The sequence below is a fragment of the Diadema antillarum genome, unplaced genomic scaffold (genome assembly GCF_040938485.1).
Source record: "Diadema antillarum isolate AM-2024a unplaced genomic scaffold, OU_Dant_1.0 seq00000407_RagTag, whole genome shotgun sequence".
Lineage (NCBI taxonomy): Eukaryota > Metazoa > Echinodermata > Echinoidea > Diadematoida > Diadematidae > Diadema > Diadema antillarum.
This window is the reverse complement of record NW_027271395.1, coordinates 40,079-112,167: the sequence shown is the minus strand read 5'-3', so window position 1 is coordinate 112,167 and position 72,089 is coordinate 40,079. Positions and strand designations below refer to the sequence as shown.

Sequence of the window (72,089 nt, the reverse complement as noted above, 5' to 3'; positions counted from 1 at the left end):
ATGAAAGTCGCCATGGTGTTTTGCCTACCCTCATAAAGAGGCAAATTCTGAGACCAGCCATATAAGGTGTTTGTTTTTTTATAGAGAATATCACATGATTAACGCTGATAAGGCACTGACTTTGATGATCTATTGTAACATCATGTAAGAAGTCTCGAAATTTTTAGCTTTGACCAGAACAGTTCAAATGTTGGCAAAATACCCAAATGTCTACATGCATATATCATCTGTTTGGCTATAACTATACAGTGATTCAAAAGGGGCCTATGCTGGCTTCCACCAAATACACCGAACAAGATCTCTTCTTCCTTCAATTGTAGATTTATGTCAAACTTTGTATGCCACCATTTCACAAACTCTTCCCCCAAATCACATGCATGTTGACATTCAGCGAATATATGTTCTGGCGTTTCCTCCACTTGCTTGCAAAAGGTACACAATTCAGAGTCAACAATTTTCATTTTGTGTAATCTTTTGTTCAAAAGAAGTGTTCTTGTATTAATTTCATACTGAAATGTTCTGCTCTTAGTATCAGCTATACACACAAAGGGCATTTTGTATATAAGCTTCCATGTAATATCATCTATCGCATTATTACTCCAATAGATTTCCGATGTTGGAGTCTCAAAATTGTTGCCTTTCAAAATACAATTAATAATCTGCGTTGTTAGCTTCTCAAAGTCTACTTCTTTGCCTTTAAAAAACACAACTGAGTTTGAAGGCTGGTATCGTTTCCCGATTGGAAAGGCATCTCAACTTCAATTCTTTTGGAATAGCAGAAACAATCGAGCACCATTTCATATACATTTGCTTTTCAAATCCCCTCCTCACCCATGTGTTGAAATCTATCAATCTGCCTTCTCTATCAAACAGATCTGAAATATACCATAAACCAGCCCTAAAAAATTCTCCAAAAAACACCGTTCTACCATTTACTCTAACATATTCATTATTCCATACAATAATCTCACCTTTTTCTGTATGTTTTTAATCTAAAAGTCGAAAATCAAAATAGGCACTCAGTATATCTCTGTAAAAACTTGGGCACTGGCCCATTGTTTTACAACTCTTTTTGGACATGTTGCAGTATAAGATAAAATAACCTCCAAATTTCTTCATGAAATACCTAAAGATAATTGACCACAGAGAGCTACCTTCATTCAAAAACCTTGAAATCCATTTTACCTTCAATGCATTGAAAAAGGAAGGGATATGTATCATATTTAAACCACCTTGTTCATACGAACCAATTAGGGTTAATTTTTTAACATATCTATTTTTCCCATTCCATACAAAAGCTTTAATAACACACTCTAATTGTTTCAGTATATGACTTGGTATTGGCAAAACGGACCCACAATTAACAAATTTTGATATAGCAAATGTTTTTACTATTTGTATTTTCCCTATCAAACTCAAATTCCTTTTTCTCCAAACATTAAGTATAACTTTCACATCTACTGAACATTTCTCAAAATTTAATGATATCATCTGTTCCATATCGGAAGACAATAATATGCCCAATACCCGAAAGGGTTCAGATGGCAAATTAATATCAAGAGGTTTAAGTTTACAATTTCTTTTTGATCTCAACCACATAGCATTCGTTTTGCTTTTATTAATTCTGTTGTGGTCAAAGCTAAAAATTATATATGTGACTGAGAAGCAAATTGGTTTTCAAAATAGACAACTAAGTAAACTTGAAAGGAAGTGGATAAATCTGCATGCCTCCTTGACATGACATTCTGGCCGTTATTTTTATTTCTTTGGTATGTGATATGGATAGCATAATTCAATATGTTATATGTGAAATTTTAAAAAGCACAAACTTGTGTGGACCTGCTATTTTTTCCCTCTTTTTTGTCTGTTTTTGGTTTTTGTTATGTATAATTATGTACAATGATTATTATTGTTTTTTTGTGAAAGGATGGAAATAAAAAAAGATGAAAGATAAAAAAAAAGAATTCTCGAAATCCAAGAATGTGTTGTGTTTCAATACGTTATCTGCTGTAGACTTTTTGACTGTAGTAGGGTTAAGTGCCACTGGTTGACTTGTTTCTCATGGTTTACTAGAAATATACTTTCGATAGACATCCCAAGGACATACTAATAAGAAAGACGATGATCCTGATATCAATAGTATTAGTAGTACAAGAAGTAGCAGGTAGTAGAAGCAGTAGTAATGATAATAATATATGATAATAATTATAGTAGTAGCATCTATAGTTGTAAAACTAATGATAATGTATTTAATCGATATTGATAGCATAATCAATAGCAAAAATAGGAATATTGTAAATTGTAACATTAGCTATGATTACCTAATAATGAAAATGATGATGATGATAATAATAATAATAATGATAATGATAATGATAATGATAATAATAAAAGTAATAATAATGATAATAATAACAATAATACTAATAATAATAATAATAATCATAATACATTAAATGGCAAATATAATTGACATCCCCCCATACACACACACCTTCCCATAATCGGGTATCCTTTAAACAGACCATTTCTCCGTACCTACAAAATTGGTGTAGGACAGAGGAATAGCAAGTTTTTGTTGAGATTGGGATTCGGGTTTTAATTTTTTTTTCTTTTTAGATATTCAGGGGCCGCTTGTCTGAAATATCAAAGAAGATACAATTCTCAGAGGTTTAACAGTTGTTTTGATGAAAATCGGTTTTGAAATGGCTGAGTTTACCTTGACAAAGTAAAACCAAGTTTTCCCAAGCGTGGGACCCATTTTTTATTAGTCTCTGTTTTTGGATATCTTAGCCATTTCAGAACCGATTTCAGTCAAATAAACTTTCACTACCTCTTAGAATTGTATGCTCTTTAGTATTTCATAGAAGTGGTTTCTAATTGTCTTACAAAAGGTTAAAACCTGAATTCCCATTTCAAACGTAATTACAAAATAAACCTTTTAAACATATGTTTCTTGTTCCCTATCCCTTTGATCTGCCTGAATGAAAGCAGAACTATAGGAATCTGCGTTCTTTCATTATGATTGCTACCATTAGTCTAACGAGGATTTCAGCTTTCACGCAGAGGCCTACAACATCGCAATTTTAACAGACGCTATAAGACGAAATACTGACAAGAGGTTAGCATATTGCCATGGCAGTTTTAATAATGAATACCTGATGGATGAGACATTAGTGATTCTGTTTGTTTGATGTAATGGATAGAAAGATCAACAATTTCGTATGTGTGTGTGTGTGTGTGTGTGTGTGTGTGTGTGTGTAAAATCAAATGATATCATTATGCATTATGTGTGTGCGTTTGTGGATATTTGTGTGTGTTGTCACAGCATGTTATCTGTGTAGTAGAACCAAAAATATTTCTATGAATTGTGTGTAACCTCTTGCGACTTTTTTGTTCACTTTTCTATGTCTGTATGCAGAAACATGCATGAAGCCAAGTCTCAATCCAAACGTAGTGATTTCTCCCGACCAATCAAGCTACTCAGCGTGGAGCCTTGTGGATGTGTCATGTTCCGATGGGAGTGCTGTAACGGGCCCAACCTATGCCTACTGCTCTGGTACTGATACTTGGAGTCCAGATATCACAATTGCAACATGTCCAGGTAAGCAACTCACCACGTTTTGTCCTCAAAATGCTTAAAGTATGATGGTTACTGGTACATCTATCATTCCTTTTATAAATGACATTGTTAAAAATATGATTTCAGCAATTAATTTTTATAGCAATACGTTGTTATGATACACGGTCAAGATCATGGGAGAGAGAGAAAAAAAAAACTTTCGATGGGATGAGAGACTTAGAGAGTGATAAAGAGAGAAAAAAAAATCAGGGTAAAACGATATTATATCTTTGTAGATATAATATGAGCTCTGCAGGTTCCCAAGTTTGTATTAAGATAAGTATTCATGCTAGGGAGGCTTTAGACTGCAAGAGATTTTGAGATCCCAACCTTCAATAAGATGGAATTTCATAGAGTTCTATTTCCAGTTTACTGTAGTTATGCAGTGGCATGCACTGAATCTTCGATTCCTTCGAACAACGATCAAACCCCTTAATTGGTGTAGGGTGTCTGGACAAACGATCGGCCTGTGGGAGCATGATCTTACATTGAAAAGAAATGCAACCTCAGAAAAGAGAGAATACTCTGTCGGAATATACACGAGTATAATGCAGCCTACAGGTAAGAGCTATTGAAACAGGCAACCCGTGCTATCCTGAATGACATGACTCTATATATCATTTTTGAAGCTATTGATATATGTTCGTAAAACCCAATGTAATAGGGCAATGTAAGAATATGATTAGAAAAAAAAAATGTGTAATGATGGCAGCGATTATTTTGATAATCGCAAAAGAAGTGGTTGTTATAACAATGGTAACAACATTTCTTTTATCCTTTACAGAAGTGGTAATTTTATTCACTTGTTAGAAATTACCTTCAAATGAAATTAATAGCGTTATCAGCGTTGATAGGTAGGGTACATCAGCTTATACATGAATATATACAAACGTCATTGCTTAGATTTTCTCATATATATATTGTGGCTAAGATAAAACCTCAAACGTAATCTAGAAATAACTCATTTCATATATATGTATTTCATATTGTATTCAGGTCTTCGAAAGAATTTACTGAATATTGTTTGCAGATTGCAAATATCATAATGTTGTTTATATTTGTTGCCAAGGATCCATTGTCTGAACAAAAAGTGTGTCACCGAAAGTTGATATAGAAAGGTTATGCAATAATGCGTTTTCAAAATATAGACACTCTTTGACACACCAATAAGAATATGAATGTATTATTTTAAAGATTTTTGTAACAAACAACTCGTAAGGCATCATTTAGAATTTCCGTTCGAAGAGATTTACAGCTATAAAGGAAGAAAAGGATGTAGCGTCTTGAAATTTCATTGCTTCACTTGGTTTTTTTTTTTAGTTTTCGAACGTTGAATTTCCAAAATCCTTCCAATCAAAATTGGTGAGCAACATTTTTAGTTAAATGTGGAAATGATGGCGTGACACTGATGAGAACGTTCATAATAGCCACATATTGCACCAAAACTATGATGACAACGGTAATAATATTAGTGATAATCATATGAATCATCATTTGAAGCATATCCATTGTCGTTCCAGTCTCATGCGGACCACCTGCTGTAGGTAGCGGTGGTGTAATCACCACTCCCGATAAAACGTCGTACGATTCCGGGGACGCGGTTCAGTTCTCTTGCCCTCAGGGAGGAGTCACAGGATCTCCTAATGCCACCTGTGACAGTGATGGTACCTGGAGCTACGGGGGAACTGGCCTACCATCGTGTCCAGGTATTTTGAAGAGAGTAGCTGCACTCATTGACGAAATCAAAGTCAAATCGAAGTCAAATCAAATGGTGCTGATCACTATAGCATGAAAATAGCATGAAAATTGCGAAAGTAATTCCTATTTATAAGAAAGGGGAGAAGGATGATGTCAATAACTATAGACCCATATCTTTATTATCTTCTATTTCTAAGATTCTTGAAAGAATAGTCTACATCAGGACAGTACGTTTTCTTAAAACCTGCGACATATTTTCAAACTTTCAATTTGGATTCAGGGAAAATCACAGCACAACACACGCACTACTTGCCCTCATCGACAAAGTCACACATCACGCACTCGACACACTTTCACACACAATAGGTACTTCTTGGACTTCTCCAAGGCCTTTGACACGATTAACCACGGAATACTACTCGCCAAACTGTCTCATTATGGAATACGTGGAAAGGCCTTGGAGTGGTTCACGAGTTACCTATCAGAAAGATCCCAATTTGTACATGTCAACGGCTTTGACTCTCAAAGTAAAACAATTGCATGTGGTGTTCCACAAGGGAGTTTATTAGGCCCATTGTTATTCATTATTTATATTAATGATTTTCATAGATCCTCGGAGAAACTATCATTCATATTATTCGCGGACGACTCTAATCTTTTTTTTTCCCACCCTGACCCAAATATCTTAATAAGAACAGTCAATGAAGAATTGATAAAGGTCATACAATGGATATACGCAAACAAATTGTCATTAAATATTCAAAAAACAAAAGTTATGCTTTTTAGTAATTCTTTAGATAGCCTCCCAGGCAATATAACATTTGATACTACTCCCTTAGAAGAAGTTTCTTCTTTTAAATTTCTTGGTGTTTGCGTTGATAACAAGCTTTCATGGAGGAATCATATTGATAACATATGTAAAATTATTTCACGTAACATTGGCGTAATGAATAGATTAAAATATTATCTTCCTTCATCTGCATTATTAACTCTTTATTCTAGTTTGATACTCCCTTATTTAAACTACGGGATTCTTGCTTGGGGTAATACATATCAGATGTTACTTGATAAACTTCTTTTATTGCAAAAGAAAGCGCTTAGAATTGTTTTTATTTACATACCCGAGAACATGCAGATGCTTTGTTTTCTGACCATAAAATATTAAAAGTAAATGATTTGTATGTGTTTCAACTTGGTCAGTTTATGTTTAATTACAACAGTACCTTTTTACCTAAAATATTCCACGATTTATTTCATCGAAACAGTCATGTTCATAACTATCCCACGCGACGATCCGACGAATTCCATCTTCCGTTAATGAGAACCGCACATGCCCAAAATACATTTCTTTATACTGGACCCAGACTTTGGAATAATTTAGATAATAGTTTAAAAGATTCCCCCAAATTTGCCACATTCAAATATAAACTCAGAAAATATTTACTTTCTACTTATAATCTTAGATAATTTAAATTGCTGTAATTTATTTTGAGCTTTCACCTGTCCTGATGTCGCAGCACTTGGCGTGTTCTGTGTGCAGACCTCTCTTCTTTCTTCTCTCCTTTTCCTTTCCTGTCTATTGTTCTTCGTAGACTTGTATTGTTACCGTCTTCTCTCCTCTCGGTACTGTCTCGCGTCCAACAGTGTATATGCGTGTGGGTAATTAAATGTGTGTACGAATGTATTGTCCTTGTCATATTTTCCCGGTACACGTGGTTCAATGAACAGTGTCCGGGCACTATAGCATTGGTATTCTATATTTTTTTCCCGACCTGTGTATCTCAAAATAACTACATGTATATTGTTATAGAATAGTATATCATTCACTCATTATTTATCTAGCGATCCACGTCCGACAAGCTTTGCTTTTTAGTGGATCACTATTTTCCATGATCGAATTTATTTTCCGCTCGCCCACGTAGTATTTGTACAGTGTTCCTCTTTATTATTGTACATATATGTTGTTCTATAATTTGTCTCGTATATTACATGAATCTTTTGCAAGCGTTTGAACAATATCATTTAATAACATGTATACATTGTACTATGTTTTTGATTTTCGTTGATTGGAAATAAACTATGATTGAACTATGATAAATTAGAAGTGTGTATGGCAAGGTCATGGACTTGCAACATACTGTAATGAAGGAATCACATTGTACAAACCACTGATTGGGCTACCTTTGGTACAGAATACTAAATAGATATAAGTAAATAGATAAATGAATGAATAAATAAATAAGATCAAGTGCTTACTTCAACTGTCTCCCCAAACAGTACTAGCACTCTTAATTCTAAGTTTGGGGGGGGGGGGGGATAATGACAAGATTTAGAGTAACTTATGGAGCGTGGCTTCATCTTTTGAAGGGAAAGCACAAAAAAACTGATGTACTTATGAAATGAACGATATGTGATATGTATAAATACCAAGTGGGGATTTGTATGTATTTATGTAAGAATTTTATATTACCAAAAACTCTTTTGGACTCTTTCACATACAATAATCAAATTCATAATTACAATACGCGAACCGCGAGTGATTTTCACCTACCTCTATCTCGTACATCTGTTTATCAACGATCTATTCTTTACAGTGGTCCTATTCTGTGGAATTCTCTCCTCTTTGAAATACGCAATGCTAACTCTTTGAATATATTTAAATCTGGTTATAAAAAATTCTGTTCAATAATTACAACCAAATTCATTTAAGTTAGAGTACCAGTTTTTATCCTTTATGTTTTGAGACATCGGGTATTTTGTTATTTGTCACTGTGTGTTGATTGTCATGTCTTAGTCTTGTCTTGTTCTTATGTTTTACTTGCTTCGAACACATTGGTAACAGATGGTTTTAGGTCAGCCGAAAATAAGGGACATTTCCTTTCTGGCTGCTGCCTACCATAGCAATTCCTTTTATACTGTTTAACTGATATTTTGTAATTGTATTCTAATGTTGTTGTATGTGCTTGTTTATTTTTATATCTTCTTTGCTTGGTGAAATAAAGAAACTTGAATGTGTGTTGAGATATCATGTGGAATAAGTATTGCCCCAAAAAATCAAGCTATCATCTCATATAGGACGCAAATATCTCTTGAGATGTTGGTATGTATAGGCCTACACATATGAAAGTCATGTTTTAGAGTGAATGTGACATTTTTCTTTGGGCGAAATTCAAATCTGAGGAAAATCATATATGAAGAAAAATGTTGAATAACAAAAATGCAATTGTAAGGAATATCTAAATCCCATCTTAATGAAACAAAAGTACGTTTTTCGATAATCTTTTATTCTGCCTTTTACCATCAAACCTTCTAAAAAACTTCACTGAATCGACAAGAACATCTCTTAATTTATATTTAAAATCATAGAGGTATACGGCCCTAAGCAAGTTAAGATTGTTCCCAATTCGTGTAAGCTGGAGGGATAATATTTTCGGGTTGCCCGTCTGCCCTTCTGTCTGTCAATCTGTCCGTCTGTCCTGCCATCTTTCCGTCCTTAATCGATTTTGTAGACAGCGTAACTTCGAAATGTTAAAGAGATCCAAATGAAACTTGGCATGATTGGACGAGCTGTGAAAATCAACTTGTAATAGGTCAAGGTCAAATACTGAAATTGTTTTAGGCCATGGGATCTAAGGCCAAAGCTAAAATTAAGTGTAACTGCTGAAATTTCATGTTTTTCTGCGTATGTCGAAAATGGCTCAAGGTATCTCAGTCTTCTTCAGATATGAATTGCCTGGCAATGATTCTCTTGGGAAACTTTGGGTCTTGAGGTCAAAGGGTCAAAGGTCAGGTTAAAGTGCTAAAATTACACCATTTATTTGTGAAATTACAATTATTTTGTCCATACAGCTCAATGCACCGTACAAAGATTTAATGATTCAATGTAGTTAAACTTGATGTGTACATGAGCTATACAGCACAATGATTCTGTAGAAAGGGATTTGCATCGTGCATGGGGTTAAAGATAATACAGTGTAATAAGTTTTGGTACCTCAAAAGTTTCCTTAAATTTCCTTGTCTTAGTTTGTATTTCAGGTTAAAGTACCTTTCATATAACTAACACTGTGAGACTTACTCGCCCCAACGTGCTCTCATGTCTTAGTAATCATGCAATTAACTGCGACCAGCAGCCCCATACGCATAGCGACCAGCAGTCCCATACGCATAGCGTAATCGGGCTTCGCATTGTAGCATTCAGGATCATAACAGATTTAGTATCGTAGGATAAATGTCAACTTAAAATCCCCAAAATTCTTTAATTTGAAGACTTACCAATTAAGGTGAAGTATTGAAAATAGGCTTCGGGCAAAGTTTGGTTCTGCCTATAGTCCCGTTCTGTTCGAATTGATGACTGAATGTGACTCGGTCGAGAGGACCTTGGGAGAGCTACCATACACTGAATACTACAGCCAGCGCATGCGAACACATCACATGCGCACAATTTCAAATCCATCAACGGATAAGATGTTTGTGTGCGCATGCGCTGGCCGTAGTAGTCAGTGTAGTAGCTCTCCCAAGGTCCTCTCGACCGAGTCACATTCAGTCATCAATTCGAAAAGAAAGGGACTATTGGCAGAACCAAATGTTAATCGAAGCCTGTTTTCAATACTTCAACTTAATTGGTAAGTCTTCAAATCGAAGAAATTTTTGGATTTTAAGTTGCCATTTACCCGCGATACTAATTCTGTAATGATCCTGAATGCTACAATGCGAAGCCCCATTACGCTATGCGTATGGGGCTGCTGGTCGCAGTTAGCTATGCGTACAATGGGCTGCACGCTGCTGGTCGCAGCAGGGAGGTGAGTCGCAGTCAGTGGTTTCGTACGGCGACGGCTCTGGTACGAAACCATTATTGCATGATTACTAAGACATGAGAGTACTTTGGGGCGAGTAATTCTCACAGACAACGTACTTTAACGTGAAACACAAACCAAGACAAGGAAATTCAGGGAAACTTTTGAGGTACCAAAACTTTTTATTATCTTTAAAGATCAAGAGAGAATGATAAAATGCACTTCTTTTGGCTCAAAGTATGTCATGGAACTTGGTGTATTACAATTGCACCAGAAAGTGATTATTTGCCAATCCTGTGAAACCAGTGTCTTACACTGGTAAAATGTAAACCTACTGGGAGAATAATGGGCATACAAGTATGCATACAAGTCGTCATATCGATATTTCTATATAGGTTGTTGTTGTTTTTTTTTTTATTTGGGGGGGGGGGGGGGGGTGGGGTTGAGGAGAGTAATGTATTTCGCAACCAAAAGCATTACCGGTATGCAAATACAGAGAACATATTAAATGTGGTGCTGATATCAATTTCTTCATAAATTCCCATAATTTACTTTCACATTGCTATATCAATCTTGTTTTGGTCAATAAATTAGCGGCCTACCTTAATTCCTCGTTAACTGATGAAATAACTGCTGAGTTTCTATACAGCCCTGCAATTTGACACGGAAAGCACATTCTGCGGGTTTTTTTTTTTCTTCACTCAAAATATGAACTGTAGTAGGCCTATATTAGAAATCTGTGTACAGGTCCATTGAAAATCATATTACGATATTAAAGCTATTACAGATATTGTGAATTCGGCCATGTCCTTGCACATTAATACCATTATCGACTGTTATATCACTTTCAGGGATCCTTTTGAGAGACTTGCTTGCAACTTAAACCTGCGTATTTTGCAAACACCATGGAAAAAAGTTCATAATTTTCATTCTGACAATTGATTAGCTGAAGCAGCCTGGTTTCACGACAGTTGTGATCTCTTAGGGCCACATGATACGAGTTTCATAAAAAGTAAACTTCAAGTCAATAATTCTGTGGGGATCTTCTGAAAAAAAAAACAACATAGAATTTCCTGATTGTAGTGTTCAAGTATAATTTTGTTAATTTTGGTTAGTTTTCTTTTTAAGTACAGTTACTGGCATTGTCCATGAGCAGGACTGCAAGATACAAGCCTTGCTTTTAAGCAGTCTCGTCCATTTTTCCACTTCCAAAAACTTTATATTTTCGGTACAGTCTTAAAAATCACTACGAGGAATTGTATTGTATTTTTCACTTACAATTTTCTTTTTAATTACAATTTTCTATTAATCTTGTTTAACTTTACAATACCTAAATGTTTAACTACATTTACATCTTTGGGGGGGGGGGGTGAAAAATGATGAGTGAATGAGGTGTCAAGTTTCTTCAGTCCATTTAACGTTTCGAGCAATCAGTGTCGACCGAAATGCGATCGGTGTAAAGGACAAACTTCAAATTCGTCTTTGGCTCCTCAGTATCAACAACTCAGCGATTAAATTGCAAATTTCGCCAATCGATGTGACAAAATGAGCAATGGCATTCCCCATTTTAAAATTTCAAATTCGACCATTTGCACTTTTCCGTCTTTTCGGCCATTCAAATTAATAAGGTTAAGTAGAAATTCAAAATGGGGTGGGATTTTGGGAACAATGGCTCAAGTCAATACTTTGCGAAGGTGTTGTGATGCTTTGAATTTTTGGTAAGTAGCCAGAAACATTGTCCTTCTATTCCTGTCAAATCTGGTTAAAAATTCTATCTCTACACATTGTGAAAATGACGTTTAGATTACTCATAAGGGGTCTGTATGCCCTGGTTTAACTATGCACAGCCCTGTCTGGCGTCTGGTCAGGCTTAGCCCTGCTGCTCGCCCTATACCACTATAATCAAGATGAAAAATATAAAAAGATGAGCATAGACATGCAGGCAGAAAAAAAAAGTCACAAGATGAGCTATGAGGAGATTACAACAGTATGTACGAGAAAAAAATGCACATTAAAGAAAACAAGAATGAAAAAAAAAGAAGAAAGACACAAGAGACCCATGCCAGTGGATCTAGAGTTTATGTGGAGTTCAAATTCCACCGCACACGAGCGGAATTATTTACCTATTAAAATTTTTTTATCTAATAAAAAAAAATGCGGGTTCTGATATCATGACATTTTTTGCTGTTAAATACAATGCGACTGGTATCTATGAATTTTGAACTACCATTTTACGTATTTGATTGCAGGGTTTAAAATTGACCTGGAAAACTAATGTCTTCATTTAATTATTTCGTCTTTATGTGGCCTATGTGTGCGTAACTTTGCAGGGAATGCTATAACTACTGTTCACATAATCTTTTCTACTGTCTCCTTAAATCACGATACCTTTTTCTTTGCTATTCCCGTATAGATCCAAACACATGCGTGAAGCCAAGTCTCAATACCAACGTAGTGATTTCTCCTGACCAGGCAAGCTACTCACAGTGGATGCGTGTGGATGTGTCATGTTCCGATGGGAGTGCTATATCGGGACCATATTATAGCCTCTGCTATGGCAGTGACACTTGGAATCCAGATATCACAACGTCAACATGCACTTCAGGTAAATCAAGTCACCATAATACTTCCATCGTTCAAGATATTGTCGTTGATTACAAGGAGATGAAGAGGGCGCTATGGACTGAGACGCACGCGGCAATTTCGTTTGTCTCGCAAAAGTAACAAAATTTCACCAAATTGGGACGTCTACTTCATTTTTTCGGGTCTCACATTCTAACAAAACGACAAAGTTAGAAACATCGCCTGAGGATGGACCAACAAAAATCTGCTCGGCCGCAACGGTTAGCCGCTACAAAGGCAAAAAACTATGGTCCTTCTGTGAGAAAACCCGCAACCCAGGTACGAGCAAACAGCCCGTCAAGTCCGAACCCGAAGGTCACTAACCCTGCGCCCATGACTCCGGCCGCTTCCCAGCGAGAGTCGTTGGAAGGCCAAACAGCCAGCGATGCGGAATCTGTTGAAGTGGTGCCTGATGACGTCACAAATATGGCTGTCGCATCCACGACGGTAACCAACCCAACGCACCCAGATCGAGGCACCACTATGCCCGCCGACAAGGAAGCACTGGCCTCTGCACCTCCCAATGTGCAAACCCCTGGAAGCTTGGACGCATATTTCAAGGAAGCTACCAGCGGATTCAATAAAATGATCCAAGACGCTGTCGACAAGTTCCTTGGGAAGTTGAGCGATCTTGAGGCCAACATTGAAGCTTATATCCAATTTCAGAGCAAACGGGTCGATGATCTCGAAGTCAAACAAAAGGAAATGGAAGGTAGAATGAAAAGAATGGAAAAAGAAATTGCCGAACTCCGCTCCGAAGTATTGAAGAACAAAGCGGAAACAAACAAAACCGAAAGAATATCTAGGAGGAATAACATCCGCATCGTGGGAATCCCTGAAACACCAAATGACCAGAGGGAAGACTGCGCCCACATCGTCGAAGACATCCTGCGGTCCAAATTCAAGATGACCACAAAGGTGGAGCGAGCTCATCGTGATGGTCGCAAGGTGGAAGGTCGTCCCAGGCACATCTTGATAAAGTTTCTCTCATACAGAGAAAAAGTAGATGTCATCCGTCGTGCCAGGGAAATCCTAAAGGACGAGCGATATTTCATGATCGACGACTTGACGCAAACTGACCTGGAAGAAAAACAGAAATGGAAGAAACAAGTCCAAGAAATGTACAGCAAAGGTACCAAGTTGAGATTCTATGCCGGAAAATGGCGCCAAACCGGAGGCGCTCCCTTTAATTTCGAGATGGCATCTGCAAATGGGTACCATCCGAACTGAATACAATATCAGCCGAGTATTATATTTTTCTCTACTTATGCAATGAACCGGCTGCACAGTGTATTATAGCAGGTGTGACTTGCTCAAATTTAGTTTGTGTCTTGAACCAGCTGCACAGTGTATTACAACCCTTCAGCAGTTAACGTACGCAAGCTACATTTCACTATCATTAATGAAACACGCTTAAGCATGACTATTCAGTTTGTATAGTTGCCCAGGGAGAATTATACAGTCGGATCTTTTTGTTCAGTATGGCATCTGCAAATGGGTGCCATCTGAACTGAATTCAGTATCAGCCGACTATCACATTTTTCTCCACTCACGCAATGAATCGGCTGCACAGTGTACTACAGCAGGTGTAACTTGCTCAAATTTGGTGTGTCTTGGTTACTAGTGTTGCCCCTGGCAACCTTGTTCTTATCCTAAATCATGTAAAGAGTTCCTCAGTGTTAGTTTTGTTGGCGCATAGGGAGTGGGTGATGTTTTGCTCTCCAACTGTGGGAGAGGAGAAATCCGTATTGAATGAATGATAAAAAAACCCGGTTTACTTATAGATGTTCCTGGTAAACAAGTCCATTACTGGTTTCCTCCAAATGGATTCCTCAAGTATAGGTTTCCTTTTAGGCTGTAGGAGTTTTACCTGGCCGACATGACGGTTGTCAAGTCACTTCATTGTGATTAGAGTCTGCACGATGTCATGATCCATCCCAACCAAATCTAAATGTATGAAGTGATAAATACATATATATATATATATATATATATATATATATATATATGTATACACATATATATTTCAATCAATTGGTAGCTCAATTCAGAACCTTAACAGCCGATGTTTTGAAAATAGAGCTATTAGTATGATCCCAAATTACCCAACCTTTTAGCAGTCAACGTACGCAAGCTATACACACTTCATTATCATTAATGCAAAACGCTTAAGCATTTTATGCAGATTGTTTAGTCAACTAGGGTGATTTGTCCAGTCTGTTTTTTTTTTTTTCTATTCAGAATGGCATCTACAAAGGGTGCCATCTGAACTGAATACGGTATCAGCCGAGTGTTATATTCTTCTCCACTCATGCAGTGGACCGGCTGTCTGTACAATGTATTTATAATATGTTAACCTGTATTTTGTTGGAATTTGGTGTGTGCTTTTTTCGCTATAGAGTTTTCCTTGGCAACCGTGTACTTGCACCATATAGTGATGGTTGGCGGTACCAGGGTGTTGGTCTTCTTGGGGCATAGGGATGGGGTGATCTTTTGCTCCGTAGTTATGGAACAGGAGAAATCCGTAAAAATGATAAAAACGGTTTATTCATAGATGTTCCTTGTGAACAAGCCCGTTGCTGGTTCTTTCCAAATTGATTCCTCAGGCAAGGATTCCCTTACGCTGTAGCTGCCTGAGATCTGTACCCTGCAGGCATGATGGTTGTCAGATCAATTTATTGTAATCTAGAGCCTGCACGGGATTAGGATTCATTGTAGTTAAATTTATGGTTATATCATAGTGTACGTGATAAATATATTGATATGATTGCCGGAATTTTATTGCGATTAGATCCAGCACGGGATATGCTCCGTGACAACCAAATCCACGCCTACCGCATTATCCATGTGAGAGATATTTGTTATGATTCTCAATATTCACCAAACCCACCTGCAATTAAAGGTTTTTTTTTGTTGTTGTTGTTGATAAATACCCTTATGATATAATGATAGTAAGTTATATCCTTTTGATGAGATATAGTTTGTTTTTTTTTCTGATTAATTGACATCAGCCGAATGCTATATTTTTCTCCACTCACGCAGTGGACAGGCTGCACAGTGTATTATAATACAATTAGCGTGACAATAGGCCCTACATAATTCTGTTAACCTGCATTTCGTTCGAATTTGGCGTGTGCCTTGCGCTTTAGAGTTGCCCTTGGCAACCGTGTACCTGCCCTATGTAGTAACTGTTGGCGGTCCCAGCGTGTGGATCTTGTTGGGGCATACTAGGGACGGGGTGATCTTTTGCCCTGCAGCTATGGGAGAAGAGAAATCCGTAAAATAATAAATGATAAAAATGGTTTATTTATAGATATCCCTTGTGTTCAAGCCCATTGCTGGTTCTCTCCGAATTGATTCTTCGGGCATGGGCTCCCTTAGACTGTAGCTGTTTGAGATCTGTACCCGGCAGGCATGATGACTGTCAGGTCACTTTTTGTAATCAAGAGCCTGCACAGGGTAATGGTTTATTGTAACCAAATCTGTGTTCATACCATAATTTATGTGATAAATACGCTGTTATGATTTTCGGTATTTTATTGTGATTTGAGTCTGCAAGGGGTTATGGTCCATGCAACCTAATCCACGTACACATTACAATACATGCGAGTTGTTACGATCTTAAATATTTACTAAACCTACCTACAATTAATATTTTGTTGTTGTTGTTGATAAATACCTTTCATGATGTAATAATAACAAACAAAATATGAGTTTTGGGATTTTTTTTTTCTTCTCTTTCTCTTCTGGTCGAAATATTTTTCTGATTAATTGGCATTCTCAGTCAAAACTCCAACAACTGATGTTTTCTTTTTTTTTTAAATTAGAGGTATGCTCCCAAATTACTCATTTTTTTTGCAGTAAACGTATGCAAGTTACATTCCATTATCATTAATGCAACACGCTTAAGCATTTGATGCAGGTTGTGTATGGTTACCCAGGGTGAATTGTACAGTCTTCTCTTTATTGTTCAGGATGGCATCTGCTACGGGTGCCATCTGAACTGCATACAGTATCAGCCGAATGCTATATTCTTCTCCACTTACGCATTGGACCGGCTGTACAGTGTATTACAATACAGTAGGCCCTATGTTAACCCTCATCTTGTTCGAATTCGGCGTGTGCCTTGCGCTTTAGAGTTGCCCCTGGCAACCGTGTACTTGCCCAGCGTGTGGATCTTGTTGGGGCATACTAGGGACGGGGTGATCGTTTGCGCTGCAGCTATGGGAGAAGAGAAATCCGTAAAATATTGAATGACAAAAATGGTTTATTTATAGATATTCCTTGTGTTCAAGCCCATTACTGGTTCTCTCCAAATTGATTCCTCGGGCATGGGCTCCCCTAGACTGTAGCTGTTTGAGATGTGTACCCGGCAGGCATGATGATTATCAGGTCACTTTTTGTAATCAAGAGCCTACACAGGGTAATGGTTTATTGTAACCAAATCTGTGTTCATACCATAATTTATGTGATAAATACGCTGTTATGATTTTCGGTATTTTATTGTGATTTGAGTCTGCAAGGGGTTATGGTCCATGCAACCAAATCCCCGTTCACATCACAATACATGCGAGTTGTTATGATTCTAAATATTTACTAAACCTACCTGCAATTAATGTTTTGTTGTTGTTGTTGATAAATACCTTCATGATGTAATAATGATAAATAAAAAATGAGTTTTGGGATTTTTTTTTTTCTCTCTCTCTTTTGGTCGATATATTTTTCTGATTAATTAGCATTCTCAGTCAGAACTCCAACAACTGATGTTTTTTTTTTAATTTAATGAGAGGTATGCTCCCAAATTACTCAACTTTATTATTATCATTAATGCAACACGCTTAAGCATTTGATGCAGGTAGTGTATGGTTACCCAGGGTGAATAGTACAGTCTGTTCCTTTTTTTTTTTTTTTTTTTTGTTCAGGATGGCATCTACAAACGGGTGCCATCTGAACTGCATACAGCATCAGCCGAATGTTATACTCTTCTCCACTCACGCAGTGGACCGGCCGTATATACAGTGTATTACAGTACAATGATTATGTTAACCTGTCTCGTGTTCGAATTCGATGTGTGCCTTGCGCTTTGCAACTGTTACTTGCCCTATATAATATAATGGTTGGCGGTCCCAGCGTGTGGATCTTGTTTCGGCATAGGGATGAGGAGATCTAATGCTTTGCAGCTGTAGGAGAGGAGAAATCTGTATAAGAATGAATGATAAATACGGTTTATTCGTAGACATTCCTTGTTTTCAAGCCCATTGCTGGTTCTCTCCCCTGTTCTCTCCAAATGGATTCCTCGGGCATGGGCTCCTTTAGATTGTAGCTGTTAGATTTGTACCCGGCAGGCATGATGGTTGTCAGGTCACTTTATTGTAATCTAGAGCCTGCACGGGGTAAGGGTTCGTTGTAACCAAATCTATGTTTGTATCATAATCCATGTGACAAATATGTTGTTAAGATTTTCGGCATTTCATTGCGTTTAGAGCCTGCACGGGGTTATGATCCATCGCAACTAAATCCACGTCTATGCCATAACCTATGCAAGAAATATTTTCAATATTGACTAAAACTGACTGCAATTAATACTTTGTTGTTGTTGTTGATATATACCCTTTACGATAACGACAATAAGTTAATAAAATGTGTTTGGGTGTTTTTTTTTCTCTCTCACTCTCTCTTGGTCGAAATATTTTTCAGATTAATTGGCATACCAATTCAGAACTCAATCAGCTGATGTTTTAAATATCTAGGTATGCTCCCAAATTACTCAACCTTTTAGCAGTCAACGTACACAAGCTAAATTTCATTATCATTATTGAAACACGCTTAAGCATCTTATACAGGTTGTATAGTTATCCAGGGTGAATTGTTCGTTTTGTTCTTCTTGTTCAGGGTGGCATCTGCCAACGGGTGCCGACAGTATCAGCCGAGTATTGTATTCTTCTCCACTCACGCAGTGGACCGGCTGCACAGTTTAATACAATTTATTACAACATACTATGTCAATTTGTAACTCGTTCGAATTTGGTGTGTGCTTTGTTCGCTATAGAGTTGCCCTTGGCAACCGTGTATTTGCCCTACATGTTCTTTTTGTCCACGATGGCATCTGCCAACGGGTGCCATCAGAACTGACAGTATCAGCCGAGTATTGTATTCTTCTCCACTCTCGCAGTGCATGGACCGGCTGCACAGTTTAATACAGTTTATTACAATATATTGTGTCAACTTGTAACTTGCTCGAATTTGGTGTGTGCCTTGTTCGCTACAGAGTTGCCCTTGGCAACCATGTATTTGCCCTATATAATATACTGGCCGTCGGCGGTCCCAGCGTGTTGGTCTTTTTGGGGCATAGGGATGGGTGATCTTTTGCGCTGCAGTTGTGGGAGAGGAGGAATCCGTATAGAATTAATGATAAAAACGGTTATTTTTTTTTTCATTTCTTGTAAAATTGATTCTTCGGGTAAGGATTTCCTTCCTAGAGTTGCCCTTGGCAACCTAGTATTTGCCCTATATACTGGCGGTTGGCGGTCCCTATGAGACTTGAGATGTCTTCTCTTCTGTCATAACGCAATACGTATTACATACATGTGTTCCTTCTATTGATCGGATAAAGAACAATTACCGGAGTTTTATTATAACTTATTTTGAATATTAGTATTCATGCTTATGACAAACTGTTCTCTTTATGTTTGTGCCTACTTAGATCGTATTAATGTTATGTATAGGACGATCCTATTTTCCTTTGTAGACAACGTTATATTAAGAGACAACGATAAAATGTGTAACTGCAATATTGCAACAATCTCCACAGTCAAATTGTTCTATACTGCCCTCTACAGGTGCCCTCGTGGACTCAAGCAACGGACAACACGCTCACCCTTTAATACGCAATTCTATAGACACAGCATTCAATTCAATTAATGATGATGACTTTTTTGATTTGGCAGGACCTTCTTTTGAACAAAACGAATCAAATATCAATCAAAATGACAATTTTTTTGATAATTATGTTTCTGACAGTTTTAATTCATCGCCGCAAGAATTAGATTATGATTTTGACACAGAGAACCAATTGCAAAGTCCGTCTTCTGAATATCTTACTCAATCCCAATTTACCAATGTTGTCAAGGAATATGATAGTACTACTTTTTCTCTTTTACATTTTAATATTAGAAGTATTAATAAGCATTTTGAAGAATTGAGGTTATTTTTAAATAGTCCCATCATGCATAATATCTCGGCGGTAGGTTTAACCGAAACCTGGCTCTCTCATGACTCCAGTCTTCCCTTCGCTCTCGACGGGTACGATTTAGTGGTTAATAACAGACAAAATAGGGTAGGTGGAGGCGTTGCCATATATGTTAAACAAAATTATGATTATGTAGTCCGCGATGAGTTCACCAGTATGACTGATTTTTTTGAGTCTTTATTTATTGAAATCACAGTTCCAGGCAGCAAAAATATAATCATAGGTGTAGTATATAGACCACCAAACGCGAATACTAAATCATTTTTAGATTATTTTTCGGATCTGGTTAAAAACCCACTTTTTATCAATAAAAATTGTTTTATAATGGGTGATTTCAATATAGATTTACTAAAACAGAATAATATGTCGCAAGATTTTTTGGAAATATTTTTGTCTGCCTCTTTTTTACCCTTAATATCTAAACCCACACGTATAGTTAATGAATCTGTTTCTTTAATTGATAACATTTTTTGTAACATTCTTCCTCCTCCTGATTCTTTTGTAGTACTCTCAGATATCACCGATCATTTCCCCATCTCGACTGGTTTTTCTTTAAATGAAACAGTTAATAATAAAAACAACAATATATTTAAACGAAGAATTACTCATGAAAGTATAGCTAGGCTAGGTGCTAGCTTAGACACCGCAGACTGGTCCTGTATCTTTGATACAGATGATGTTAATTTGTCTTATGAATATTTTATGAAGATTTTTATCCAACATTTGGACATTTGTATTCCAAAACGTAGAGAAAAATCAGCTAATTACAAAAAAAATACCCAGGCTCCCATGGATTTCAAAATCGCTCCTGCGTTCAATAAATAGAAAGAATAATTTATATTACAGATTTAAAATGAAACGTACTGAGCAATCAAAGTTGAAATACACTAGTTACAAAAATACTTTGACGAAAATTGTACGAATAGAAAAGAAAAAATATTATACTAATCAGTTACAATTTTACAGGCATGATATGCAAAATACATGGAAAGTTTTAAAGCAAGCCATGAATATATAAAATGTTAAGTCAAATATTACAAAAATTAGATTTGATGGTGAAATTGTTGAAGATTCACAACAAATTTGTGATATTTTGAATAACCATTTTTCTTCAATTGGGGAAAGCCTGGCAAGTAATATTCCTCCCTCCACAAAACATTTTTCCGAATTTTTGGGTCCCCCAAATTCTAGTTCAATATTTTTTAATCCAACATACACTCAGGAGATAATTAATATTGTCTCTGATTTCAGTTCCAAAAAAAGTGCTGGACACGATGACATCAGCAATTTTCTTTTAAAGGGGGTAATATCGTCAATTGCGGATCCCTTAGCTCATATATTTAATCTATCCCTTTTTAATGGCAATTTCCCCGAAAGTATGAAAATAGCAAAAGTCATCCCCTTGTTTAAAAAAGGTGACAAATTAGATGTAAATAATTACCGACCAATTTCTTTGTTAAGTGTATTGTCAAAAATTCTTGAAAAAATTATTTATAAAAGAACTATTAATTTCTTTAAATTTAATAATATATTTACGAATTCTCAGTTTGGATTTAGGGAGAAACATAGCACCACACATGCATTATTGAGTTTTATAGAAAAAGTGGCACATGCTATCGATAAATCTTCTCATTTGATAGGTTTGTTCCTGGACTTCTCCAAGGCCTTCGACACCATCAATCATGATATTTTACTTAACAAATTACACCATTATGGAGTGCGTGGGAAGGCCTTGGAGTGGTTCAGGAGCTACCTCATGAACAGGAAACAATATGTTTCTTTAAATGGTTGTAATTCACAAATATTAAATATTAAATGTGGGGTGCCACAGGGAAGTTTATTAGGTCCACTGTTGTTTACTGTTTACATAAATGATTTTTGTAGATCATCAGATGTTCTTTCTTTTATTCTTTTTGCAGACGACTCAAATCTATTTTTTTCACACAATAATCTTTTTACCCTTGTTAATACAATAAATTTAGAATTAGAAAATGTTGCCCAGTGGATAAAAGCAAATAAGCTATCTATTAACCTTCAAAAAACAAAATATATGCTCTTTAGTAATTCTACTGAGGCAGTACCTGTTGATATTGTTTTAGATGGTACTCCACTCAAAAATGTTTCCCATATAAAATTTCTTGGAGTAACAGTTGACAATAAGCTGTCCTGGAAATTTCATATTGACAGTATATGTAAAATTATTTCACGTAATATTGGTATAATTAATAAGCTTAAGTTTTGTTTTCCTTTGTCGTCCCTGCTCGTATTATATTCATCCTTAATATTGCCATATTTAAGTTACGGTATTCTCGCGTGGGGAAATACATATAAAACATTCTTAGATAAATTACTATTATTGCAAAAGAAATTACTCCGTGTTATATGTCATACTGCATTTTTGTCCCATACTGACCCACTATTTTATGAGCATAAAATATTGAAAATTAATGATTTGTATTTGTTTAATCTAGGACAATTTATGTATAATTATAATAAAAATAATCTCCCAAATATATTTGAAACAATGTTTCAAAGAAATCAATCCATTCATAATTATCCAACACGGCGATCAAATGATTTCCATTTGCCATTTCTGAGAACTTTGTTGGCTCAAAACACATTTATTTACGACGGGCCAAAGTACTGGAATTCACTTCCCAGTAACATTACTACTGCTCAATCTCTGAATTCCTTTAAGAATAAATTAAAATAATTTTTATTGAAACTTTACAACATCCAACAGAGTTAGTTTCCCTTTATCATCTCAGTCAAGTCATCATTCTTTTTTATATAAGTCCTCCTATTAAACTATGTCCCTGTCTGTGTTCTAAATATAACGATATGTTTTTTTTCTCCTGCATTCTTACCAACATAACTACGTATAAAAAATGTTTTGCATTACATTCAATCCAGCTTGTATTTTATCACTTATTTTACATTATGAAATCCAGATTGCTTGCGTCCACGATGGCACATGCTGTAGTTCCCTCTTTTTTCTCCCTTTTTTCCTATCTTTTTTTCCTCTTTTTTTCCTTTCCTTTTCTCTCTTTTTCCTCTTCCCAATCATTTTGATGTCAGTTGACATCGGTTCGTTTATTGTGTTTTATATTGATGTTTTGTGTATTTTTCTGAGGGTCCCATATCGTACAAGCTTTGCTTCTTAATGGGACCCTCCACTTCCATCCTCATCCTTAGTTGACTTGTATTATACGCTTTATGTATTTAACAAAGATGTAATCACATCTACTCTTCATTTTCATAATTTTCTTATGTACCTTTTCAAGTTTTGTTCTGTATCACAAATATCCCGTGTATATGCAATGTACATAAATTTCTTTGTTCATTTTGATGGAGGTGAAAATTAAGTTGAAAGTTGAAAGTTGAACTACATGTATGATTAGATTTTCTGCAATGCTATATTGCTATCAGTTTTCGCAGATGTAATTTTCACACTAATTTTCTAATATATATATATATATATATATATATATATATATATTATGATATAGAGAGAGGAGAGAAGGAGAGAAAGAGAGATATTCCATATAGAGAGGATAATGTACATTTATAGTAGGACATATTTGTAATGGACATATTGTTTATGTGTAATAACGCCCGTTTTTTAGTTTGCCAATGTTATCATTATTGCTATCAGCATCATCATCATCATCAAGACAGTGATTATCATATATCATATATCATATATCATGATAACTGTTGTCATGTACACTATTTTTATGAGTTCCATTGACCAGTTCCTACACGGAAATGCGCAATACATGAGATAATCACATGAAAATGGAAATAAGAATATTAATGTCTTTTATCATGATCCAAATAAAGTTTACAGTAGGAATTTGTGCAAATGTGATTATGATGATGATGATGATGATGATTATTATTATTATCATTTTGGTAGGCACGGTTGTTATATCGGCATAACACCATTGACATCACATGATTGTTAAACTGTCATCTTCATCATAATAAGAGCTAATTGAAACTCTATTTGTCTCGTTTTAGTTTCATGTGGACCACCTGATGTCGGTGATGGCGGTGTAATCACAACTCCTGATCAAACTTCCTACGATCCCGGGGACGTGGTTCAGTTCTCCTGCTCGCAAGGAGGAGTCACAGGGTCTTCATCCGCCTTCTGTGACTCTGATGGTACCTGGAACTACGAAGGGACCGAAGTACCATCATGTCAAGGTATATAGGAAGCAATGCCCGCAGAGAAAACAGTCTTCCCAAAGTTATGCTGTATCACCATGCCTCACGAAATGAGGCTGCGTGAGGAGTGTATAGGGCATGAACGATTATCAACTCCTGACTTTAATACGTGTAGTTGAAATCGATTTTTTTGTTTAATGTTAATCTGCGAAATTTTGCTCGAAAAAAACAATGACTTATTACACATACACAGACCATCGCATTCAAAATAAATTGGCGCAACACTCTTAAGTTTGTCGTCATAGGTCGCAGAAAGTGTCATGAATGGTGCTTGAAGAAAAAGACTCAGTTTTGTACCTGATAGTGCGTCATATGAATGCTAATAAATGTGAAATAAATGCAAAAAAAAAAGGGAAGGTAATCCCACGGAAAAACAAATCGGTGTACTCATTCAGACATTATTACTCTTAAAATGTTCTGATTACCTTACAGCGGCTTGTGCAGCTCCAGACAATACGAACGGAACGGGAACGTACGGTACCGGAGAAGTTCTCTTGTTCCAGTGTCTGCCCGGTTATTCTCTACAAGGCTCGGGTGACACTGTCACAACGACTTGTGACGACGGAACCTGGAATCCTGCCGTCGAATGTGTCTCAAGAGGTGAGCGTTAAAAGTCTCTATAGCAGCAAAACAATTTAACTCACATAGCTAGGCCAATCATAGGTATAATGAATGTGTATGATTATGTACATGTATGTTTGCATGTGTTTGCATGTGTGCATGCAGGTGTATACTAACCTGCAAGTCACCTCAGTTTTGACTTGATGCTAATCTTGGTCTTATCCTTTTCATTTTAACAGTACCTCTTAACGTATATTTTCAACTAATTGTTACACTCTTTGTCATTTGTAGGCCTGTTTTTACCCAACATGTATGAATGTAACATCATTCTGTGTACTGGAACTTTCAATGATAGTACTTATTTATCGTATTCCTGTAAAACTCGCCCTCTGTCACCCCCTCCCCCTATGTCAGTTTTTATCATTAGCCTCTCACAGGAGAGAGAGAGAGAGAGAGGGGGGGGGGGTTATCGATCAAAAAAAGAGTCACAATCAGCAGTGGAGGACATGGAATAACAGAACGCTTGGCATTCCCCAGTGTCCTCTCAATCGATGCTGAAGTGAAGGTGTTAAAGGGATGATATAGTATTGGTGGAGATGATAATTGGGCTTTTAACTTTTTTTTTTGCGGGATATCAAGAAACCACTTGTGAAATAGTACACAGCGTACCATTCTAAGAGAATTCAAAGTTTATTTGCTGAAAATCTTTTTTTCTTTCCAAATGGCTGAGACATCCAAACACAAAGTAAAACAAAGCGTTTGTAATAAAAGGTGGGTCCCACTATTTATTAGGATTGCTCTGTTTGGGGTATCTCGGCTATTTCAAAACCAATTTTCATCAAATAAACTTTTAATTCCTCTTGGAATTACATGCTCTTTCATATTTCATAAGAGGTTTCTCGTTATCTCACCCAAAATGTTGGAAACCTGAAGTTATGTTTCAACCAAAACTATACGATCTCTTATGGGCAGAATCCCCTCCAAGTAATGGCTCAAGGACCTGACGAGCAGAACCATTCGTTGACAAGCTGTTGAATATACAGTACAGGGTTCCTACTTATTCGGTTGCTTTACATTGAATGCATTGAGAAGTTAATGCTGGTACCCTCACTGATAAAGTTGAATTATTAGTTGTGATAGTAACGGTATTTTTTTTTTTCAGCCATGAGCAGTGTGTTGCCATGTTCACAGTATATTTTTTTAAATCTTTTTCTCTTTTTTCGTTTTTCTTAAAGCAATTCTAGTATTCATTCATTCATTCATTCATTTTTTTTATTTCATTTCCGGCCAAAGCATAATATGACAATTACACATAAACAAATTAAGTACGATGTAACTTTTACATGTCCAAATGAAATTTAAATACACCTCATTTGTTTACATGAAACAATAAACATACTTCAGTTGAAGAAAAACATGGACAAAATGTGACTGAATCATAACAAAGAAAAGGTCGGAAATGGAGGGGACTGCTAAAAAACTGTATTGATTGGGCTGGTACCTTCACTGATTGATCATTTGTTTCGAGACTTGCCACGTGTGACCACTGTAATATTTTTTAATATTATGTCTTTATATTCATTGTTTTTACAGAGCACTGACATAATCTAATGTTATGATTATGATAGTAAACATGTGCATTCAGCCTTTGGCTGCCAGACATGATTCTTGATAAAACCAATTCAATTCAATTCAATTCAATTCAATTCAATTCAATTCAATTCAATTCAATTCAATTCAATTCAATCAATGATAGATATTCATCTGGGAACATGCATTCTAAAAGTTGTAAGGGGAAACTTCTAGCACTATGCACAGTGCCACGGCCATGAGATCTTTAGAATGACCGTATTTTATTATGTCACCTCTTAGGTATGTCAACACAATTTCAGGTTGGTAACATGCTGTTGAGCTCTACATTCCATCTAGGGACGATAATGATTACGATCCCTGTTACGTCTTCTGTCTCACATCGCAGGCTGCCCAGCACCAGAAGTTCCAGACGGTGTCAATTACGACGGGTATCCAAGGGACGGGTACTTCGATCATAACCAAAGAGTCGACCTAGAATGTGATGATGACAAGACTCCCATTGGTCCACAGTACTCCTACTGCAATTCGACCGACCGATGGGAACCGGATCCAATGCTGCTACAATGCTATGGTGCGTAGATGATTATGGAATTTGATCATGGGCCGCATGGGTCTTCATGATACACAAGTCATGATTTTGAATGTCATGCATGAAATAGTGCTTGCATACAGTTACACGCCATCATAAAATCATGTTGGCATACTGATGCACAAAACTAGATTTTAAAAGGGAACTTACAAGGTTCTCACAAAAAGAGCTGGTTGCTCTAGGGCCGCAGACGTATTAACCTCTCTGCAGAATTTTCGAAAGCGGTATGTGTTGTGTGTCGTAAACAAAATATCAGATTATACATTAGACGAAAAATGTAATCATTACTTTTTTTTTTAAATCCAATCTCATTCGTTTAACAATTAAAAGGGTTGCGTCTAGGTGTATCATCATCAGATTTTGTCTAATCTAATCCTATTCACCATTAGACAAGTGCCAAATTCCATCCTTTGCTGACGCTCGCCTTGTTCACAAATCCACCATGACGGGTGAGTCCATGCATTCCACGTACAACCACCGTGACACGGTCGAATTCCTGTGCGAAGCGGATCTATACCTGCACGGCCCCCAGAGCGCCACCTGCTCATCAGGAACCTGGTCCTTCAACATCGGTGGACCTCGGCCTGCCTGCAGAGGTATATAGGTCTCACACTGTCCTGCTAGCTATTTCCCTAATTGGTGACATGCGTTAAAAACACAGCAACCTACAATGATTATAGTTAACAATGAATAACAAACTGTAGAACAGAAGCATCATTAAAGTGTCAATGTTATTTACAGACTCTGGTGTGAGACGCAAAACGGCACGGGCTACAACTAGCTTGTACAAGTGCTCTCATCCTTTTGTTGTCTGACTTTATTTTCTCAAAACGAACTTTCCTGTAACTCAAACATAGGGAAAGTGGACAAAATGCCAATAGCATAACTTTCATTTATGTGTATGGGCCCAGACACGACGACGATGGTTGTTTTTTTTTGTGTTTTTTGTTTGTTTGTTTGTTTGTTAAGAAACATCAGTAAATAGGAAACTCTCAGAAACTGTTCTTTCCGATGAATCTATGAATGCGTTCTGGCATACAACGAACACGGGGCATCAAGAAGCATCTTATATGCCAGGTATTGACATGTTGAAGGAATAAACTCATTAAAATGATGTTTGGTTAGAAGGGATGGACGGTATCCAAATCTCTCGCTGAATGTCGTTCACGCAACTAAACATACATTCATTCATTCATTATTACCATGATTACCTTGAAGCCAACTGCACGGGACCAGTGAGCACGGACGTGGCGGACGAATTGTTTCGCCACGGCGACGTACACTCCTTCCAGTGCGCCCAAACTCCAGGGATGGTCAGACTAGGTGGTCCCAGAGCATTCTGCGATGATGGAGCATGGAAACCCAACGTTCGTTGTGCTTGTAAGCAGTTCATCACCAGAACTATCGCTACGCATCTTCCGTTGTATATTCCTCATTATTTTGAACATACACTGTATAACTATGATGCATATTTCTATCTGTTTCTGTCTGACTGCCTTGTCACCCATGCATTATAATAATGTTCGTACATTATTGTATACATACAATATATAATTATGAAGAGTTTTAAGGCAAAAATCGACATATTCGTCTTTATCAGTTTGAGATATTCGATAGCGAAGGTGCTGAAAAGATAAAAATATGACCAAAATGTATATCTGACAATTCTACTTATGTCTCTAAAAAATACTTCCTGTTATCTAACGAGTGCAGCATCTTTGAAAATATTTTTTCTTCTTTTTCAAAGCTTTGAAATCAATGTTATAACTCTGCTTTTGCATTGAAACTCGTCATTAATGTACCATTAACTTTCTTATATACACACACTCAGGAAGACTAAGAGAGTAATGTGGGTGTAGCGTCTAGTAAATACAGGTGTTCGGTATTACTCTGGCTAATCGTGCAATACGAGAAATCGCTAGTGATAGAATCGTATCGAGGAAGTAGACGAACAAGAAAAAGTAGCCAAAGAAAAGGATTCAGAATAAAATCAGCTGATTATTCTGTTAAAATACATTTATTCTAAAAAACAACGTTATTAGGTCTTTACATAAAAAAAGAAAATATATGTCCCTTTTGTGTGGACAGATCAAATTACTTTTCATAATGTTCGGAGCTGTTAAATTGTAATATAGTCAACACTATTTCCACCTTGGATGAATACGAGATCATGCACTCAGACGCAATTTGATTACCAACAGACCAGTGCACTTCGCTCTGGTTAATGATAGGACCTACTCCCGTCAAATGTAACACCCATGAATAATCTAATTTGCATGTTCTTTTTATATCACGCAGTGAACACCGAACTGTGAAGAACCATGTACCTGACATACGTGTACAGGGAACAGAGAACGGACAGTGACGTACCCATCGTTTATACAAAGCATCAGTTTTGTATGTTGCGTTTTCATAGTTAGAAATCACTCAGAAACATTATTCCTATTTAACCCATACTACTGATATTTCATCAGTGGTTTAAAATCAAACACTTAGTATTGCTGATGGCAGTTTCCGCCTCATGCAGTCATTGGCAGTCACTTAAACTCATCTCGGGGAAGCTGTAAAATCGAGCGCACCTGTACATGTACGCATGATTGTACAAGTAGACGAAGACATCCGAAGCATTCCTAGACTTGTCTGATCCTTCATTACATTTTAACCAATCACGGAGCTAGAAGAAAGGCAGGCACAACAGCCTAGCTGGATATTTTTCTTTTCACTGGAAAAGTACTCGCCATGATCATTGACCAATGTCTTCTTTTACGTGTTCCGATCTTCGATATTGATCGAAGGTTGTTATTAACATTGACCCGAACTACATGGAGATGAATGCGGTAGCACATACGGAGACTAATCAACGGAAGAGCTCCAACTGGGTTTCAGCAGTTTCTTCGTGTTTCGCGGGGAGGTATAGCGCCCATGCATTTTTACAATTTTCTTTAGACACATGTAGAAACGTGTAGGAGATCTAAAAAAAAAAAAACAAGTTGATTCACAAGAATGTTCCATGTTCGCGATATCATAGATAATGAAGTAGTTTTAAAAATACAACATGATAATTTTCAATTGAAGTAAAAGAAAATAATTTCGAGTTTAGAAAATACATATCAATCAGTATCTTTGATGACCAGATAATTATTTGGTCACACATTTAGTATTGGCTTCCATAAAAAGTCTGCAAAAGAGATTGTAAGATGGATTTTAAAGGAAAACTCAAGCTGTTGCATCAAATTACTTGGAATTTAAGGACGAGATTTTGGAGTTTTCTTCCACAATAAAAGCCGCTGAAAAGCATGCAGAATAAATGTAAAAGGAAGATATTAGCTGAGGTGATTAGTTGAGTCAAATTATTTGAAATTTGAGAATAAGATTATAAGCTCTGAAGTAGATTCGTGAAGAAATGATATGGTTGCTGAATTATCAACAGCAGCTTTGAAGATGATAAGACTCTGTCTATAAACCAATGGCTTTTGGGCAATAATATCCGTACGTTAATGGTATTGTTACAGATTACACTACTGGGGAAAACATACCTGAGAAAGTGTCTTTATTCTTAGACATAGAGCTCTTGTTGCGAAAGTGTATTTCAATGGATTGTTGTTTAGATTTAACACTTTATGTGTATCTATAAAGACAAGAAAGACCTTTTTGCTTTGCTAAATACAAATTTTTTTCCGATGTCATAAATTAGAATATTTAATGTTCGTCTTTCCCAGTGAAAACAGAAGCGAGAATCATTCCCCTGAGTTTTCCTTCGTGATATATATATATATATATATATATGTATATATATATATATATATATATATATATATATATAAAAACATGTATATTGTATATATACATACGTATATATGTTCATCTTGGAATTTTCCACGTGCTGGACTTCGAATGTTATAATAATAAGAAGTATGAAATACTAAGCTGACGAAGGGCCTAGGCGGGTTGAAAATTTTGTGAATAAAAACCTTCTTTTTGGATCTACACACGGCGTATTTGAGACTCATTCTTCATTTAGTTATTACATAATAAAAAAGTTACTATATATTTATAACATGTATGACGTACTGTTTATATGCTGCATATAGTTTATGTGTACATGTATATAAATAGAAACAAGTGATTTACACTGTGCACTAAATACTTTTGTGTAAATTTTTGATGCAGATATGTAAGATTTTATGTATAATACACACAAACACAAACACACACACGCGCGCAAACACACAAATGTGACAATTGATGACAAAGGATATCGCGGCCGGGAAGCAAGATTTATAAAATTTGTCTTCCTAAGCCTTCTTTATGTACACATGCAAAGAATAATAAAGAAAATAAAGTTAATAATACCTTGCCTTCTTTGAAATCAATGTTTGGCATTGAAAAGGTAAATATGTAGCCCACTGGAAGTTTCTCGTATAGCAGTGCTTCCTTTTAAGTTTAGTCCAATTGAGTGATTCGTATATATTTAGCACTCACTCAACACAATGAAATTCACTGGAGTAACCCCATTAGAAAAAAAAAAAAAGCAAATGTGTGTTTTTTCATCTCATCGAGTCAGCATTTTCCCAGCCCCTTTAAACAAAATGAAATGAAATTGATATTCATATATAAGACATGACATATATATTATATATATATATATATATATATATATATACATATTTATATACTAGGTATCATGAGAGAAGAAAAACATCTCTCTTTTGATCCTTAATAGTTCAAAAACTATTCATCAGATAACACTGACATTGATATGAACAAGAGCTGAATAGTGTACAATTTTTGTTGGAGGTAATTTGGAAAGTAAAGCACAAATCAGTTTTATCAAATCAAAGATTTACTTTTCGGTTATGTTTTAGATTTTGCTCTATTTTCAACCCTTTGTACAAAACTTTAATTTTCAGAAGGGTTAATTGGTGTGAATGGAAGTGTGTGGTTAACACCCAGACAATTGTCCTGAACAGCAAACAGTGACCAGGGTTTGAATGCTCTATTACATATTCATGAGAAGTTGCACTTTCATAGGTGTCTTTATTCATTATGAATATAGGGTATGCAAGCACATGCAAACATGCGCTTGCTTTTTCATGTGCATGCATTTTATGCTTTACCATAAATTCAGACTACCACTGCCCATGGCAATCCATCATAAATTATTAATAAAGTACGCATGTGCCTTGGAGCAAGAGCTAGACCAAAAGCCTGGTCAGGAGTGCTCTGAAAAAGTGTTGTTCATGTATTAATTATTGTTCAGGGTCATTGTAAGCACAAACTCACATACACTTCATTGGTCCTGTGACAAGTTCAAGATTGTATACAGATGGTTCAAATTTGACCAAAATCTAGAACTTAGCTTTAGAGTTAATCATGGATTTAATGAAGGTGATTCATGCTCTTATATTCAAATCATCTCCAACTAAATTGAACACTATTCATGCTATTCAACTATTACTCATATCAATGACAGTGTTATCTGATGTATAGTTTTCGAACTATTAAGGATCAAAAGTGGAAAATGTTTTATTTTTGTAACAGGTTGTATATAACGGCATATATATATATATATATATATATATATATATGTATATAGATATGTGTGTGTGTGTGTGTGTGTGTGTGTGTGTGTGTGTGTGTGTTTGTGTGTGTGTGTGTGTGTGTCTATGTACATGTCTAGGCGTGCCTGGGTGACGGTCAAACAATGATTTGTTACATACTGTCTTCCAGGATTGTCTTTGGCTGCATTTATCAACTTTCCCCTGTTTAAACGACTTTCGAAAGCCCTTCCGATAGCCCTCTCGAAAGCCCTTTCCATAGCCCTTTCGACAGCCATTTCCAAAGCCCTGACTGCCTGTACTATCAATGTGCCGCTTGTTTTCTCAGAAGGGACGGCGAAAAACAATTACCATCATAAAGACATATCTTCCTTTGAGAGTGACGAGTCATGATACAATCGCTGTGTTCAGACGGAGGCAGTTTTGGTCGGAGTAACTTCGGAGGAAGGGTCGGAGGAAGCTTGGTCGGAGTAACTTCGAAGGATAGGTCGGAGTAGTGCCCGTCTGAACAAGGTCGTGGTAACTTCCTCCGATCGGAGGAACTTACCACGAACTCTTCCTCCGAACGAGATACTCCTGAGTTTTCTCAGGAGGATCTCGCTTCCACGACTAGCCGGTCGGAGTAAATTGCCCGTGCGGACAAGCCCTCGGAGTATCTATGAACTTACATACCTTACGACCTAGGTAAAACTTCCTGGGTCAAATCGCAATGTTGACATTTTGCGAGTACACGTGCAATTTTAACATAGTCGATCGCGACGAAGAAAGTTTTTATATAGGGCTTATGCAGAAATTTCCTTCAACAAGAATGAAGAAGACAAATGGCACTTGTAAAAAACAATCGCATGGTCGACGTGCGCGGCGCTACCACTTCCGGAAGTTACACCGACCCTCGCTCATAAATTGGTCGGAGTTTCTTCCCATGACCGTCGTGTGGACGCAAGGGTCGTGGTAGGATATGCATTAATGTGAATATTAATTACCATGCCATAAATTTTTACTCCGACTAGAAATACGTCTGAACATGGCTAATGACACATGAATCAATTGTCTTCCTGTCTGTGAGGCAGCTCCAGTTTAGCACATACTTCAAATATTTCTGAGTGGCGGCATGAGACATGGGATCAGACAGAATGAGACTGTTGTTACTCTATAGCCATGTTCAGACGTATTTCTAGTCGGAGTAAAAATTTATGGCACGGCAATTAAAATTCAAATTAATGCATATCTTACTACGACCCTTGTGTCCACACGACGGTCGTGGGAAGAAACTCCGACCAATTTATGTGCGAGGGTCGGTGTAACTTCCGGAAGTGGTAGCGCCGCGCTCGTCAACCGTGCGATTGTTTTTTACCAGTGGCATTTGTCTTCTCCATTCTTGTTGACGGAAATTTCTGCATGAGCGCTAGCTTTTTCGTCGCGATCGACTAGGGCTGCGTTTATCAACTTCTTTTCTCGGCAGAAACAGGTTATCCAAACAGCTTTCAAGGAATTTTTACGAGTTGACAAACGCAAAGCTGTTTTGAAAGCCCTTTTCAGAAACCGGAAACGCATGGTTGCGTAACCGCAGTGGGGCAACCTAAAGGGCTTTCAAAACAGCTTTGCGTTTATCAACTTCGAAAGGCTTTTACAAACAGGTTTCTGATAACCTGTTTAGGAAACCTGTTTGGATCGTCACAAAATTTGGATCTTTCGAAAAGGCTTTCCTAAAGGGCTTTCAAAACAGCTTTGCATTTATCAACTCGTGAAAATTCCTTGAAAGCTGTTTGGATAACCTGTTTCTGCCGAGAAAGGAGAGTTGATAAACGCACCCTTTCGTAAAAGGCTTTCCTAAAGGGCTTTCAAAACAGCTTTGCGTTTATCAACTCGTAAAAATTCCTTGAAAGCTGTTTGGATAACCTGTTTCTGCCGAGAAAAGGAGTTGATAAACGCAGCCTTGGACACAAGTGCAATGGTTTTTGTGACACTTAATAAACTGATGATACCCAAATTCTTGTGTTAGCTCTCTCCACTGTGTATGTGTTTTGCATTGTATTTTTTTTCTCGATTCACAAAATTTGGGATGTTTTACAGATTTATTCCCCTTTTGTCGATTTCTGCAAACTGTGATCCATGGTAATCTTTACCACAGCATGTTATGATTAAAAAAAAAAAAAAATCTGTCTTCATTATATGGTACATCTCATGTAAGAGATTAGTAACTGTAAAATGTCTGAAATCTTTGAAGGCTTCCGTAGTGGTAGAACGTTGGGTGGTAGAAGGCTTCACGGTGCACCACGTATTCTTTCTGGAGTATGTGAGTGGTCCTGAAAAGGGCCACTCTAATTTGCATAATATTGCATAATATTTATAATGTTTCAGTGTCACCGAAATCTTGCTGTAGGGAGAAAAAGGATTTCAATGGTTTGTTTGATATTTAATAGTTAATCTAAAATGACTCGATATATTTAATCTAGAATCTTCAAGAACCTTGCAAAGAGGAAAGTAAACAAAATAAGATTGCTTGCTTTCATTCTTAACTGACAAGATGACTGGATAGCCCGTATCAATGAAGCTGCCCTAACTGCGTGGTCCTCCACTGGGCTTTGTGAGTACCTGGGGTAGACAACTTCACCGGGTTATGCGCCCTGCTTTGTGCGATGAATAGATGAAGCGGGTTCTTTTTCATGAATGGACTGTGTACCTCTTTCACACTCGGGACCTCCAGCTTATGTCCTATCAGGGGACAAAGTGTTTGTCTCTTCAGAGGGCACGACATAATGATAATAATCAATAACGATTAATGTGGTTATTTGTATAGCGCACATGTTCACCTTTCGGGAGTACTTTATAGGGGGAATCTGGCTACACCCATCATGTGTTCCTCTTACGAGTACTGTATAGCAATATGGGCTGTTAATTTCAACACCGCATCACATTTCATTCGAAGTGGTATACAGTGAATCATTGCATCATATTGTTCTCTGGGTATGTTTTGGATTTTTTTTAAATACTATACCACAACTAAGCGTGACTGTAAAAGTGTATAAACAATTATGTTACGTCCCATTAAAAAGAGAAACGTGCAGATTTTCTGGATTTGTGGTGAAAGACATCTTTTATCGTCATTAACACCATTAAACTTGTCCTTCCATCTCAATTCAAATATTCAAAAAAAAAATCCCCTTGGCATTCATTTTATCGTTTATCTTGTAATTTGTGTGAACAATGATACAGCAAAGAAAAGAGAATGCCCCTTCGCAACCCCCTTATCTTGCCCATCACAAAGTTATACCTTTGAAACCAAACTTTGCTCTGTTTGATCGTAAATAGTTACGCATACATTACAAATCTTGCCATAAGTTATCTAGAATCATGTCTTGCAAAAGCTTCGGCCAAAGTACAGAAGAATTAGCCAGAAATGTTCGTGAGATTGGAAGCTCATGTGGACATGTTTCGACTTCGACTCATAAATTTAAATCTTCAATACCCTCTTTGTATTCTGCGCTCTACACGATTTTCTACTTTTTATTGCCAAATCAGAGAGGCATTAAACCATGGGTTGGAGACTTTGTGCACTTAATATTCTGATAGCATCATTATCAGCGGCCCGATACGCCAGCAGCGCAGGTGATAAATTTGTTTTATGTACGATACAGTGTTTAAGTACTTAAGTTTGAATGTATATTCATATGTACAGTAATTTACATTCATACATGCATTATTATACAAGAATGACTGTATGCATGAACATAGCTTCTAACATATATTGTGTATCAATGAGCGCAATCATATGGCTCAGAATATTATTCTATTTGTTTTATTTCTAGAAAGATTTGGCTGACTATGAAGCTATTCAGCAAATTTTCCCCTGAGAAGTTTCCTGGCATTTGGTAGATTCGCATGGACACATGAATTTCCTTCTCCCCCGTTTGCATTTAGTTCATCAGAACAATACACAGTACGTAAATATCACTCTTCTCATTCGATACATGAAGATACAATCCATTACAGTACGCGTTTATTTCGCATCTGCCTTGTTACCTCCGATGTAAAAAATGATAGAGTACTCTAGCAGAACATTTCTAAGCTGTACTATATTATGCCTATGACATCTAATTATTTTACGTTTCCCAATGACCAAAGTATATTTTAGTGCTGTGCTTTGTTGAAAACGAAATACGTCTATGCCATACAAAGCAATTAATTACACTTACTAATAACATGTATTATTATATATTTTCATTTTTATGACATTAAGACTATTCTTTATTGCATTGCATTGTTATTGAGTGTTGTGTGCCAGTCAATATTTCTCTCTGTTTCTCTACCACCAAATACAAATTTTATATACGTTTTCCTCGCTAAACATCCAGACTTCATATCTGTGTCACTGAAATTCATTAACATGCTTTACAATTCAGACACTATCGTCTAACTATCGATATCGGTCTTCCAAATTTCAAATCCATTCATTGAAATGAAATTCGAAACACACAAATTAATTCATGAACATAAAAATTAATCTGTCATTTTTTGTCAGTTAAGGTCATTTTCAGTTTCAATTTTCTCTATCTTCATCAATATTGATATTTTCAGCCCATTCAGATTTAAAAAAAAAACATTTTTTCAAGAATACGTTTTTTTAAAACTGAATGGATCTAAATTTCGTGCATTAGATTTCCATGCGCGGGCATTCAGATTAACATAGTATCCCAGAGGAACTTGCTTTAATTTCATTTTGGGAAATTCAATCTTTAATCATTTTTTTTAATTCGTTTTTATTGATTTCGTGGTTTTCAATGTTGTGTGAGTGCGAATTTTTTTGTGTCTCTGACCCTATAAAAATCAAGTATTTTGCCTGAATAATTATGCTTTATTTCATCCTTCCATCATATCAATGGCATATGCAATTTAATTTCTCTTTTAAATTATTTATGAATAAGATTGCTTTTCCTCTCAAGGGATGTTTATGTTAAATTCTGTTCAAAACTTTTACGTATATATAATGACAAAATGATTATTAACTCATTTGATTTATCCAACGCTATTAATCTTTAACAGTGTAGAGTGTCTTTCCATTCATAGCAATTACGCTGCATTACATAAGTGCATGACTGTGTTCCAATGATCATGTTAAACTTTATATACATGATTGATATGTTTGTTTCATGGGGAAAGTACAGATTTGTTTTTCTTATCTTTCCTTTTTACCTCCATTAATTCATTTTCATGGGACGCATAAACAGCATTCAAGGGTATACGAAAGCAGCTCCAGATAGTCTCTTCTTTGGCTCTCGAATTCTTCGATTGTGTGTCGACATCCTTTGTTGCGTGATACACCTGGTGATGATCTGATGCATTGTGTAACGTTAGGTGCAGGGCTTTAGTGGATATGACAACTTGAACTAATCAAGTTTGATGCAAAATGAGTCATGTAAGCCTGCGTAATTATATACTCGTAATATCTGGGACTATGGGAAGGTGTATCTAATGCACTTATTTGAAACACGCTTGCCCTTTCATCGATTTGAATGACGGCACAGAGTCAAAGGTAGTATACATCTGAATCTGAATGCCCATCGCTTACGACTATGCGCCTTTCATAATATTTGAATTTGAATGAATTGTTTGAAATTTATTTTGCACTGATAATACACTCGAACGAGCGACACTGATTTCCCATACATCAATCTTAAATCGTTTGCTTAAAGTCAAAGTTTGGATTACTCATTTGAAGAGTTTCCTGCACAGAAACAATTTCGAATGATGGAAAATAAATTTGTAAGCTCTTTCTTCTTTTCCAAGTCCAGTGGCGTATCTGGGGGGGGGGGGGGGGGGGGGACACGTACCCGGGCGCCACTCCTTGAGGGCGCCAAAAAGGAAAAAAAAAGAGAAAAAAAAAGAAAAAACAAAGAAAGAAGAAAAACCTCGCCTGGACGGGGGGAGGGGGGGGGCCAAAAACAAATCAAACAAGATAAAAACAGAACAGATGATGACGCGGACAAAATGACAATGTTTATAGTGCTCACGTAAGAGTTCAATGTTTCGTAGGCTGAATTATGAAAATTTTCGCCTCGCTCGCTGCGCTCCCTCGCCAAATTTATATAAAAACTAAAAGATAAGAACAAAACGTTATGATGACGGGGACAAAATGATAATGTAAATTGTGTTCACACATGCCATCGTTAGAAAGCAAAATGTTACACGGAGCAGCGGCTGCAATTTCTTGTGTTCGAACATGGGGGGGGGGGGCAAAAAAACCCAAATCAAACAAGATAAGAACAAAACGTAATGATGACGCGGAGACATACAAATTTCGGCTCACTCGCGGTCACTAATTCAGAGTATTTTTTTCAAGTCCTAAGTTTATTGGTAAATCGATATGAGGCCGTCACTATATCTTGATTAGGATTGTAAGATTTGATATGCAAAAAATGACAAGAATTCCATATTTTGTAAGCTGAAATACAGAAATTTTCGACTCGCTCGCTGCGCTCGCTCGCCAAAATTAATCAAAAAAAGATAGGAACAAAACGTGATAATAACGCGGAAATATACAAATTTCGGCTCACTCGCGCGTACTAATTCAGGGTATTGGTTTTTTTTTAGGTCCTCAGTTTGTTGGTGTAAATCGTTATCTATGAGGCCGTCACTATAATCACGATTAGAATTGTGAGATTTGATAAGCAAAAAAGACAAAAATTCCACGTTTTGTAAGCTGGAATACAAAAATTTTCGACACGCTCGCTGCGCTCGCTCGCCTAAATTCATCAAAATTTATTACATTTAAAGCACCCTCAAAAGACCCTTTTTAAGTGCTTGACAAAGCATTATCATGTGGACTTTTTTTCCCTACCGGGATTGGGTTAGGGTTGAACACTTTTTCAGAAATTAGGGGCGTAATTTTCGCGCTTGCCCCGGGCGCCGTTTTCCCTAGATACGCCACTGTTCAGGTCATGTGAAAATGCAAGGATTGGAAATTTGAAATTAATTTGAATGTTCAAATCTTAAATCGCATGCATCTAATCTAAATTTGCTTAACTCCTCCGAAATGTCTGTTACACAAATAACGAATTTGAACGAAAGGAAATGAATTTGAATAAACATTTATTAAGGCGACTACAGCAACTGTGAATTCGGCCATGTCTTTAAACATTAATACCATTCGCGCTGCCATTGTCGATCATTATCACTTTCACCGATCCTTCTCAGAAAGTTGCTTGCAGCATTCGCATTCGTTTATTGCAAACATCATGGCAATAAGTTCATAATTTTCATTCTGACAATTGATTAGCTGTAACAGCCTGGTTTCATAACGGTTGTGATCTCTTAGGGCCACATGATACGAGTTTCATAAAAGTTACCTTCAAGTCAATAATTCTGTGGGAATCTACCGGGAAAAAAAAATTCCTGTTCAAGTACTGTATGGTTTTGTTAGTTTTGGTTAGTTTCTTAAGCACAGTCATTGTCATTGTCCATGAGCAGGTCCGGACTGCAAGATGCAAGCCTTGCTTTTAAAAGGGCTCGTCCATTTTTCCACTTCCAAAAACTTTATTATTTTGGTACAGTCGTAAAAGTCACAACAAGGAATGTATTGTATTGTGTTTTTCACTAAAGTATTTTCTTTCTTTCTTTCTTTCTTTCTTACTTTTTCTTTTTTTTTTTTTACAATTTCCTATTCATTTTGTATAACTAAACATTACCTAGGGTGTTTTACTATACATTTGCACTTTTTTTTCGGGGGGGGGGTGGGGGTGACAAAATGATGAGTGAATGACGTGTTAAATTTGTCCAAAAAAATTAACGATTCGAGAAATCAGTGTCGACCGAAACGCGATCAATGTAAAAGATTAAATTCAAATTTGTCTTTGGCTGCTCAACTCTGCGATTGAATTGCAAATTTCGCCCAATAATGAGCAATTCCATTTGCCTTTTTAAGATTTCAAATTTATCCATTCGTACTTTTCCGTCTTTTCGGCCATTCAAATTCGTTATGTATCAAGTAGAAATTCAAAATGTGGAGGATTTTGGGGACAATGGCTCAAGTCAAAACTTGAACATGGTGTTGTTATGCTTATGTGGCAAGTATCCAGAAACGTTGCCCTTCTATTCATGTCAAATCTGTCGAAAATATTATCTCTATACATTGTGAAAAAGATTTTGATTTTGATTTTGATTACTCATAAAGGGTCTTATGGCATGGTTTAACTATACACAGCCCTGCATGGCGTCTGATCTGGCCAGCCCTGTCACTATAATAAAGGTTAAAGATATGAAATGTGAATAATAGACATGCAGACAGAAATAAAAAGTGACAAGAAAAGCTTTGAGAAGATTACAATAATAATCTTTATGTAGGAAAAAAAAAGCCGTAAACAGGAAAGAAAACAAGCATGAAAAATAAAAGAAGACGGACACAAGAGACCCAGTGGATCAAGAGTTCATCTATAAGGGTTAGAATTTCGTCGCACGCTCTAACATGACATATTCTTGAGTTAAATACAGTGCGACTTGTATTTGTGAATTTTGAAAGACTATTTTTATTTTATTTGATTGGCAAGGGTTTAAAATTGACCTGGAAAACTGTACTTTATTCCATCATTTCATCTTTATGCAGCCTATGTGTGCGTGACTTTTCAGGGAAAGCTATAACTACAGTTCACATAATCTTATCAACTGTCTCCTCAAATCACGATACATTTTTCTTTGCTGGTCCCGTATAGATCCAAACACATGCGTGAAGCCAAGTCTCAATACCAACGTAGTGATTTCTCCTGACCAGGCAAGCTATCCCAGTGGATGCGTGTGGATGTGTCATGTTCCGATGGGAGTACTGTATCGGGACCAACGTTTGGCCTCTGCTATGGTTATGATATTTGGAATCCAGATATCACAACGTCAACATGCACTTCAGGTAAATCAAGTCACCATAATACTTCCATCGTTCAAGATATTTTCGTTGATTACAACTACATGTATGATTAGATTTTATACAATGCTATATTGCTATCAATTTTCGCAGATGTAATTTTCCTACTGATATTCTATTCCAATACATTATTTATTAGAGTTTTTGTGTAATACAATTAAGATCAAAAATTAATTTGAGTTATGTATATATATTGGGTTTTTGGGGGGTAACATGATTAAGATCAAGTGTGATTGTGAGTTAAATGTATATATATATGATATATACATATATATATATATATATTTAATATATATCATAATATACATAATGTATTTGTATATTTGTATATATAAACGTATCATTATGATACAGAGAGAGGAGAGGAGAAAAAGAGCGATATTTTATACAGAGAGAATAATGTGCATTTATAGTAGGACAAATTTGTAATGGACATATTGTTTATGTGTAATAACGCCTGTTTTTTAGTTTACCAATGTTGTTATTGCTATCATCATCATCATTACAAAACAATTATTATAATATATCATATATCGTGATAATTGTTATCATGTACATTTCTTTCATGAGTTCCATTGACCAGTTCCTGCATGGAAATCCGCAATACATGAGATAATCACATCAAAATGGAAATAAAAATATTAGTGTTTTTATCATGATCCAAATAAAGTTTACAGTATGAATTTGTTAAAATGTGACGATTATGATGATGATGATGATGATGATGATGATGATAAACACGGTTGTTATACCGGCATTGCACCATTGTCATCATATGACTTCTATATCATAAACTGTCACCTTCATCATAAGAAGAGCCAATTAAAACTCTATTTGTCTCGTTTTAGTTTCGTGCGTACCACCTGATGTCGGTGATGGCGGTGTAATCACCACTCCCGACAAAACTTCCTACGATCCCGGGGACGCGGTTCAGTTCTCCTGCCCGCAAGGAGGGGTCACGGGGTCTTCTTCTGCCACCTGTCACACTGATGGTTCCTGGAGCTACGAAGGGACCGGCCTACCATCATGTCAAGGTAAGAAGCAATGCCCATAGAAAAAACAGTCTTCCCAAAGTTATGCTGTATCACCATGCCTCACGAAATGAGGCTGCGTGAGGAGTGTATAGGGCATGAACGATTATCAACTCGTGACTTACGTGTAGTTGAAATCGATTTTTTTTTGTTTAATATTAATCTGCGAAATTTTGCTCGAAAAAAGAATGACTTATTACACAGACCATCGCATTCAAAATAAATTGGCGCAACACTCTTAAGTTTGCCGTCATTGGTCGCAGAAGGTGTCATGAATGGTGCTTAAGAAAAAGACTCAGTTTTGTACCTGATAGTGCGTCATATGAACGCTAATAAATGTGAAATAAATGCAAAATAAAAAGGGAAGGTAATCCCACGGAAAAACAAATCGGTGTACTCATTCAGACATTATTACTCTTAAAATGTTCTGATTACCTTACAGCGGCTTGTGCAGCTCCAGATAATACGAACGGAACGGCATCGTACGGTACCGGAGAAGTTCTCTTGTTCCAGTGTCTGCCCGGTTATTCTCTACAAGGCTCGGGTGACACTGTCACAACGACTTGTGACGACGGAACCTGGAATCCTGCCGTCGAATGTGTCTCAAGAGGTGAGCGTTAAAAGTCTCTATAGCAGCAAAACAATTTAACTCACATAGCTAGGCCAATCATAGGTATAATGAATGTGTATGATTATGTACATGTATGTTTGCATGTGTTTGCATGTGTGCATGCAGGTGTATATTAACCTGCAAGTCACCTCAGTTTTGACTTGATGCTAATCTTGGTCTTATCCTTTTCATTTTAACAGTACCTCTTAACGTATATTTTCAACTAATTGTTACACTCTTTGTCATTATTTGTAGGCCTGTTTTTACCCAACATGTATGAATGCAACATCATTCTGTGTACTGGAACTTTCAATGATAGTACTTATTTATCGTATTCCTGTAACACTCGCCCTCTGTCACCCCCTCCCCCTATGTCAGTTTTTATCATTAGCCTCTCACAGGGGAGAGAGAGAGGGTAATAGGCTCGATTAAAAAAAAAGAGTCACAATCAGAAGTAGAGGACATGGAATAACAGAACGCTTGGCATTTCCCAGTGTCCTCCCAATCGATGCTGGAGTGAAAGTGTTAAAGGTATAGTGGTAGGCCTATAATGGTACATATTGGTGGAGATGAGAATTGGGCTTTTAACTTTTTGCGGGATATCAAGAAACCACTTGTGAAATAGTACAAAGCGTACCATTCTAAGAGAATTCAAAGTTTATTTGCTGAAAATCGTTTTTCGAATGGCTGAGATATACAAAAACAAAGTAAAACAAAGCGTTTGTAAGAAAAGGTGGGTCCCATCTTTTATTAGGATTGCTCTGTTTGGGGTATCTCAGCCATTTCAAAACCAATTTTCATCAAATAAACGTTTAATTCCTCTTGGAATTACATACTCTCTCATATTTCATAAGAGGTTTCTCGTTATTTCACCCAAAATGTTGGAGACCTGGAGTTATGTTTCAACCAAAACTATACGATCTCTTAGGGGCAGAATCCCCTCCAGGTAATGGCTCGAGGACCTGACGAGCAGAACCATTCGTTGACAAGCTGTTGGTACAGTACAGGGTTCCTACTCATTCGGTTACTTTTCATAAAATGCCTTGAGAAGTTAATGCTGGTCCCCTCACTGATAAAGTTGAATTATTAGTTGTAATAGTAACGGTATTTTTTTTTCAGCCATGAGCAGTGTGTCGCCATGTTGACAGTATATCTTTTTAAATTTTTTTTTCTCTTTTCTCGTTTTTTTAAAAATGCAATTCCAGTATTGATTGGGCTGGTACCTTCACTGATTGATCATTTGTTTCGAGATTTGCCACATGTGACCACCGTAATATTTTTTAATGTCATGTCTTTATATTCATTGTGTTTACAGAACACTGAAATAATCTATTGTTATGATTATGATTGTAAACATGTGCAATTCAGCCTTTGGCTGCCAGACAAGATTCTTAGTAAAAACCTGTTCAATTCATTTCAATTCAATTCAATTTAATCAATGATAGATATTCATCTGGGAACATGCATTCTAAAAGTTGTAAGGGGAAACTTCTAGCACTATGCACAGTGCCATGGCCATGAGATCATTAGAATGACCGTGTTTTATTATGTCACCTCTTAGGTATGTCAACACAATTTCAGGTTGGTAACATGCTGTTGAGCTCTACATTCCATAGAGGGACGATAATGATTACGATCCCTGTTACGTCTTCTGTCTCACATCGCAGGCTGTCCGGTACCAGAAGTTCCAGAGGGCGTCAGTTATTGGGGGAATCCAACGGATGGGTTCTTCGAGCATGACGAAAGAGTTGACCTAGAATGTGATAATGACAAGACTCCCATTGGCCCACAGTACTCCTACTGCAATTCTACTAACCAATGGGAACCGGATCCAATGCTCCTACAATGCTATGGTGCGTATATGATGATGGAATTTGATCATGGGCCGCATGGGTCCCCACGATACACGATTGAATGAAAGCATGAGATAGTACCTGCATACAGTTACACGCCATCATAAAATCATGCCGGCATCCTGATGCACAAAACTAGATTTTAAAAGGGAATTTATAACGTTCTCACAAAAAGAGCTGGTTGCTCTAGGGCCGCAGACTTATTAACCTCACTGCAGAATTTTCCAAAGCGGTATGTGTTATGTGTCGTAAACAAAATATCAGATTATACATTGGACGAAAAATGTAATCATTACTTTTTTAAAAAAAATCCAATCTCATTCGTTTAACAATTAAAAGGGTTGCGTCTAGGTGTATCATCATCAGATTCTGTATAATCTTATTCTGTTCACCATTAGACAAGTGCCAAATCCCCTCCTTTGATGACGCTCGCCTTGTTCACAAATCCACCATGACGGGTGAGTCCATGCATTCCACCTACAACCACCGTGACACGGTCGAATTCCTGTGCGAAGCGGATCTATACCTGCACGGCCCCCAGAGCGCCACCTGCTCATCAGGGGCCTGGTCCTTCAACATCGGTGGACCTCGGCTTGCCTGCAGAGGTTATAGGTCTCACACTGTCCTGCTAGCTATTTCCCTAATTGGTTACATGCGTTGAAAACAAAGCAACCTACAATGATTAAAATTAGCAATACACAATAAACAGTAGAATGAAAGCATCAATGTTATTTACAGACTCTGGTGTGAGAAGTGCAACGGCACGGGTTACGACTAGCTTGTACAAGTGCTCTCATCCTTTTGTTGCCCGACATTCTCAAAACGAAAATCGACAAAATGCCAACATCACAACTTTCATTTAATGTGTATGGGCCTAGACACAACGACGATGTTTGTTTGTTAAGAAGCATCAGTAGATATGAAAATCTCAGAAACTCGAGGCATCGAGAAGGCTACCCGACATCTTCTGAATCCATACGCCAGGTCCCGATAGTATTTGCCATGTCGAAGGAATCAACTTATTAAAATAATTTTTGGTTAGTAAGGGATGGACGGTATCCAAATCTCTCGCTGAATGTCGTTCACGCTACTTAACATACATACATTATTCATTATCATGTACCTTGCAGCTAACTGCACGGGACCAGTGAACACGGACGTGGTGGACGAATTGTTTCACCACGGCGAGGTACACATCTTCCATTGCGCCCAAACTCCAGGGATGGTCAGACTTGGTGGTCCCAAAGCATTCTGCGATGATGGGGTGTGGAAACCCAACGTTCGTTGTGCTTGTAAGCAGTTCATCACCAGAACTATCCCTCCGCGTCTTCCGTTGTATATTCCTCCTTATTTTGAACATACACTGTATAACTATGATGCATATTTCTATCTGTTTCTGTCTGACTGCCTTGTCACCCATGCATTATAATAATGTTCGTACATTATTGTATACATACAATATACAATTATATGAAGAGTTTTAAGGCAAAAATCGACATTTTCGTCTTTATCAGTTTGAGATATTCGATAGCGAAGATGCTGAAAAGATAAAGATATGACCAAAATGTATATCTGACAATTCTACTTATGTCTCTAAAAAATACTTCCTGTTATCTAACGAGTGCAGCATCTTTGAAAAGATTTTTTCTTCTTTTTCAAAGCTTTGAAATCAACGTTATAACTCTGCTTTTGCATTGAAACTCGTCATTAATGTACCATTAACTTTCTTATATACACACACTCAGGAAGACTAAGAGAGTAATGTGGGTGTAGCGTCTAGTAAATACAGGTGTTCGGTATTACTCTGGCTAATCGTGCAATACGAGAAATCGCTAGTGATAGAATCGTATCGAGGAAGTAGACGAACAAGAAAAAGTAGCCAAAGAAAAGGATTCAGAATAAAATCAGCTGATTATTCTGTTAAAATACATTTATTCTAAAAAACAACGTTATTAGGTCTTTACATAAAAAAAGAAAATATATGTCCCTTTTGTGTGGACAGATCAAATTACTTTTCATAATGTTCGGAGCTGTTAAATGAAATATAGTCAACACTATTTCCACCTTGGATGAATACGAGATCATGCACTCAGACGCAATTTGATTACCAACAGACCAGTGCACTTCGCTCTGGTTAATGATAGGACCTACTCCCGTCGAATGTAACACCCATGAATAATCTAATTTGCATGTTCTTTTTATCTCACGCAGTGAACACCGAACTGTGAAGAACCATGTACCTGACATACGTGTACAGGGAACAGAGAACGGACAGTGACGTATCCATCGTTTATACAAAGCATCAGTTTTGTATGTTGCGTTTTCATAGTTAGAAATCACTCAGAAACATTATTCCTATTTAACCCATACTACTGATATTTCATCAGTGGTTAAAATCAAACACTTAGTATTGCTGATGGCAGTTTCCGCCTCCTGCAGTCATTGGCAGTCACTTAAACTCATCTCGGGGAAGCTGTAAAATCGAGCGCACCTGTACATGTACGCATGATTGTACAAGTAGACGAAGACATCCGAAGCATTCCTAGACTTGTCTGATCCCTTCATTACATTTTAACCAATCACGGAGCTAGAAGAAAGGCAGGCACAACAGCCTAGCTGGATATTTTTCTTTTCACTGGAAAAGTACTCGCCATGATCATTGACCAATGTCTTCTTTTACGTGTTCCGATCTTCGATATTGATCGAAGGTTGTTATTAACATTGACCCGAACTACATGGAGATGAATGCGGTAGCACATACGGAGACTAATCAACGGAAGAGCTCCAACTGGGTTTCAGCAGTTTCTTCGTGTTTCGCGGGGAGGTATAGCGCCCATGCATTTTTACAATTTTCTTTAGACACATGTAGAAACGTGTAGGAGATCTAAAAAAAAAAACCAAGTTGATTCACAAGAATGTTCCATGTTCGCGATATCATAGATAATGAAGTAGTTTTAAAAATACAACATGATAATTTTCAATTGAAGTAAAAGAAAATAATTTCGAGTTTAGAAAATACATATCAATCAGTATCCTTGATGACCAGATAATTATTTGGTCACACATTTAGTATTAGCTTCCATAAAAAGTCTGCAAAAGAGATTGTAAGATGGATGTTAAAGGAAAACTCAAGCTGTTGCATCAAATTACTTGGAATTTAAGGACGAGATTTTGGAGTTTTCTTCCACAATAAAAGCCGCTGAAAAGCATGCAGAATAAATGTAAAAGGAAGATATTAGCTGAGGTGATTAGTTTAGTCAAATTATTTGAAATTTGAGAATAAGATTATAAGCTCTGAAGTAGATTCGTGAAGAAATGATATGGTTGCTGAATTATCAACAGCAGCTTTGAAGATGATAAGACTCTGTCTATAAACCAATGGCTTTTGGGCAATAATATCCGTACGTTAATGGTATTGTTACAGATTACACTACTGGGGAAAACATACCTGAGAAAGTGTCTTTATTCTTAGACATAGAGCTCTTGTTGCGAAAGTGTATTTCAATGGATTGTTGTTTAGATTTAACACTTTATGTGTATCTATAAAGACAAGAAAGACCTTTGCTTTGCTAAATACAAATTTTTTCCGATGTCATAAATTAGAATATTTAATGTTCGTCTTTCCCAGTGAAAACAGAAGCGAGAATCATTCCCCTGAGTTTTCCTTCGTGATATATATATATATATATATATATATAAACATGTATATTGTATATATACATAGGTATATATGTTCATCTTGGAATTTTCCACGTGCTGGACTTCGAATGTTATAATAATAAGAAGAATGAAATACTAAGCTGACGAAGGGCCTAGGCGGGTTGAAAATTTTGTGAATAAAAACTTTCTTTTTGGATCTACACACGGCGTATTTGAGACTCATTCTTCATTTAGTTATTACATAATAAAAAAGTTACTATATATTTATAACATGTATGACGTACTGTTTATATGCTGCATATAGTTTATGTGTACATGTATATAAATAGAAACAAGTGATTTACACTGTGCACTAAATACTTTTGTGTAAATTTTTGATGCAGATATGTAAGATTTTATGTACAATACACACAAACACAAACACACACACGCGCGCAAACACACAAATGTGACAATTGATGACAAAGGATATCGCGGCCGGGAAGCAAGATTTATAAAATTTGTCTTCCTAAGCCTTCTTTATGTACACATGCAAAGAATAATAAAGAAAATAAAGTTAATAATACCTTGCCTTCTTTGAAATCAATGTTTGGCATTGAAAAGGTAAATATGTAGCCCACTGGAAGTTTCTCGTATAGCAGTGCTTCCTTTTAAGTTTAGTCCAATTGAGTGATTCGTATATATTTAGCACTCACTCAACACAATGAAATTCACTGGAGTAACCCCATTAGAAAAAAAAAAGCAAATGTGTGTTTTTTCATCTCATCGAGACAGCATTTTCCCAGCCCCTTTAAACAAAATGAAATGAAATTGATATTCGTATATAAGATATGACATATATATATTATTATATATATATATATATATATATATATATATATATATATATACTAGGTATCATGAGAGAAGAAAAAAATCTCTCTTTTGATCCTTAATAGTTCAAAAACTATTCATCAGATAACACTGACATTGATATGAACAAGAGCTGAATAGTGTACAATTTTTGTTGGAGGTAATTTGGAAAGTAAAGCACAAATCAGTTTTATCAAATCAAAGATTTACTTTTCGGTTATGTTTTAGATTTTGCTCTATTTTCAACCCTTTGTACAAAACTTTAATTTTCAGAAGGGTTAATTGGTGTGAATGGAAGTGTGTGATTAACACCCAGACAATTGTCCTGAACAGCAAACAGTGACCAGGGTTTGAATGCTCTATTACATATTCATGAGAAGTTGCACTTTCATAGGTGTCTTTATTCATTATGAATATAGGGTATGCAAGCACATGCAAACATGCGCTTGCTTTTTCATGTGCATGCATTTTATGCTTTACCATAAATTCAGACTACCACTGCCCATGGCAATCCATCATAAATTATTAATAAAGTACGCATGTGCCTTGGAGCAAGAGCTAGACCAAAAGCCTGGTCAGGAGTGCTCTGAAAAAGTGTTATTCATGTATTAATTATTGTTCAGGGTCATTGTAAGCACAAACTCACATACACTTCATTGGTCCTGTGACAAGTTCAAGATTGTATACAGATGGTTCAAATTTGACCAAAATCTAGAACTTAGCTTTAGAGTTAATCATGGATTTAATGAAGGTGATTCATGCTCTTATATTCAAATCATCTCCAACTAAATTGAACACTATTCATGCTTTTCAACTATTACTCATATCAATGACAGTGTTATCTGATGTATAGTTTTCGAACTATTAAGGATCAAAAGTGGAAAATGTTTTATTTTTGTAACAGGTTGTATATAACGGCATATATATATATATATATATATGTATATAGATATGTGTGTGTGTGTGTGTGTGTACTATTAATGTGCCGCTTGTTTTCGTCGGCTGCGTTTATCAACTTTCGATAGCCCTTTTGATAGCCCTTTCCATAGCCCTTTCGAGAGCTCTTTCCAAAGCCCTGACTGCCTGTACTATTAATGTGCCGCTTGTTTTCTAAGAAGGAACGGCGAAAAGCAATTACCATCATAATAGTCCATGGGCCAGGCCAGATATTGGTACCATCTGAGGTGGCAAAACCTTTTTGGTGTCATTTTGTTTGTCGGGCATAGATATGCTTATCAAGCTATGATAGCATTTCCAAATGAGTAGCTTAGTCATGGTAAATGAATTTTTAACCAATTTGGTCTCGTTGTTATATCCCTATACTTCTGAATCGAAACTAACCGCCATACAAAGAAGAGCACTGTCTTCTGTATGTTCCATAGAGCTGTAAAATGCAGCTCTATGGTATGTTCACAGGTGTTCTGTTGTAAACGCGGTGCGCTTAGTCTTTATTCAAGGCAGCGAAGGGAATATCCAAAGGTTATGACGTCCACAGCGCTTAGTCTTTATTCTAGACGGCGAAGGGAATGTCCAAAGCGTATGATACAGTGTATATCCTTTTATCTAAAAACAACAACAACAAAAGCAATTCCTCGTGAATTTTACGGTATCTTTCAATTATTTATCATTTTCCGGCGAAAACGCTACGGTGAAAACGCTGATACCACGCCAATGTCGCTTTATTTCCCTCTGTCACATGGGTTAAACCAGAGTCGGATATAATCACACATGCCACTTACTGATCTAGTATCTCAACCAATCTGTGGTGTTTATTCGAACACAACAACCCTCGGGACTTCACAACTTCAAAATATCGTTAACGTATATCTCATCAACTGAGTTGCACATTCGTGTACACGAATTTTGATACTCAAATCCATACACAAGTACCTTATGGGATATCTCAGGTTCCTGATATGAACCTGCCGTGATATCTTTACATCAATAACCACTCCGTCGCCCTTACTACTGTTACAACTGTTGCAGTACGTTGTTACGCCACTTCTGCAACTCACTTTTCACTTAGGGCGAGTATGGGACCTAGCTAACTAACATGGGCTAGTATACTCATGTTTTACACGATTCGATAACACTTGTAACACTTCCTCAAAAAAGAAGGGGGGTAGAAATTATAATTGTAACTATACACACGGCCGGTAGTCGTTACTCCATTAACATCTATATACCACCCCCACTTATATGGTCCTAGTGGTACACATGAAGCGACTAAATATCCTCCTACTGATATATCATTACGTGTTTAACTTCTAAGTTATTTATGTTATCGAACAACAAAAATATATATATATTCTCTCAACCTTCTCCAAATGCTACGAAAAGAGCATCACAATGGAGCATCAAATGCTCGAGCTCACTATACACGGTTCCTCAAACAAACTTCCAGGTACATCACTCACAATTCGCCATAGGAAGGCGTGCACGTGAAAGGGACATAAACTCACCAAGCTCTTGCTGAGCTAATAATCATTCGGGCTTCTTATCCCTTTATCTTGTCAGTCATGCACGCACACACAAAAAAAGAACACCTCACGGTCGCACCATATATGATGAAAAAAAAATATATTGTTGACGTGTATCATAGGCACTAATGAACATCTCACTCCTCTCCAAATTGCAACGTGATGAGCCAACTCAAATATAATCGGGCGTATAACATCGCCAGTTAACTTGTTTGGCCACTGTTCCTAGTACCGTACATGAAATATCCAGTGTTCAATTGTCAGTGTACATCACCAATGTTGCTGGACGCAAAAAAGCATACAGAAGTGTCGACAGGCGGATTGAAGAGCGTAATTTTGCCAACGTTCAGCACATCCAGTGAACTGGTTTTCCACTGGCCGGTATCGTAGTTGACAGCAACCTTCACCGCATCTGGAATGGCATTGCCGACTTTGGGGCGAAGTCCCGAAACCCAGTTGCCATCTAAATTATCAAAGCAGTGTTACGAAACCTTACATACTACGGGCATCTGACTTTTTTGTACATAAATCTTGATGCTTAAATACTCAATTTCGTATAATAGCACGGTGTAACATGTACTCTAAACAGTACACATCAATGTATCAGTCTTATTCATACCTAACTTCAATAATATCATGTTGTTATAACACTGTTTTCACCATCACGTTAGTGATATTCAATATCACACGGCATACATGACAAATAATGCGTTTCATGTCACATCATTATTGTTCCTGTATAAAAAAACAAAGAAATACACAAATAACCGAGAGTACTTACTGCTGATTGTATGGATAGTATTCTTCTCCGTGGAGAGGAAAAAGAACCCTGGCTTCAAGTGGTCCAGACTGGCTTAAAAGGATTAATAACTGGCGAGGTTCTGCTACGACTCCTCCTTCGACCACATCCCTGCTCAGTCTGTCACACACTTAAAATATTCTTACCCTATCATGTACAAAACTACACAATGTACTACATAGAAACCCTGGACGGCTCGCCCGCGGAATCTGGCACCTGTGGAAATTCCACCCTTTTGTCGCATCGCTTTTGTCTCATCGCATTCCCCACACAGCTTTCTGCAGTGGGTTATAAAAAAACACACTCGTCATTTTGTTACAACACAAATCGCGCTTCATCACATTTCAACGCACTTATACTACACCAGCAATGGCAACTGTTCCTACTCTATTCACTGGTATATATTCTAATAAAATAGAAACAAAAAACCAAATACATTTCTCCTGTGACATTTTACTCCCCCTTCAAGAAATGTATTTACACTTCCACTTTTTGTTTTCTTTTCACTGACTACATGCGGCTCAGGAGATCTGCTCCGACATTGTCGGTACCCTTGATCGCCTCCATCTTAAACCTATATGGTTGTAGGGCAAGCGCCCATCGCATGATTCGTCCATTGATCACCTTTGCACTTTGCATGTACGTGAGAGGGTGATGATCAGTTTCTAGCACGAACTCCTTGCCGTAGAGATATGGTTCAAGTTTTCTAACGGCCCACACAATCGCTAGACATTCGCGCTCGATGGTCGAATAGTTTCTCTCCCTTGGTAGGAGTTTCCTGCTAATGTAGGCTACTGGGAACTTCGTATCCCCGTGGGCTTGGAGTAGGACCGCGCCCACACCGATCTCTGAGGCGTCTGTTCTCAACACAAACGGAAGGCTTAGGTCAGGCAGGTGGAGGATAGGTGCATTGTCAAGTTTGTTTTTGAGAGTGTTGAACGCAACCTCCTGAGGGACCCCCCATTCCAGTTTGTTTGGTTCCGCCTTTTTTGTTTTGTCTGTGAGGGGTGCCGCGATGGCTGCATAATTCGGGATGAACTTACGGTAGTAGTTCGTCATTCCCAACAAAGATCTGAGTTGTTTCTTGGTCTCTGGTCGACTTACCTTCATGATCGACTCCACCTTTCCTGGTCGAGGTGAGACGTGGCCGAGTCCAACCACGTGACCGAGGAACTCGACCTGAGAATGACCTACTGAACACTTACTTGGCCTTGCGGTGAGGTTCGCGTCCCTCAGCCTCTGGAACAGTAGGCCCAGGGTGTCGAGGTGCTGTTCCCATGTGTCCGAATGTACAAGGATGTCATCAATGTAGTTGACAACTCCCTTCAGTCCACTGAGAAGGGTTCTCATCAGCCGGCTGAAGGTGGCCGGCGCGTTCACTAGGCCGAACGGCATTACCTTAAAATGATACAAACCATCAGGTGTTATGAATGCTGTTAGCTCTTTAGATTTCTCAGACATTGGGACCTGCCAGTAACCTTTGCTAAGGTCGATTTTGGTGAAGAATTTGTCGGATGCTAGCCTAGTGAACAGCTCTTCTTGATCTGGTATTGGCTCTGAGTCGAACTTAGTCACCTTGTTAAGTCGTCGGAAATCCACACAGAAGCGGTTGCTTCCGTCTGGTTTTTTCACCAAAACAATAGGCGAGGCGGTCGGACTATTTGAACGTTCAATAACCCCTAGTGACAGCATTGTCCTCACCTCTTCTTGAACCGTCTCTCTTAGGGCATGGGGAATTGGATAGGGTTTTGATCTTGGGATCTCCTTTACGGTGAGTTCGATGCCATGTTCACCAAGGGAGGTATGGCCAGGAATATCAGTGAAAATATCCTCATACTTTCCCATGAGTTCACCTACCTGTGCTTGTTGACTCGGGGTCAGGTCGTTGTTTACGTCCACATCACCCAGTGATTCTTTGGCCTCCATTGGGTAGGGCTGGAGTAGGGATGAGTTTGACATCTCCGGAAGGAGGTTGGGGCTGGTCATCTTGTTGTCATCTGGTTCAAGAACCGCTGTGCACGCTACGTCAGCTGAGGGATCTGAAATGAGAAGGGAACTTTCTCTCTCGTTATACTTCTTGAGCAGGTTGATATGGAACACTTTTGACTTGCCCTTTACATCTATTCGATAGTCTGTGTCACTCACCTTGGCTGTTACCGCAAACGGACCCTTCCACTGGAGGAGCAACTTGTTCCTGTCCGTGGGGAGAAGAAGGAGGACTAAGTCCCCCACTTCCAGCTGTCTCTGTCGAGACTTTCTGTCGTAGTAGCGTTTATACCTAGATGCTGACCTTTGAAGTTGATCTCGGGCTGCATGACATGTCTCTTCGAGTCTGTTTCGCAGGTCGAACATGTATTGGCATGTTGTTTTGGTCTCACCTGTCTCTATGTTCCCCGTCCAGAGTTCTCGAAGGATGGTCATTGGGCCCCTCACCTTCCTACCATATAAGAGTTCAAAGGGAGAGAAGCCTAAGCTATCCTGAGGTGATTCTCTAATGGCAAAGAGGAGTGGCTCAACATATCTATCCCAGTCAACGGGTCGTTCTGAACACATACGCTTGAGCATCTGTTTTAGGGTTCCATTAAACCGCTCCACTAGGCCGTTTGCGGCGGGATGGTAGGGTGAAGTGGTAATTTGCCTTACAGACAGGAGATTACTTACCTGCTTCATTACCTCAGAGGTAAACTGCGAACCCTGATCTGTTAGCATCTCTTTAGGAATCCCTACTCTAGTGAAAACACTGACAAGGGCCTCAGCAACTCTTTCTGTTTCTATGCTAGGCAGTGGAATGGCCTCGGGGTATCGCGTCGCATAGTCAATGATGGTGAGTATATACCTATTCTTGCGCTCAGTCATCGGGTGTATTGGGCCCACGATATCGACAGCAATGCGCTCAAAGGGTACTTCAATGAGGGGCATTCTTCCTAGAGGGGCTTTTGGAACCCTACCCTTGTGAAGTGTGCGTTGACAAACATCGCATGACCTACAATATCGCGAAACATCTCCAGTAATTCCTGGCCAGAAGAAGTTCGAGAGTATTTTGTCTAGGGTCTTCTTTGCGCCTTGGTGTCCTCCAAGCAGGGTTTCATGAGCCGCTCTCATGACTTGGGCACGATAGGGCTTTGGGACTACGACTTGTGTGAAAAGAGTATCTGACTCGACTTTGGGTGAATGAAATTTTCTGTACAGGATGCCATTTTCATAGAAGAAAGATGATACTGCACAGTGGTCACTCACCTTTTCTGTTTGTGATTTCCCTAATTCCCTGAGCTTTCGAAGACTGTCATCATCTGCTTGGGCTTGTTTCAACAATGCTGGTGTGACAGTTTCCTCGAGGGGTGCAGGTACCTTCAGCGGACGGAATGGCTTACCCAACTGTTTCTTCTGACCTCTAGTTTCCACGGCTCCAGCCGGGTTGATAGACAAGGTCCAGTTTTGGTCCGGATCGCCTGGTGCTCGTACACCTTCCAGATTGCCTAGGATCAAATCATACAATGGTGTCTTCATGCATAAAGCTTCGATACTGCCAGTGAAATATGGTGTGTCAACATTGATCATAGCTATAGGTAGCTTCCTTATAGTTGTCTGCATCTGCCGCCGACAATCGTGCATACACTTCCAGCGCACTACCAGTTAACAACGCGCTCAGATTTATAGCCCACTCTTCTTGGGGCCACTCTTGGCTCCGCGCGTACCTTTCATAGCGTTGTAAATATGCATCTAGATCGTCTTTCTCTGCGTAGAATGGTGGCAGCTTAGGGGTCCTAGCCTTCGGCCTGTTCACTTCCGGGGTGGAAGTGGATGCATTTGCATTTTCTTGAGTTTCTACAATTTTCAACCTTAACTCGGCAGTTGCCTTTTCAGCTCGTCTTATTTCTAATTGTTCTGCTCGCTCGTCTCTCGCTATGTCTTGTTGTTCTTTGACAAACGCTCTTAATTCAGATCCACTAAATCCTAATTTCTCACCAGTTTCCGCGAGCTTGGTTACATCCATTTTGATACTTTATTCGTTGTTTTGTCCTGGTTTTTTTTTTTTTTAAGTGAAGCCAAGTTACTGTTCCCCCTACTAGAAAAAAAAAAACGACTCTCGGGTTCTATATCACACCCATGCGACAGTAAATGGCATGCTACACTTTTTCCCGGACAAGCCCCCAGTAATTGTCACATGGGTTAAACCAGAGTCGGATATAATCACACATGCCACTTACTGATCTAGTATCTCAACCAATCTGTAGTGTTTATTCGAACACAACAACCCTCGGGACTTCACAACTTCAAAATATCGTTAACGTATATCTCATCAACTGAGTTGCACATTCGTGTACACGAATTTTGATACTCAAATCCATACACAAGTACCTTATGGGATATCTCAGGTTCCTGATATGAACCTGCCGTGATATCTTTACATCAATAACCACTCCGTCGCCCTTACTACTGTTACAACTGTTGCAGTACGTTGTTACGCCACTTCTGCAACTCACTTTTCACTTAGGGCGAGTATGGGACCTAGCTAACTAACATGGGCTAGTATACTCATGTTTTACACGATTCGATAACACTTGTAACACTTCCTCAAAAAAGAAGGGGGTAGAAATTATAATTGTAACTATACACACGGCCGGTAGTCGTTACTCCATTAACATCTATATACCACCCCCACTTATATGGTCCTAGTGGTACACATGAAGCGACTAAATATCCTCCTACTGATATATCATTACGTGTTTAACTTCTAAGTTATTTATGTTATCGAACAACAAAAATATATATATATTCTCTCAACCTTCTCCAAATGCTACGAAAAGAGCATCACAATGGAGCATCAAATGCTCGAGCTCACTATACACGGTTCCTCAAACAAACTTCCAGGTACATCACTCACAATTCGCCATAGGAAGGCGTGCACGTGAAAGGGACATAAACTCACCAAGCTCTTGCTGAGCTAATAATCATTCGGGCTTCTTATCCCTTTATCTTGTCAGTCATGCACGCACACACAAAAAAAGAACACCTCACGGTCGCACCATATATGATGAAAAAAAAAATATATTGTTGACGTGTATCATAGGCACTAATGAACATCTCACTCCTCTCCAAATTGCAACGTGATGAGCCAACTCAAATATAATCGGGCGTATAACATCGCCAGTTAACTTGTTTGGCCACTGTTCCTAGTACCGTACATGAAATATCCAGTGTTCAATTGTCAGTGTACATCACCAATGTTGCTGGACGCAAAAAAGCATACAGAAGTGTCGACAGGCGGATTGAAGAGCGTAATTTTGCCAACGTTCAGCACATCCAGTGAACTGGTTTTCCACTGGCCGGTATCGTAGTTGACAGCAACCTTCACCGCATCTGGAATGGCATTGCCGACTTTGGGGCGAAGTCCCGAAACCCAGTTGCCATCTAAATTATCAAAGCAGTGTTACGAAACCTTACATACTACGGGCATCTGACTTTTTTGTACATAAATCTTGATGCTTAAATACTCAATTTCGTATAATAGCACGGTGTAACATGTACTCTAAACAGTACACATCAATGTATCAGTCTTATTCATACCTAACTTCAATAATATCATGTTGTTATAACACTGTTTTCACCATCACGTTAGTGATATTCAATATCACACGGCATACATGACAAATAATGCGTTTCATGTCACATCATTATTGTTCCTGTATAAAAAAACAAAGAAATACACAAATAACCGAGAGTACTTACTGCTGATTGTATGGATAGTATTCTTCTCCGTGGAGAGGAAAAAGAACCCTGGCTTCAAGTGGTCCAGACTGGCTTAAAAGGATTAATAACTGGCGAGGTTCTGCTACGACTCCTCCTTCGACCACATCCCTGCTCAGTCTGTCACACACTTAAAATATTCTTACCCTATCATGTACAAAACTACACAATGTACTACATAGAAACCCTGGACGGCTCGCCCGCGGAATCTGGCACCTGTGGAAATTCCACCCTTTTGTCGCATCGCTTTTGTCTCATCGCATTCCCCACACAGCTTTCTGCAGTGGGTTATAAAAAAACACACTCGTCATTTTGTTACAACACAAATCGCGCTTCATCACATTTCAACGCACTTATACTACACCAGCAATGGCAACTGTTCCTACTCTATTCACTGGTATATATTCTAATAAAATAGAAACAAAAAACCAAATACATTTCTCCTGTGACACCCTCCAATAATGAAAGATAATGCAAAAACAAGGTACCGGTACACTACAATACATTGTAATAAATAACATTGTAAATGAACAGAGTGATTTTTGTTTAAAACTGATGTATTTGTTGATAGGGTGGTATAAAAACAGTATAGATAATCCCTTTTATGAGGAACTTTAGATATGATAACGGTACATTGGTCTAGATAAAGAACTAAGCGCACCGCGTGACAGCTGTGGACATCATAACCCTTTGGATATTCCCTTCGCTGCCTTGAATAAAGACTAAGCGCACCGCGTTTACAACAGAATAACTGTGGACATACAGAAGGCAGTGCTCTTCTTTGTATAGCGGTTTAGTTTCGATTCAGAAGTATAGGGATATAAATCCGAGACCAAATTGGTTAAAAATTCATTTGTTATGACTAAGCTACTCATTTGGAAATGCTATCATAGCTTGATAAGCATATCTATGCCCGACAAACAAAATGACACCAAAAAGGTTGTGCCACCTCAGATGGTACCAACAACCCATTTTTCGGGTCTTGGCCCATGGACTAATCCGCTAAGACATATCTTCCTTTGAGAGTGACGAGTCATGATACAATCGCTGTGTTCAGACGGAGGAAGTTTTGGTCGGAGTAACTTCGGAGGAAGGGTCGGAGGAAGCTTGGTCGGAGTAACTTCGAAGGATAGGTCGGAGTAGTGCCCGTCTGAACAAGGTCGTGGTAACTTCCTCCGATCGGAGGAACTTACCACGAACTCTTCCTCCGAACGAGATACTCCTGAGTTTTCTCAGGAGGATCTCGCTTCCATGACTAGCCGGTCGGAGTAAATTGCCCGTGCGGACAAGCCCTCGGAGTATCTATGAACTTACATACCTTACGACCTAGGTAAAACTTCCTGGGTCAAATCGCAATGTTGACATTTTGCGAGTACACGTGCAATTTTAACATAGTCGATCGCGACGAAGAAAGTTTTTATATAGGGCTCATGCAGAAATTTCCTTCAACAAGAATGAAGAAGACAAATGGCACTGGTAAAAAACAATCGCATGGTCGACGTGCGCGGCGCTACCACTTCCGGAAGTTACACCGACCCTCGCTCATAAATTGGTCGGAGTTTCTTCCCATGACCGTCGTGTGGACGCAAGGGTCGTGGTAGGATATGCATTAATGTGAATATTAATTACCATGCCATAAATTTTTACTCCGACTAGAAATACGTCTGAACATGGCTAATGACACATGAATCAATTGTCTTCTTGTCTGTGAGGCAGCTCCAGTTTAGCACATACTTCAAATATTTCTGAGTGGCGGCATGAGACATGGGATCAAAGAGAATGAGACTGTTGTTACTCTATAGCCATGTTCAGACGTATTTCTAGTCGGAGTAAAAATTTATGGCACGGCAATTAAAATTCAAATTAATGCATATCTTACCACGACCCTTGTGTCCACACGACGGTCGTGGGAAGAAACTCCGACCAATCTATGTGCGAGGGTCGGTGTAACTTCCGGAAGTGGTAGCGCCGCGCTCGTCAACCGTGCGATTGTTTTTTACCAGTGGCATTTGTCTTCTCCATTCTTGTTGACGGAAATTTCTGCATGAGCGCTAGCTTTTTCGTCGCGATCGACTAGGGCTGCGTTTATCAACTTCTTTTCTCGGCAGAAACAGGTTATCCAAACAGCTTTCAAGGAATTTTTACGAGTTGACAAACGCAAAGCTGTTTTGAAAGCCCTTTTCAGAAACCGGAAACGCATGGTTGCGTAACCGCAGTGGGGCAACCTAAAGGGCTTTCAAAACAGCTTTGCGTTTATCAACTTCGAAAGGCTTTTACAAACAGGTTTCTGATAACCTGTTTAGGAAACCTGTTTGGATCGTCACAAAATTTGGATCTTTCGAAAAGGCTTTCCTAAAGGGCTTTCAAAACAGCTTTGCATTTATCAACTCGTGAAAATTCCTTGAAAGCTGTGTGGATAACCTGTTTCTGCCGAGAAAGGAGAGTTGATAAACGCACCCTTTCGTAAAAGGCTTTCCTAAAGGGCTTTCAAAACAGCTTTGCGTTTATCAACTCGTAAAAATTCCTTGAAAGCTGTTTGGATAACCTGTTTCTGCCGAGAAAAGGAGTTGATAAACGCAGCCTTGGACACAAGTGCAATGCCGGGTTTTTGTGACACTTAATAAACTGATGATACCCAAATTCTGGTGTTAGCTCTCTCCACTGTGTATGTGTTTTGCATTGTATTTTTTTTCTCGATTCACAAAATTTGGGATGTTTTACAGATTTATTCCCCTTTTGTCGATTTCTGCAAACTGTGATCCATGGTAATCTTTACCACAGCATGTTATGATTAAAAAAAAAAAAAAAAATCTGTCTTCATGATATGGTACATCTCTCGTAAGAGATTAGTAACTGTAAAATGTCTGAAATCTTTGAAGGCTTCCGTAGTGGTAGAACGTTGGGTGGTAGAAGGCTTCACGGTGCACCACGTATTCTTTCTGGAGTATGTGAGTGGTCCTGAAAAGGGCCACTCTAATTTGCATAATATTGCATAATATTTATAATGTTTCAGTGTCACCGAAATCTTGCTGTAGGGAGAAAAAGGATTTCAATGGTTTGTTTGATATTTAATAGTTAATCTAAAATGACTCGATATATTTAATCTAGAATCTTCAAGAACCTTGCAAAGAGGAAAGTAAACAAAATAAGATTGCTTGCTTTCATTCTTAACTGACAAGATGACTGGATAGCCCGTATCAATGAAGCTTCCCTAACTGCGTGGTCCTCCACTGGGCTTTGTGAGTACCTGGGGTAGACAACTTCACCGGGTTATGCGCCCTGCTTTGTGCGATGAATAGATGAAGCGGGTTCTTTTTCATGAATGGACTGTGTACCTCTTTCACACACGGGACCTCCAGCTTATGTCCTATCAGGGGACAAAGTGTTTGTCTCTTCAGAGGGCACGACATAATGATAATGATCAATAACGATTAATGTGGTTATTTGTATAGCGCACATGTTCACCTTTCGGGAGTACTTTATAGGGGGAATCTGGCTACACCCATCATGTGTTCCTCTTACGAGTACTGTATAGCAATATGGGCTGTTAATTTCAACACCGCATCACATTTCATTCGAAGTGGTATACAGTGAATCATTGCATTATATTGTGCTCTGGGTATGTTTTGGATTTTTTTTTTAATACTATACCACAACTAAGCGTGACTGTAAAAGTGTATAAACAATTATGTTACGTCCCATTAAAAAGAGAAACGTGCAGATTTTCTGGATTTGTGGTGAAAGACATCTTTTATCGTCATTAACACCATTACACTTGTCCTTCCATCTCAATTCAAATATTCAAAAAAAAATCCCCTTGGCATTCATTTTATCGTTTATCTTGTAATTTGTGTGAACAATGATACAGCAAAGAAAAGAGAATGCCCCTTCGCAACCCCCTTATCTTGCCCATCACAAAATTATACCTTTGAAACCAAACTTTGCTCTGTTTGATCGTAAATAGTTACGCATACATTACAAATCTTGCCATAAGTTATCTAGAATCATGTCTTGCAAAAGCCTCGGCCAAAGTACAGAAGAATTAGCCTGAAATGTTCGTGAGATTGGAAGCTCATGTGGACATGTTTCGACTTCGACTCATAAATTTAAATCTTCAATACCCTCTTTGTATTCTGCGCTCTACACGATTTTCTACTTTTTATTCCCAAATCAGAGAGGGATTAAACCATGGGTTGGAGACTTTGTGCACTTAATATTCTGATAGCATCATTATCAGCGGCCCGATACGCCAGCAGCGCAGGTGATAAATTTGTTTTATGTACGATACAGTATTTAAGTACTTAAGTTTGAATGTATATTCATATGTACAGTAATTTACATTCATACATGCATTATTATACAAGAATGACTGTATGCATGAACATAGCTTCTAACATATATTGTGTATCAATGAGCGCAATCATATGGCTCAGAACATTATTCTATTTGTTTTATTTCTAGAAAGATTTGGCTGACTATGAAGCTATTCAGCAAATTTTCCCCTGAGAAGTTTCCTGGCGTTTGGTAGATTCGCATGGACACATGAATTTCCTTCTCCCCCGTTTGCATTTAGTTCATCAGAACAATACACAGTACGTAAATATCACTCTTCTCATTCGATACATGAAGATACAATCCATTACAGTACGCGTTTATTTCGCATCTGCCTTGTTACCTCCGATGTAAAAAATGATAGAGTACTCTAGCAGAACATTTCTAAGCTGTACTATATTATGCCTATGACATCTAATTATTTTACATTTCCCAATGACCAAAGTATATTTTAGTGCTGTGCTTTGTTGAAAACGAAATACGTCTATGCCATACAAAGCAATTAATTACACTTACTAATAACATGTATTATTATATATTTTCATTTTTATGACATTAAGACTATTCTTTATTTTTGTCCGAAGGATGCATTGTTATTGAGTGTTGTGTGCCAGTCAATATTTCTCCCTGTTTCTCTACCACCAAATACAAATTTTATATACGTTTTCCTCGCTAAACATCCAGACTTCATATCTGTGTCACTGAAATTCATTAACATGCTTTACAATTCAGACACTATCGTCTAACTATCGATATCGGTCTTCCAAATTTCAAATCCATTCATTGAAATGAAATTCGAAACACACAAATTAATTCATGAACATAAAAATTAATCTGTCATTTTTTGTCAGTTAAGGTCATTTTCAGTTTCAATTTTCTCTATCTTCATCAATATTGATATTTTCAGCCCATTCAGATTTAAAAAAAAAATCATTTTTTCAAGAATACGTTTTTTTAAAACTGAATGGATCTAAATTTCGTGCATTAGATTTCCATGCGCGGGCATTCAGATTAACATAGTATCCCAGAGGAACTTGCTTTAATTTCATTTTGGGAAATTCAATCTTTAATCATTTTTTTTAATTCGTTTTTATTGATTTCGTGGTTTTCAATGTTGTGTGAGTGCGAATTTTTTTTTGTGTCTCTGACCCTATAAAAATCAAGTATTTTGCCTGAATAATTATGCTTTATTTCATCCTTCCATCATATCAATGGCATATGCAATTTAATTTCTCTTTTAAATTATTTATGAATAAGATTGCTTTTCCTCTCAAGGGATGTTTATGTTAAATTCTGTTCAAAACTTTTACGTATATATAATGACAAAATGATTATTAACTCATTTGATTTATCCAACGCTATTAATCTTTAACAGTGTAGAGTGTCTTTCCATTCATAGCAATTACGCTGCATTACATAAGTGCATGACTGTGTTCCAATGATCATGTTAAACTTTATATACATGATTGATATGTTTGTTTCATGGGGAAAGTACAGATTTGTTTTTCTTATCTTTCCTTTTTACCTCCATTAATTCATTTTCATGGGACGCATAAACAGCATTCAAGGGTATACGAAAGCAGCTCCAGATAGTCTCTTCTTTGGCTCTCGAATTCTTCGATTGTGTGTCGACATCCTTTGTTGCGTGATACACCTGGTGATGATCTGATGCATTGTGTAACGTTAGGTGCAGGGCTTTAGTGGATATGACAACTTGAACTAATCAAGTTTGATGCAAAATGAGTCATGTAAGCCTGCGTAATTATATACTCGTAATATCTGGGACTATGGGAAGGTGTATCTAATGCACTTATTTGAAACACGCTTGCCCTTTCATCGATTTGAATGACGGCACAGAGTCAAAGGTAGTATACATCTGAATCTGAATGCCCATCGCTTACGACTATGCGCCTTTCATAATATTTGAATTTGAATGAATTGTTTGAAATTTATTTTGCACTGATAATACACTCGAACGAGCGACACTGATTTCCCATACATCAATCTTAAATCGTTTGCTTAAAGTCAAAGTTTGGATTACTCATTTGAAGAGTTTCCTGCACAGAAACAATTTCGAATGATGGAAAATAAATTTGTAAGCTCTTTCTTCTTTTCCAAGTCCAGTGGCGTATCTGGGGGGGGGGGGGGGGGGGACACGTACCCGGGCGCCACTCCTTGAGGGCGCCAAAAAGGAAAAAAAAAGAAAAAAAAAAGAAAAAAGAAAGAAAGAAGAAAAACCTCGCCTGGACGGGGGGAGGGGGGGGGGCCAAAAACAAATCAAACAAGATAAAAACAGAACAGATGATGACGCGGACAAAATGACAATGTTTATAGTGCTCACGTAAGAGTTCAATGTTTCGTAGGCTGAATTATGAAAATTTTCGCCTCGCTCGCTGCGCTCCCTCGCCAAATTTATATAAAAAATAAAAAGATAAGAACAAAACGTTATGATGACGGGGACAAAATGATAATGTAAATTGTGTTCACACATGCCATCGTTAGAAAGCAAAATGTTACACGGAGCAGCGGCTGCAATTTCTTGTGTTCGAACATGGGGGGGGGGGGCAAAAAAACCCAAATCAAACAAGATAAGAACAAAACGTAATGATGACGCGGAGACATACAAATTTCGGCTCACTCGCGGTCACTAATTCAGAGTATTTTTTTCAAGTCCTAAGTTTATTGGTAAATCGATATGAGGCCGTCACTATATCTTGATTAGGATTGTAAGATTTGATATGCAAAAAATGACAAGAATTCCATATTTTGTAAGCTGAAATACAGAAATTTTCGACTCGCTCGCTGCGCTCGCTCGCCAAAATTAATCAAAAAAAGATAGGAACAAAACGTGATAATAACGCGGAAATATACAAATTTCGGCTCACTCGCGCGTACTAATTCAGGGTATTGGTTTTTTTTTAGGTCCTCAGTTTGTTGGTGTAAATCGTTATCTATGAGGCCGTCACTATAATCACGATTAGAATTGTGAGATTTGATAAGCAAAAAAGACAAAAATTCCACGTTTTGTAAGCTGGAATACAAAAATTTTCGACACGCTCGCTGCGCTCGCTCGCCTAAATTCATCAAAATTTATTACATTTAAAGCACCCTCAAAAGACCCTTTTTAAGTGCTTGACAAAGCATTATCATGTGGACTTTTTTTCCCTACCGGGATTGGGTTAGGGTTGAACACTTTTTCAGAAATTAGGGGCGTAATTTTCGCGCTTGCCCCGGGCGCCGTTTTCCCTAGATACGCCACTGTTCAGGTCATGTGAAAATGCAAGGATTGGAAATTTGAAATTAATTTGAATGTTCAAATCTTAAATCGCATGCATCTAATCTAAATTTGCTTAACTCCTCCGAAATGTCTGTTACACAAATAACGAATTTGAACGAAAGGAAATGAATTTGAATAAACATTTATTAAGGCGACTACAGCAACTGTGAATTCGGCCATGTCTTTAAACATTAATACCATTCGCGCTGCCATTGTCGATCATTATCACTTTCACCGATCCTTCTCAGAAAGTTGCTTGCAGCATTCGCATTCGTTTATTGCAAACATCATGGCAATAAGTTCATGATTTTCATTCTGACAATTGATTAGCTGTAACAGCCTGGTTTCATAACGGTTGTGATCTCTTAGGGCCACATGATACGAGTTTCATAAAAGTTACCTTCAAGTCAATAATTCTGTGGGAATCTACCGGAAAAAAAAAATCCTGTTCAAGTACTGTATGGTTTTGTTAGTTTTGGTTAGTTTCTTAAGCACAGTCATTGTCATTGTCCATGAGCAGGTCCGGACTGCAAGATGCAAGCCTTGCTTTTAAAAGGGCTCGTCCATTTTTCCACTTCCAAAAACTTTATTATTTTGGTACAGTCGTAAAAGTCACAACAAGGAATGTATTGTATTGTGTTTTTCACTAAAGTATTTTCTTTCTTTCTTTCTTTCTTTCTTTCTTTCTTTCTTTTTCTTTTTTTTTTACAATTTCCTATTCATTTTGTATAACTAAACATTATAGGGTGTTTTACTATACATTTGCACTTTTTTTTTCGGGGGGGGGGGGGGGTGGGGGTGACAAAATGATGAGTGAATGACGTGTTAAATTTGTCCAAAAAAATTAACGATTCGAGAAATCAGTGTCGACCGAAACGCGATCAATGTAAAAGATTAAATTCAAATTTGTCTTTGGCTGCTCAACTCTGCGATTGAATTGCAAATTTCGCCCAATAATGAGCAATTCCATTTGCCTTTTTAAGATTTCAAATTTATCCATTCGTACTTTTCCGTCTTTTCGGCCATTCAAATTCGTTATGTATCAAGTAGAAATTCAAAATGTGGAGGGATTTTGGGGACAATGGCTCAAGTCAAAACTTGAACATGGTGTTGTTATGCTTATGTGGCAAGTATCCAGAAACGTTGCCCTTCTATTCATGTCAAATCTGTCGAAAATATTATCTCTATACATTGTGAAAAAGATTTTGATTTTGATTTTGATTACTCATAAAGGGTCTTATGGCATGGTTTAACTATACACAGCCCTGCATGGCGTCTGATCTGGCCAGCCCTGTCACTATAATAAAGGTTAAAGATATGAAATGTGAATAATAGACATGCAGACAGAAATAAAAAGTGACAAGAAAAGCTTTGAGAAGATTACAATAATAATCTTTATGTAGGAAAAAAAAGCCGTAAACAGGAAAGAAAACAAGCATGAAAAATAAAAGAAGACGGACACAAGAGACCCAGTGGATCAAGAGTTCATCTATAAGGGTTAAAATTTCGTCGCACGCTCTAACATGACATATTCTTGAGTTAAATACAGTGCGACTTGTATTTGTGAATTTTGAAAGACTATTTTTATTTTATTTGATTGGCAAGGGTTTAAAATTGACCTGGAAAACTGTACTTTATTCCATCATTTCATCTTTATGCAGCCTATGTGTGCGTGACTTTTCAGGGAAAGCTATAACTACAGTTCACATAATCTTATCAACTGTCTCCTCAAATCACGATACATTTTTCTTTGCTGGTCCCGTATAGATCCAAACACATGCGTGAAGCCAAGTCTCAATACCAACGTAGTGATTTCTCCTGACCAGGCAAGCTATCCCCAGTGGATGCGTGTGGATGTGTCATGTTCCGATGGGAGTACTGTATCGGGGCCAACGTTTGGCCTCTGCTATGGTTATGATATTTGGAATCCAGATATCACAACGTCAACATGCACTTCAGGTAAATCAAGTCACCATAATACTTCCATCGTTCAAGATATTTTCCTTGATTACAACTACATGTATTATTAGATTTTATACAATGCTATATTGCTATCAATTTTCGCAGATGTAATTTTCCTACTGATATTCTATTCCAATACATTATTTATTAGAGTTTTTGTGTAATACAATTAAGATCAAAAATTAATTTGAGTTATGTATATATATTGGGTTTTTTGGGGGTAACATGATTAAGATCAAGTGTGATTGTGAGTTAAATATATATATATATATAATATATACATATATATATATATATATATATATAATATATATCATAATATACATAATGTATTTGTATATTTGTATATATAAACGTATCATTATGATACAGAGAGAGGAGAGAAGGAGAAAAAGAGAGATATTTTATACAGAGAGAATAATGTGCATTTATAGTAGGACAAATTTGTAATGGACATATTGTTTATGTGTAATAACGCCTGTTTTTTAGTTTACCAATGTTGTTATTGCTATCATCATCATCATTACAAAACAATTATTATAATATATCATATATCGTGATAATTGTTATCATGTACATTTCTTTCATGAGTTCCATTGACCAGTTCCTGCATGGAAATCCGCAATACATGAGATAATCACATCAAAATGGAAATAAAAATATTAGTGTTTTTATCATGATCCAAATAAAGTTTACAGTATGAATTTGTTAAAATGTGACGATTATGATGATGATGATGATGATGATGATGATGATGATGATAAACACGGTTGTTATACCGGCATTGCACCATTGTCATCATATGACTTCTATATCATAAACTGTCACCTTCATCATAAGAAGAGCCAATTAAAACTCTATTTGTCTCGTTTTAGTTTCGTGCGTACCACCTGATGTCGGTGATGGCGGTGTAATCACCACTCCCTACAAAACTTCCTACGATCCCGGGGACGCGGTTCAGTTCTCCTGCCCGCAAGGAGGGGTCACGGGGTCTTCTTCTGCCACCTGTCACACTGATGGTTCCTGGAGCTACGAAGGGACCGGCCTACCATCATGTCAAGGTAAGAAGCAATGCCCATAGAAAAAACAGTCTTCCCAAAGTTATGCTGTATCACCATGCCTCACGAAATGAGGCTGCGTGAGGAGTGTATAGGGCATGAACGATTATCAACTCGTGACTTACGTGTAGTTGAAATCGATTTTTTTTTTGTTTAATATTAATCTGCGAAATTTTGCTCGAAAAAAGAATGACTTATTACACATACACAGACCATCGCATTCAAAATAAATTGGCGCAACACTCTTAAGTTTGCCGTCATTGGTCGCAGAAGGTGTCATGAATGGTGCTTAAGAAAAAGACTCAGTTTTGTACCTGATAGTGCGTCATATGAACGCTAATAAATGTGAAATAAATGCAAAAAAAAAAGGGGAAGGTAATCCCACGGAAAAACAAATCGGTGTACTCATTCAGACATTATTACTCTTAAAATGTTCTGATTCAATTCAATTCAATTCAATTCAATTCAATCATAGTTTATTTCCAATCAACGAAAATCAAAAACATAGTACAATGTATACATGTCATTAACTGATATTGTTCAAACGCTTGCAAAAGATTCATGTAATATACGAGACAAATTATAGAACAACATATATGTACAATAATAAAGAGGAACACTGTACAAATACTACGTGGGCGAGCGGAAAGTAAATTCGATCATGGAAAATAGTGATCCACTAAAAAGCAAAGCTTGTCGGACGTGGATCGCTAGATAAATAATGAGTGAATGATATACTATTCTATAACAATATACATGTAGTTATTTTGAGATACACAGGTCGGGAAAAAAAAATATAGAATACCAATGCTATAGTGCCCGGACACTGTTCATTGAACCACATGTACCGGGAAAATAAGAGAAGGACAATACATTCGTACACACATTCAATTACCCACACGCATATACACTGTTGGACGCGAGACAGTACCGAGAGGAGAGAAGACGGTAACAATACAAGTCTACGAAGAACAATAGACAGGAAAGGAAAAGGAGAGAAGAAAGAAGAGAGGTCTGCACACAGAACACGCCAAGTGCTGCGACATCAGGACAGGTGAAAGCTCAAGCATAAATTATAGCAATTTAACTTATCTAAGATTATAAGTAGAAAGTAAATGTTTTCTGAGTTTATATTTAAATGTGACAAATTTGGGGGAATCTTTTAAACTATTATCTAAATTATTCCAAAGTCTGGGTCCAGTATAAAGAAATGTATTTTGGGCATGTGCGGTTCTCATTAACGGAAGATGGAATTCGTCGGATCGTCGCGTGGGATAGTTATGAACATGACTGTTTCGATGAAATAAATCGTGGAATATTTTAGGTAAAAAGGTACTGTTGTAATTAAACATAAACTGACCAAGTTGAAACACATACAAATCATTTACTTTTAATATTTTATGGTCAGAAAACAAAGCATCTGTATGTTCACGGGTATGTAAATTAAAAACAATTCTAAGCGCTTTCTTTTGCAATAAAAGAAGTTTATCAAGTAACATCTGATATGTATTACCCCAAGCAAGAATCCCGTAGTTTAAATAAGGGAGTATCAAACTAGAATAAAGAGTTAATAATGCAGATGAAGGAAGATAATATTTTAATCTATTCATTACGCCAATGTTACGTGAAATAATTTTACATATGTTATCAATATGATTCCTCCATGAAAGCTTGTTATCAACGCAAACACCAAGAAATTTAAAAGAAGAAACTTCTTCTAAGGGAGTAGTATCAAATGTTATATTGCCTGGGAGGCTATCTAAAGAATTACTAAAAAGCATAACTTTTGTTTTTTGAATATTTAATGACAATTTGTTTGCGTATATCCATTGTATGACCTTTATCAATTCTTCATTGACTGTTCTTATTAAGATATTTGGGTCAGGGTGGGAAAAAAAAAGATTAGAGTCATCCGCGAATAATATGAATGATAGTTTCTCCGAGGATCTATGAAAATCATTAATATAAATAATGAATAACAATGGGCCTAATAAACTCCCTTGTGGAACACCACATGCAATTGTTTTACTTTGAGAGTCAAAGCCGTTGACATGTACAAATTGGGATCTTTCTGATAGGTAACTCGTGAACCACTCCAAGGCCTTTCCACGTATTCCATAATGAGACAGTTTGGCGAGAAGTATTCCGTGGTTAATCGTGTCAAAGGCCTTGGAGAAGTCCAAGAAGATACCTATTGTGTGTGAACGTGTGTCGAGTGCGTGTGTGACTTTGTCGATGAGGGCAAGTAGTGCGTGTGTTGTGCTGTGATTTTCCCTGAATCCAAATTGAAAGTTTGAAAATATGTCGCAGGTTTTAAGAAAACGTACTGTCCTGGTGTAGACTATTCTTTCAAGAATCTTAGAAATAGAAGATAATAAAGATATGGGTCTATAGTTATTGACATCATCCTTCTCCCCTTTCTTATAAATAGGAATTACTTTCGCAATTTTCATGCTATTTGGCACATGGCCAGTTGCAAGCGATGAGTTGATAATATGTACTAAGGGATCCACTATTTGAGGAATTATGTTTTTTATCAAATAGTTGTCAATTCCGTCGTGGCCAGGACTTTTACCTTCTTTCAAATTGGCAACAATCTTTATTATTTCTTCTTTATATGTTGGGTCAAAAAATATAGTTTTAGAGTTAGGTGTATCTAAAAAATCACTAAAAGATTTACTAGAAAGAGGAATATTTTGAGAAAGATTTTTTCCAATTGAAGAAAAGAAGTCATTAAAAATTTCAGCCATGCCAGCGGGAGTGTTGCTGGAGGCATTGCCCCACCGAACTTCAGAAATATTAGATGAATTGTTAGGTGTATTCATAGCATTCTTTAATGTTTTCCATGTGTTTTTAATGTCATTTTTATATTTGCTTATCTGATTAACATAAAAAAATTTCTTCTGCGTACGCAATAATTTGATGAGTGTGTTTTTGTATGAAACATATTTTTTCTTATTTTTTTCAGTGGGATTACATCTATATTTATAAAACAAATTAT

The 72,089-nt window shown here is 37.4% G+C and overlaps 4 protein-coding genes across 4 annotated transcripts in view; 3 read left to right on the top strand and 1 right to left on the bottom strand.

The window, feature by feature from the left end:
* Positions 1-13,068: 13,068 nt before the first annotated feature.
* On the top strand, positions 13,069-13,965 carry LOC139732244 (uncharacterized). The gene has a single exon (XM_071643120.1). The coding sequence runs from the start codon at positions 13,069-13,071 to the stop codon at positions 13,963-13,965; it is 897 nt and encodes a 298-aa protein (XP_071499221.1).
* Positions 13,966-18,085: 4,120 nt separating this feature from the next.
* Positions 18,086-47,148, top strand: LOC139732243 (C4b-binding protein alpha chain-like). Its single transcript, XM_071643119.1, has 12 exons — positions 18,086-18,128; positions 24,008-24,193; positions 24,647-24,814; positions 26,754-26,939; positions 27,347-27,553; positions 28,176-28,337; positions 42,275-42,460; positions 42,900-43,067; positions 44,735-44,920; positions 45,319-45,525; positions 46,051-46,212; positions 47,132-47,148. Exons 1-12 carry the CDS (start codon positions 18,086-18,088, stop codon positions 47,146-47,148), a joined length of 1,878 nt encoding a protein of 625 aa, XP_071499220.1.
* Positions 47,149-53,221: 6,073 nt separating this feature from the next.
* On the bottom strand, positions 53,222-56,705 carry LOC139732242 (uncharacterized). The gene is made up of 2 exons (XM_071643118.1): positions 56,678-56,705; positions 53,222-56,187 (listed from the first exon to the last, which is right to left on the bottom strand). The coding sequence occupies exons 1-2, from the start codon at positions 56,703-56,705 to the stop codon at positions 53,222-53,224; spliced, it is 2,994 nt and encodes a 997-aa protein (XP_071499219.1).
* Positions 56,706-68,255: 11,550 nt separating this feature from the next.
* The window catches only part of LOC139732241 (beta-2-glycoprotein 1-like), a 9,401-nt gene continuing 5,567 nt past the window's right edge, over positions 68,256-72,089 (top strand). Inside the window, exons 1-2 of the mRNA XM_071643117.1 lie at positions 68,256-68,277; positions 68,906-69,091. Of these exons, the coding sequence (XP_071499218.1) occupies positions 68,256-68,277; positions 68,906-69,091 (208 nt within the window). The remainder of the gene's footprint in view (positions 68,278-68,905; positions 69,092-72,089) is intronic.

Bases quoted from the DNA above. Each gene is read 5' to 3' on its own strand.
- LOC139732242 (XM_071643118.1), bottom strand. From the start codon at position 56,705: ATGGATGTAACCAAGCTCGCGGAAACTG. The intron at 56,188-56,677 runs GTGAGAAATTAG...ATTTGATCCTAG, and splicing joins AACCAAGCTCGCGGAAACTG to GCAATCTGGAAGGTGTACGA.
- LOC139732243 (XM_071643119.1), top strand. From the start codon at position 18,086: ATGGTTGTCAGGTCACTTTATTGTAATCTAGAGCCTGCACGGG. The intron at 18,129-24,007 runs GTAAGGGTTCGT...GTCTCGTTTTAG, and splicing joins TAATCTAGAGCCTGCACGGG to TTTCATGTGGACCACCTGAT. The intron at 42,461-42,899 runs GTAAGAAGCAAT...ATTACCTTACAG, and splicing joins CGGCCTACCATCATGTCAAG to CGGCTTGTGCAGCTCCAGAT.
- LOC139732244 (XM_071643120.1), top strand. From the start codon at position 13,069: ATGACTCCGGCCGCTTCCCAGCGAGAGTCGTTGGAAGGCCAAACAGCC.